The 60,948-nt window shown below is 35.8% G+C and overlaps 3 protein-coding genes across 5 annotated transcripts; 2 read left to right on the top strand and 1 right to left on the bottom strand.

The window, feature by feature from the left end:
• Positions 1–2,618: 2,618 nt before the first annotated feature.
• Positions 2,619–42,608, top strand: LOC109073221 (PH-interacting protein-like). 2 transcript variants are annotated; one of them, XM_042713399.1, is made up of 39 exons: positions 2,619–3,060; positions 3,172–3,230; positions 3,315–3,344; positions 3,497–3,556; positions 5,850–6,000; positions 6,579–6,677; positions 6,974–7,134; positions 15,249–15,470; positions 16,802–16,902; positions 17,201–17,271; positions 18,439–18,539; positions 19,175–19,215; positions 21,756–21,854; positions 22,609–22,765; positions 22,851–22,985; positions 23,106–23,234; positions 24,045–24,270; positions 24,436–24,555; positions 25,255–25,438; positions 28,892–28,997; positions 29,240–29,371; positions 30,337–30,428; positions 30,535–30,748; positions 31,700–31,813; positions 31,928–32,035; positions 32,128–32,252; positions 32,348–32,430; positions 32,895–33,006; positions 33,710–33,771; positions 35,162–35,314; positions 35,415–35,535; positions 35,676–35,801; positions 36,313–36,385; positions 36,555–36,611; positions 36,730–36,885; positions 37,968–38,120; positions 38,238–38,425; positions 38,527–38,921; positions 40,464–42,608. In XM_042713399.1, exons 1-39 carry the CDS (start codon positions 3,021–3,023, stop codon positions 41,138–41,140), a joined length of 5,433 nt encoding a protein of 1,810 aa, XP_042569333.1. In that variant the 5' UTR covers positions 2,619–3,020; the 3' UTR covers positions 41,141–42,608. The 2 variants fall into 2 exon arrangements, with proteins under 2 accessions (XP_042569333.1, XP_042569332.1); XM_042713398.1 differs by having other exon boundaries at positions 2,620–3,060; positions 35,159–35,314.
• A 2,502-nt stretch (positions 42,609–45,110) lies between these two features.
• Positions 45,111–48,626, top strand: LOC109073219. 2 transcript variants are annotated; one of them, XM_019089379.2, is made up of 7 exons: positions 45,111–45,306; positions 45,472–45,602; positions 46,620–46,709; positions 46,789–46,883; positions 47,043–47,197; positions 47,673–47,789; positions 47,907–48,626. In XM_019089379.2, the coding sequence occupies exons 2-7, from the start codon at positions 45,478–45,480 to the stop codon at positions 48,000–48,002; spliced, it is 678 nt and encodes a 225-aa protein (XP_018944924.1). In that variant the 5' UTR covers positions 45,111–45,306; positions 45,472–45,477; the 3' UTR covers positions 48,003–48,626. The 2 variants fall into 2 exon arrangements, with proteins under 2 accessions (XP_018944924.1, XP_042569390.1); XM_042713456.1 differs by having other exon boundaries at positions 45,144–45,222.
• Positions 48,627–50,920: 2,294 nt separating this feature from the next.
• On the bottom strand, positions 50,921–52,589 carry LOC109073220 (interleukin-1 receptor-associated kinase 1-binding protein 1 homolog). Its single transcript, XM_019089380.2, has 4 exons — positions 52,162–52,589; positions 52,019–52,084; positions 51,804–51,934; positions 50,921–51,671 (listed from the first exon to the last, which is right to left on the bottom strand). The coding sequence occupies exons 1-4, from the start codon at positions 52,453–52,455 to the stop codon at positions 51,413–51,415; spliced, it is 750 nt and encodes a 249-aa protein (XP_018944925.1). The 5' UTR covers positions 52,456–52,589; the 3' UTR covers positions 50,921–51,412.
• Between the last annotated feature and the right edge of the window lie 8,359 nt (positions 52,590–60,948).

The following is a 60,948-nucleotide window of genomic DNA, read 5'->3' as shown; positions in this document are numbered from 1 at the left end:
TTTGTGATAAGGATTCCTTTAGAAAGTAGACCCACTGAATTTACATTTAAAATAATAAACATCAAATATTAGTTCAAATGTGGTCTAAATAAAATGTAAACATCAAATATTTGTTATTATGTGGTCTAAATAAAATGTAACCAGAAATTTTATTCACAGTGTAAAACCAAATAATAATGCATCAGCAAAATAGAGATATATGTATTATACATTGAACTATAGAACTGAGGCCAGATTTATGTACTGATTAGATTCTGATACAGAAGTATTATAGATTTATATGTATTATTTATGATAGTTTTATGCTTTTATTTTAGTTTTTTTTATAAGTTTAATTTTTTTTTTTGTAAGATTTTTCGCACTTTTGTGAGATGTTTTTTTTTGTGAAATGTTTTATTAATAATTATTTTTTTTATGAAACTATAACAATGCTCCGATGAATCTAGAGAAGCAAAAACCTCCAACCTGATTTATTTACCCTTATAACCTTTCCTTTGACCCATGTTTGGCCCCTGAACTCATCTGAAATGATAGTCCTGACCTCCAGTGGCAAGAAAGAATACTGCATGCCACTGATCACCAAATGACAACATTCTTCCATTTTAGAATCTTTAATCCAATATATTTTAAGAAGGTGTTCATGGTTTGTATGTTTAGTATTCTGAATCAAAATGAGTCACACTTTGAGTGGGTTTCTGCTACAGTCCGAACCTACTTGTGGAGTTTAATGCCTACTCAGCCACTCCACCAGATCACCACAGTTACTCAAAAGTGTGATAAGTTGCATCAGTTTTGCTTAAGTAGCCTAGAAGCCAAAGCTGCTATATTCATGTAGTTCTTAAGTATCTGACTGCTTTTCTCCTTCACATATACTTTGTGTCAGTAGTTTAGCAAGTGTTACATCACCAAATGCAGTTAAAACTAACTGTTGAACTGAGGATTGTCCTAGCAAGGGAAAACAAAAAGACACAGATTGTATCAAAGTCACCTTTTTAGCTCAGAGGAAAAAAAAAAGGCAAAGGAAAACCTCAAACATTTCCTTTGTCTAATGACTTAAAACGAGTAAATCTATTTTGTGAATTTGTGATTGTAATGATGATGTCAATGTGTGCAGCCATACGTACATACGTTTACTTAGCTAATTACTTAAGCTAACTAACCCTTTGTTATTTATTTTTATTTATCTATATATTTTCAAATATGGACATCCTGAATATCCTTAAAGAAAGGTTTTGTTGTAAGATTTAACTCCCTTTCGGGGATGATATTGGTACATACACAAATTCACAAATGTAACACTATATAAATGTGCATTATATACACATACAAATGCGTTTAAAATACACAAAATCTATTTAAAAACTGTTATTATATTCTTTAATGGTTGCTGGGTTATTAAGCCTCATGTTTAACTCTCATTTGCATCACTTGCAAAATACAGTCAAAGTAAAAAGTAGGTCTAGCCTCGAACTTTACAAGCATTGACTATAAAACAGCTGGTGGTGTTTATTTAACGTGGATAACTAATTATGCAACTTAGGAATTAGATTAGTTAGACCAGGGGTCTCCAAACTCGGTAGTGGAGGGCCGGTGTTCTGCAGAGTTTGGCTCCAACTTGCCTCAATACATCTGGCTGGAAGTTATGTCTAGTAAGACCTTAATTAGCTAGTTCAGGTGTGTTTAATTAGGAGTTAAACTCTGCAGGTCACCGGCCCTCAAGGACTGAGTTTGGAGACCCCTGGGTTAGACCATAAACTACACAACTACTATACTCCAGCACTATTGTCGCAGATGGTTAAAACTCAACAGGCCTTTTTAATGTTGCATGACTGACACATAAACAAGTTCATTTAAGGCCATAGGATAATTCTACAGAAGGTTCCACTTCATCTGTTTATGCATTCGATTGCTTATCATTTAGATAAGAAAGAAAAATATATAATAATTATATGTAATGAATACAGTGTTGTGGACAGAAGTATTAAAATACTTTGTCCAATTTATATAGCCTGTTTTACACAACCTTTTAGTAGATATGCTGTACACAGTCTGTATATTGTTTATTTAAAATAGATAGACTGTGTGACATAAATATATAAATAAACTCATCTACGTCCTATTTTGTCTGGTGTCGCCATTAGTCACTGGATTCCTGTAACTTACAAGGTTTAGTTAATTCATGTCATTCTCCCTGTTTACAACCCTTCCCCCATTTTACTGCCCGCTCGCTTTTGGGAAAGAAATGGAGGACTTCCCAATCCAAATCACAACCGAGAGAGGGGGTGGGTTCCTTGGAATGAGCCTGGTTTAAGATTAAAATAAATGGACTTTTATGCACTTCACAACCACAAGATTACGGGTGTAGTATTCAGGCGTTTAATAGTAAGCGTCAATATGCTGTTGTGAGAGAAACATGGTGGTGCGATATCCGAGCTCCGCTGCCTACAAGGTCGATAGACCGAGAAACAAGAGGCGCCATTATAGCTCAGAATCTGGGACTTAGCAGACAAATAACAGTTGCCTGAATAAATAGTTCAATTATTGCATAAAATGAGCCATCATTGCCGTTTCTTCCCCCTTCGGCGTTAGCATCGCAGCCTCACTGACAGCACAGTCCTGCGCGTACGTACTAGGCTCTGCTCGTGTATTCCTGCGCAAACGGGTTGTGCAGGGAGGAGGGGTGAGGAGCGTAAACTGAAACCAAAAATATTTACGAACACCTTAAGGTGCATTAAACTGCATGTTTTAGAAACATCGTTTCTTCTCAACCTCAAACGCCCGGGTGCTCGGAACGTTTGTCCGCATCGACGCGTGGCACTTTGTGCCTGAAAGGGGACTATTTTACGAGAACGCGGAAGCCTCGCGCGACGTGCCGGATCTGCTTTCAGTGTGTGTTGGGTGAATGGAGGCGCAGCTCTTCCTGGTGAACAAACACTGACAACTATAGGGCAGCCTAGCGATACCCGCTTCCCAGAACGGCCACACACACCTTCTCCTTCACCCCCAAAACAACCCTAAACATGGCTGCTGAGCGTAAACACATCGCGCAGTTGAAATCCGGTGAGTAAAAGGGATTCAGAAAGGTGACGTTGGAATATTTTTATATACATCTGCCTTTCCCACCACGTCCTTCTCGAAAGCTAATGTAGCTCATTCTCCCCCATCTCGCAGAACTGTACTTCCTAATAGCCCGGTTTTTAGAAGCTGGACCTTGTCAGGACGCGGCAGAGGTGGGTGATTTCGTAATTTAGGACTGTAAACGACATTTCTGGAGAAGATTGAAGCGTAATTTGCCATTTTTGTGCTTTTTTCAGACCTTGATACGGGAGGTTCAGCAGAAGGAGGTAAGCAGCGCGAGCCCTACTCGCGTCGCATCTCACTGCGCTGCACTTCAGCCTGTTAATTTCACGCCGATTTTATATTTATGGTTTAAAAAACAGAAAATCGACCCCCTAGAATTTACCTAAACCTATTTAACACTGTTTTCCAATTACAGCTGTTACCCAAAAGGATTGACTGGACTGGCAAAGAACACCCAGGGAGTTACGAAAATTTGGTAAGGGATCCCTATAACCGAGAGAAAACTTTTTAGAGAGCAAAATAAGAAATTGAATTTCCCGCAATTTTTAAATCAGGGGAAAAAAACTCAACCCGAACACACAGGGAAACACCAACCTCGGGGTTAGAAAGGACCGTCAACGGGTGAACCCAGAGCCTGGCCTGACCTCAGGGATGTGAGTTCGGTCACAGTGCCGTCCACAAGGTGTAAATAGATGTTAAAATTGATGTAGAAATAAAGAGACGTCATGAATGTGGTGCTATAAGGGGAAGGGAGCGGAGGGAGGAGGGACCAGTGCGCCAGAGACTGAAAGCGGGGCGGGATGGAGGCGCTCTGCTCCATGTAATACAACCACAGTCAGGGTAAAATACTCCTTTTACCTTAGTTTATAACATTAAAACTAAGCTTTTGGAGCAGGAGGCAACAGACCCGGATTCGTAGACGATCTTAGCATTAGTGCTGGGATTTATATATAGTGGCCCTGACAATATTTTTTCTTCGGAGGAAATTATTTTTGAACAGACAGTGCTGAGAGGCTTGAGGCAGATAACACGAATGAGAGGTACATCGAAATGAGTACGTATTGATTAATTTATTAATTACGATATGTGGAAAGCTAAGTAAATGATTGATCGGATTATTTGCATTTTTCAGCAGCTCGCTATTCCACGCAGGAATATCACTCGAGAAGACGGTTTGATTTCGCTTTCGAAGTGAGAGATACCCAAATATGTTGATTTTAAAACTTAGTGTGTTTTGATCCAGCCCCTGTTACGGCCAGCCCCCAGTCAGTTGCGTAACTAATAGACTCAACTGTCTGTTAATCACACGCTGTTACTGCTGTATCTCCGCGGTGAAATCCACACACATTGTAGCGATGATCTGTTATTTTGTATTCGCGATTGTCTCGCGGCTGATCTTGCGCGCCGCTCGATCGCGGTATGTTATAGTGAGTGAATGCGTGTGTGTGTGTGTGTGTGCGATTGTGACCGTTCGTGGATGATTTCACTGCCGTGTGTGAAGATGTTAAAGCCCGTGCCTGCAGACTGTGTGTAGGAATAACACGCACGAGACTTCACCGCCTGATGTTGGCGCTGTCAATTAATTTTTTTTGTCAGGTCTCGATTCCCTCGATCAATATGTTAATGAGCTATGCAATCTGCATTAATTATCTTTTTTTCATAAAATTAATTAATGATGATAACAATATGGCTTTAAAGTTTTTTTTTTAATTTTTAAAATATACGCATTTTTAAATAATTATATAGGCCTATATAAAAAATGTTTTAGTAATTACTAGTTTGTCCGCAAAATAATGAATATGTAATACATTAACAGCAAAACAGTATAGTAATAAGAGATGATGATTCCTTAAAAAAATGTGTATATTTAGATATCCTTAGAAATTTAGTTTCAATCCAAATAACATTATTCACTCAATGTTAAACAGCGTTTTACTCATATAGCCTAGTCATTAACTAAGCGGTGCGCGCGCGCGCGTTTATGTTTTTATGTGGATAGATGTGGAATGCGTGTGCGCGCGCGTGTTTAGACCAATAGGATGACGCTAAATGCAATTAATACCACGTTAATTACTGGTCTGCCCCTGGAAGCTGGATCTGCTGAATAGGCTTGATAAAAGACGCCCGGACTGCCGCGTTGCGCAGGGTGGGGGTGAACATTTTACACTGTAGATTAGATTAATCTTGGAAAAATATAGAAAGATACACAGAGCTTTGTAATACATCAGTGACACTGTATTATTTTTAAACGAAGTGTCGAATATAATCCTCTAAAAGATTATGATTATGCTATTATGCGAACGGTTTTTATGTGTGCATTGTCAATGTCTGGTAAATACCCATACCTTTATTTTGTTATCTAATTATTTTTTAAATACATGTTCATTAAAATATTTTAATGGTGATACTGGTCTTTTCAATGAAAGCATTCGCAGCACATGCTTTGATTAAATTTGAGTGTAGTAATAGAAAATGTAATTATTGTATTATACAGTTGTAATTATATTTAAAAAAGTTATTTTTGTAGATTAGTTTTAAACTTGTAAATGAGCTGCAAGGTTGCAAAATGTTTGCATTTTACTTGCACAAAGCATGTTCTTGTATTTTAATATCTAATTTATATGCATGCATTATTACAACACAATAATTGAACATATTGAATGTTATATTTAATAAGTGATTTACAAATGTACAAATATATTTAATTACAAATGTAGGAATATGAAACACATCAATTGGCCCTAATACATGTTTGTGATTGTGTATAGGTCAAATTATACAGGCACATTTCTCCAGATCACCTGTTGCAGGTGTGTGAGCGAGTGAGTCCTCTTTTAGAGAGAGAAGTGCCAGCCAGCGTACCTGGAGTCAATTCACTGCTGGGAGCTGGACGCCAGTCAGTGCTACGCACGAACAAGAGTGAGTGTTTCTATTGCAGATTGCATATTCATCATTCATTTTTATAATAAGCAAGATAACCAGTTTGCAGCCAGGTTAAGCAAAGCATATGTTTTTAATGTATTAACACTGTAACTGCTGTAAAATGATTTAATAATGGATACATTATATGTGTATTTGGAGTGCCACTGTTTTCTTTAATGTAAAAAGTTGAAGATAAGGAAAAACCTTGACATGTGGAAAATTCATTAAAGGATTTAACTTAATCTTTTTAATGTTTTAATGCATTTCTCCACTGAGTCAGATATCTAAGGAAGCATGTAAATGAAAGAAGAATGATAATTTATCAGTAGTGGTGGAATTTATTATAATGCTGCCTTCAGATTAAAACAGATTCCATAGCAATTAAAACTTTAGCATTTCTGTAAACATGATCAAAAATACTGCAACTGGCCTTCATAGAAATAACACAGAAGCATATAATTACATATTGCCTTGCAGTGGATGTGTGTGTCAATACCAGTTTGTGTAAGTGTGTTTAGGGATTCAATCACTTAAACAGTGTATATTTAGTGACAGTCCCACGTGTTTGTTGCCAGGTTGTAAACACGTGGTATGGAAGGGGTCCGCCCTCGCAGCTCTGCACTGTGGCAGGCCACCCGAGCCGCCAGTCATCTATGGAAGCCCGCCCAATATTGGTAAGTCACCTCTTATTGGTTGTTGTTTTGGTGTATTCCAGTGGAAGAAACAGCATACATCCACATCCTTACACCTTTTAAAAAACTGTTTTTAATTTATTTGATTATTGAAATAGAATATACAGTACATTTTAAAATAAAGAAAGTAGAACATTTTGCTTTATATGTAATTTTAAAAATTTAAAAAGTGTGGACCAAACATTAAAATAGTTTTTTATTTGTTGTAAATGAACTTCTTAGGAAGCTGAAAATTCAAATGTATTTGCTGTCATTTTGTTTTGTCTTGTGTGCTATAGTGGAAACAATATACAGTCGGAGGCTGAATGGCTCATATCGGTTGGGTCAGCTGGTCCCTACAGCTGTTTACCAACATATGAAGATGCACAAGAGAATTCTGGGACACCTGTCATCTGTGTACTGTGTCACCTTCGACCGCACCGGTCGCCGCATCTTCACAGTAAGACATCTGGTTTTATGACAGACTGGGAAAAAATTTGAATGTGCTTTCCTTTTTTTCTGAAATTGAGGATATGGACAAAATGTAAAGTATTGTGTATGGACTGAATTGTATAGGTTTTTTTAAAACATAGTATGTTTCTGAAATGTTATTATTAGTATTTGAATTGTGAGCCCTCCCATTGCTTACTTTTTGAGTACAGTATCCTGGAGTGCAGTATAACGTCAGGTTATGGTATTTTAATTTGTTCTTGGGTTCTTGTGCTGTTTGTATGTATGTGCTTGCATAAGTATCTGGGAACATATTTGATTTGCTTGACCACAGGGAGAAAATGTTTTGTACATATTTATTTACCATATCTTTCTGGTTTTACCAAAACAGATTTCAAAAAAGTTGATAAACGATTTCTTTAAATAATAAAACATTCATATTCTAACACTTTGGAATATGAAGTGCTGTTCTTATTTATACAGGCTCAAGGAAAAAAACAGGTAATTTCACAATTTTGATTTCCAGGCCTAGATTTGATTGAATTAATATTATTTTTTCTAGCTATGCCAAATTCATTTTTTATTTATTAGCTATTAGCAAAGGATAGTTATTATAAGGACAAATATTTGATATGTAATCTTTATAAAATGTAAATACTTATCCAGTGATCACAAATGACAAGTACAGAAATAGAAATCTATTTGTCAAAATTTGTGGAAACCTTGTTTATAGTGTATGGTGTGCAACTTCATATATCCTAGGGTGACCAAACGCGCCCTTTTCCCAGGACACGTCCTGGCCAGAATTTTTATATTGCCTAAAATATCCAGGTTTTGGCTTTGGTTTCCTGTTTTCTGATTGTCATACAACAGTTGGTCTGCGCAGCGCAAAACAAAGCCAAAACGTGGATATTTTAGGCAATATAGAAATCCTGGCCAGGATGTGTCCTGGGAAAATGGCACGTTTGGTCACCCTAATATATCCCTCATTATAAATTTGCATTTACACTCCATCATTTACCATGACCTATGATGTTTTTGTTTTTTAACATATTTAATATCTAATATCCAGTATATTTAATATTTAGATAAATTCTAGATTATCTATGTGTTTCACATAAATGTGGTGTAGTGAATAAGCACAGAGTACATTGTAGCAGATTTAAATTGCTTTGTGTTGAAGCTAATGTGGCTTTAATTAGTCTTTATGGCTCATTAAACTGTATACATACAACTGTATGTCTATCCATTATGGAATTAAATGGTATGTCACAATTTTTAGGGTGCTGTTAATGTGTCATAATAATAAAGCACTTGAGGTCAAGAGTTAAAACATTGAAAATTCCCAATGAACATAATGGTCTCAAATGACCTATTGAATTGAGGGATCTGGTCTTTGTTTGGTCCAGATGTCTGACTGGGTTTGGGATTTCAAGGGTTCTGAAAGCAGCTGTGGTTTTGAGTTGACCAGGGACTTGCCCGTAAGAGAGTTATATGTTCACACTGTATGTAATTACTGTGGTTCAGATGTGCTGTTCCATAGTTAATCATGGAGTACCATTAACACAGCCATTGACTTAACTTGTGTTTATTTTACATGGCAAGATGATTTGGATAAAAGCATAAATAAATACTTGTGAATGCGGATTGCGCTTATCATATTTTCGAAGCGTCACAGTAGTATCGGTTTCCGGCCTGTTTTGATGTGTCTGAGTCATTCATCATGTACAGGAAGTGTTTTGCATGCATTTTGATTCAAAAGTTTGGGACTACTAGTAAAAGGATTATATTTAGCATTTTTCTAGTTGAAAACAGTTGTTAATAACAACTTATATTATCAGCATAACAGTATGAGTCTCGTAGTATTCTGTTTGTCCACTTTTTACTTCATAGACAGCAGCACTCGAGCTGCAAACTCCACAAGTTTGTGTAAAACCTGATGATCATGTTCTCTTGCATGATTTGATGATGATCCCAACTTCCCAAGAGCGTATTGTGCATAGTGACCTAAGAATAGTGAATCATTTTTAATATTTCATGTCCATTGAAGATCATGATGTTCACTATGTTTTACATTTTTCAAAATCTTAAAACCTATTTACAGGTTTGAATAAAAAAAACAACAACAGTCTTTTATTGTGGACTGTGGACATTTTAAAGACTGTACACCACCATTCAAAAGTTTGGAGTCAGTACGATTTAAATTATTATTTTTTTTTTTAATACTTTTGTTCGGCAGGGATGCATTAAACTGATCAAAAGTGACAGGACAGACATGATGTTATAAAATGTTTTATTTTTTTAACTTTCTATTCTTCAAAAAATGCTGAAAAAATGTGTAATGTTTCCACAAAAAATAATGTTGTTATAAATATTGGACTGTTATAAATTATAAGCCTTTTTTTAGCATTGATAATAATTAATGTTTCTTGAGCACCAAATCAGCATATTAGAATGATCTCTGAAGACTGGGGTAATAGCTGCTAAAAATTAAGCATTGCCATCACAAGAATACATTATACTTTATTTTCAATATTAAAAACAGGAAAAATATTTTAAATTCTAATAGTAGTATTTCACAGTATTTTAGTTTTTAGTGTATTACTGACCAAATACATGCAGACTTGGTGAGCATAAGTGACGTCTTTCAAAAAAAAAAAAAAATCCTACTGACCCCTAACATTTGAACCGTAGTGCGTGTCCTTAGTAAATCAGACTCTATGGGCCTTTGTTGGATTTTCACTGAGTAGTTCTTTTCTTTCGTTCAGTGTTGTGCTACACTGGAAACTTAATTTCCTAGTGACTAAAATGGTATTTTTAGACAATGAGCCTTCTGATCTCACAGGGACAGATAATGCTTTGACTCTGGGATAAGTGTAGAGGTCAAAGGTCGTTTATATGTTCCGTCTGGGTAAGCATACTGTTGCTCGGTGACATCATGGTGTCCACAAACTTCTCAAAGATTGTGTGAATGTGTGTGTGGGTAAGTGCACGTGTTTTGATTCAGGCATTTTTCGGACATTATCTGACTGTCAGCCGTTGGCGTGAGCTGTAGTTAACGTTTGTTAGAGCTCTGGTTTTAAGCGTCCTGTAGGATTGTGCGTGTGTGTGTTTTGCTGATGTGTGTTTTTGAGTGTGCACTCTTGGGTTCCATTTTACTCTGCAAGTTTTTAATGCTTCAAAAATGGCTGAAAAGCAAGGATTACTCCCCCTATTTCTGGCTTTCCCTCCCTTTTCCCTCTATTTCTCTCCTACTCCTGTTCTCTTTGTCTTTTCCTCTTTCAATCTTGGTCTCTCTGAGTTTTCTCCTTCGCTCTCCTCCTCTTTTGTATTTCTGTCTGTCTTTTTCTTCCGGCGTAGGGGGGGCGTTTCGGTGCACGCATGTTGAAAAAAGTGTTTCTTTTAGGGAATTGGCTGTGAGCCACTAATAAAATCATCTCTTTCATATTCCTGAGCCATTAGCCAGTGTGTCATTGGCATTCCGTCTGTGTTTAACAGATCTTCGGGAATGTTCATCTGTGTGTGCCGGCTCGGGGATCATTTTTCTTTGCTCAATTTGATATGCATGTGTGGCCTGCTAAAATCAATGTTATTATCACAGTTAATTCCAGTGTGTCTGGACAGAACAGTGATATTTTCATGTTGTTAAAATCATGTTTATGAAATGAAGAGGAAAATGGCAAGCTGATTATCTAAGGGGGTAAAAAAAATCTTTCAATAAAGCTGTGAATGATAGATGGGGTTCAAATTGTTGAAGGTAGCGCTTGCTTTTTTATGGTTCTCTGCCTGTTGTCATGGAAATGCAATGCCACAGTGCTGCATTTTTAAGTTAAAAGCATATTTGATTCACCTTGCAGTAAATTCACATTGGACTAGCTAAATGTAGTATTAGTAACAAATAGTAACATTTGTGTTGGAAGACATTTATATTGTTTATGCAGAAATGCAGTCAAAACGATTATGCAGGGATGATATACAAGTTTGGGGTCAGAAATATTTTTTTTAGCGCTTTTGTAAGAAGTCTCCTATGTTTACCAAGGCTTATATATATATATATATATATATATATGAATATATATATATATATATATATATATATAGCTATATATATATATATATATATATATATGAATTTTTTAATCAAAAATACAGTAAAACGTTGATATGAAATAATACAAAATTTAAACTGTTTTCTATTTTAATATATTTTAATGTAATGCCATTTATTCCTGTGATGGCAAACCTGAATTTTCAGCAGTCATTACTGCTGATTTGGTGAAATCAAGAAACATTTCTTCTTCTTCTTATTATTATTATTATCAATGTTGTGCTGATTTTTTTCAGGATTCTTTGATGAGCAGGAATTTTGAAAAGCTGCATTTATTTGAATTTTTTTTTTTGTAACATTATAAATGTTTTTACTGTCATTTTTGACAGACTTGAATTTTGAAAAGCTGCATTGTAAAAGTAAAACTTACTGACCCCAAACTTCTGAATGATACTGTAACACTTGTCCCACTACATATTGTGATGCATAAAAACATTCCATTTAAAACAATAATCAATGTATTTTTCATTTTAAACTTAACAAAAAGTATAAATAGTGTTAGTTATTGTTAATAATAAAGTAAAACTTTTTTATTTGTATTATTAGTAATTAAGATAGATTTTTTTTATTAGTGGTAATGAATTTAAGATAGTTTTTGTGTTAGGACTGTGCAATTATTAAAAAAACTGTTTGTTTGTTTTTGGATTGTGCTATTGTTAGTTATACAATAATCGAGATAAAACAATTATTGCGCACCATTCCACCCCCTTTTGCAGCGCTGCACTTTCGTTCCTCCATAAAAGCCCAATTTCCTGTGCAAATCTGTAAAATCATGTAATGTGACTTTTGCAAAATGGGACGTGCTTGATTTATCTAAGTATATTTATTCATGTTTTTAAAAGCGTGAAAGAGAGCTCACGCTGCTCCTCAGGAAGATATATGCGCTTAGACACGGAACAGAACACAGACATGTAAAGTCATCTTTTAGCTCAAGGTGCGCGCCTAAACGGTCAAATACACACAAAAATGTGTCAAAATGTATAACTTGGTGATTATTCATATCGCATTACCGAATATCGGCACATGTCTAACGTAAAGAGTTGAGAATGAAAATATGCATGTAAAAACTGATTTATACTCGACGCTTCCGCAAGTTTGCTGTAATTTCTGATTTATAATCGGAGGTTGCACGAGTTCAGGGCGATTCTAGCTGAACATGCATGTCTGTGCCGGCATCTGTGTGAAACAGAAACAGTTTAATGTTAAGTTCAAACTCCATCAGGTGCTTTTTGACGCTTTGACGGAAAACAATGCATAGTTGTTGTTTTTTTTTGTTTTGTTTTTTGCATAGTTTGCATAGTTAAAGGCTTTTTAATTGAAGTATGCTTTAATTCTATTGTATAAAACTAGAAATAGAATTCATTTAGATACTATTTATACACTATTTGCTTAAAGTTGTCCTGGTTTTGATGCAAAATAAACACAAAAGCTTAAGATTATTTTAATCAGTTTGTACATAAAGAAATTATTAAGTCATCAACTCATTCATCACGCGAGAAATCTTGTACCGGTAAATGACTTAATCTCACTGGTGATTCCTGATGGTTTTATAGGACAATTACTCCTCGTCGCCCCCTGTTGTTTCAAAGAATAGTACAACGGCGAACGGTAAATTGGATCCGTGCGACTCTTAAAGGGTGATTAAACCCCCCCCCCGTTTCAGCACTGGTTGGTTCTCACTACAGTTTTAAAAAATTATAAAATGTGGGCATGGTGCACAGCGGAGTGGATGAGGGGGAAGAGGGGAGACAGACAACACACACAGCTTCACGTTCAAACAGTTTCATTTCGCTCCCTTCGAGTTAAAAACACAAATAAATGCACAGCCATTTGCACTCAGCATCAAAAAACATTTATATGAACACGCTGTTGCACCACTGAGAACTTTTAAGGCTTATTATGTGGTGTTTATATAAGACTTTTGACAGGTTGTCACAGAGATGTAAAAATGGTCATGCTCACCAAGTAAATTAATCATGTTTGTGCTGAACACTCTTATTCGATTCATGAACATTTCTCTTAGTTAATGTGTGCAATATCATCTCGCAGTCTGAAACGTCTGTCATAGCAAATCAACACATGCTGTTGTGAATAATTAAACAAAGCGTCTTCTCATAGAATAAGAACACACAGTTTCATGTATAATTTAATAGACACCAACGCGTCATCGATGTACTATAGTCCATTGCCATGTCACAAATTATGACGTCAACACAATGTAGATTTTAAACCCGGAAGATGAAAATAGCGCAAAAAAGCTTCAAATTAACCAGTTTTCTCCAACAGTTAAAATTATCGGATGCTAACATTGTATTCTATGATGTGAAACACAAAAACCTCTGCTAAATCTCAGAAAAAGTAGGCTGGGGTTTCATAACCCTTTAAAGTGACAACAGGTTATTTTCCTGCTGCTAATGTGTGCTTATTAATCAAACAACAAAAGACAAATTCAAAGTCATGCACTGCTCTTAAGGGAAGGATTTTTGTAGCTTTAATAAGAAACAAAAAGTTTAATTCTTACAGTGAAGACTATGCTGTTTTATTTTACATTTGATTATTAATTTCTGAAGTAGGCTGTAAACTGCTTGAGACTTGCATAAAAAAACACTAAAGCACATTTTGTTTAATTTGTATCTTTTTATTCAATTGTATTTGCTTTTTTATTACTGACAGTTTAATTATTTTAAATAATTTTGAGGACTTTGTGTTTAAAAAAATCTAAAATCTAGTGAAACATTTTTATTTACAAATAAAAGTGAATGTCTAAATAAAGTGTGTATATATATATATATATATATATATATATATATATATATATATATATATATACTATAAAATTATGCGAGTCCGCATAGAAAAGTTAGTACAAAAGGAAGAGAATTTGATATGTGGTGTATTAAATCTGTGCGTTAGTTTATTGAGCCTTTTCTTTTAACAGTTTTAAACCTCAGTCACTGTGTGCTCTTGAAGAGAGTTTAATCATTTTGACTGTGGTAACCAAATGCAACATGCAGTTTGATTGCTGAATGGAGGATGAAAGACTGCCGCAGCGGAAAAAAGAGTTTAAGCAAACTTGAATTTAATGACTTAAATATTAATCTGTACCTCACATTAAACTATGGAACAGCTTCAGAACACTTGAAATATAGTGCACCAAAACTTTTTGGTGCTTTATCATGTTTTTGTGCCTTTCGTGGGGCTCAACAATAGCACAGAATAGTATACGCACAATATCGGTCTCGTCTGACCGATACCCGATCCGCAGAAAATGCCAGTTTCTCAGCCAATACCGATCCTGAGTATCCGATCGATGCATCTCTAATTACAATATTGACCAAAATTACAATATTACAATATTAATTACAATATTGCCCTAGCCTGAATAGCTATTTGGATATTGATTAGTATCATCCAATTGCCCATTGTATGTAGAAATCTAAAAGATCTAAAGTAAAAAAGGAAAGTTATTTCAGAGGAAAAGGGAAGTATTTTTTTCTTTGTTATAACATGCATGGATGAGTTTTTCACAATAAGACCAGGAACATGAAGTAAAGTAATAAAGTAAATAGAGTGCATTTTGATTTCATGCTGACTTTATGAGCAAGGTAAATTTCCAAAGTGGTTTTGGATGCATAAAACAATAAGGTTGTTTAAGGGGGACATCAGTTTCGTTTTTGGTTATTTCCACTCAATCTTAGGTAATGTGCTTCTCTTGGTGCAGACCAAAGTTGCTATCTGAAGTTATGTAATTGTATTAAGTAAATTTAAATGACTTGATATGTCCATCTTTAGAAGACCTGGGAGGACTGTTTTAACTTCAGATGTTTGGCCATATAGCTCTGCTTGAGTTAATTAATTTGCAAAACACTTGACTAAATTCTAGTGGATTTTATTCGGCTGCACAGAGACCAAACTTTCTAAAGAGAACTTCTGAAGGGAGGCTGAGTCTGAAAATCATTCTAACGCATGACTCTGGCAGGGTCTGAGGGGTTACCATGTGTGGTGTGTATCCTCAGGGTTCGGACGACTGTTTGGTGAAGATCTGGGCAACGGATAATGGGCGTTTGCTGGCGACACTGAGAGGTCATGCGGCAGAGATTTCAGACATGGCTGTGAATTATGAGAACACCCTGCTGGCAGCCGGCAGCTGTGATAAAATGATCAGAGTATGGTGCCTGCAGACCTGTGCCCCGCTGGCAGTACTGGAGGGCCACACGGCATCCATCACATCATTACAGGTGTGTGACACATTTACAGTCACATTTTAACACAGACACAATGTTATTAGACATGAATTAGAAATTCACCAGTACAAAGGATTCCGTTTAAAATTTAACAGTAGTTTCTTACAATAAAAGTGTTTTTAGTGGTGGTTTTTTAGGTCTTTTTTTGTGGTAACACAATAAATTACTGCAAAAGATGACCACATTGCACACCATTGTAAGATAATAGTGTAAACAGTCATTATTATGGTGATTAATGTTCCCTATGGCTGGGAACTTGGACCTTTTGATTGATTTTCTCCCAGCCAGTGTTACAGAACTCAATTGTTTGTACATGGGAAAAAATAAACTAAGCATTGTGATTGATTGTTTTATGTTATAATGCAAAAATATACTCTTTATAAACAATTAACCTTAATAGTACCCTGGTTGAAATAGTGCTGTTGTAAGAAGGCAAACTTTTATTATGCGTTGTAAACCAGGCCAGCAATTCAAGTTTATTTGATTAGCGCTTTTCATAATACTTGTTGCTTCAAAGCAGCTTTAAAGAAAATGCTTGTTTCAATGTTGCAATTAGTAGTAAAATAAATAGTACTAAAACAACACAACAGCATAATTTATTCAATCTGCATTGCATGCTAGGAACCTAAGTGCCAGCATGGCACAGTATACAGAGATTATTGTAATGCAGACACAGCTAATTATTGTGTGTAGAGCACAACGCTGCTGCATTACAGTCACTTCCTGATCCTGTTCACTGTGAAGTCAAAATAGAGAGTTAATTATAATAAACTGCAAAACTACTATAAAAATGATTGTAAAGTTCTAGTAGCCAGATGTACACTACTATATATATATATATAGTAGTTGTTTGTATAGTTATATTAGCCAGTTTACACTACTGTATATAGTTTTTTTATTCATTAATACAGTAATATTGTGAAATATTATTACAGTTTAAAATAAGTTTTCTATTTTGAATAAAGCAGTTGTGCTGCTTAATATATTTGTGGAAACTGTGATAAGTTTTGTCAGGATTATTTGATGAATAGAAAGTTCAAAATGTGTTTATGTATTTGAATAAACAACATTTATATCAAACAGAAATCTGTTATTATAGATTGCATAAAATACATAAATATCTTTACTGTTACTTTTGATCAGTTTAATGCATCCTTGCTGAATAAAATGACTCTCTCAAAAACAAAAAAAAACTTACTGACCCCAAACTTTTACATTAAATTTACAATACATGTTTTGCAGTGTATATAATCGCACACCCACTCACAGATTCAATGTTTAATGTGTTGTAATCCTGGTTTGGCTGTTTGCGTGTGTGTGTGTAGTTTTCTCCTCTGTGCAGTGGAAATAGGAGGTTCCTGTCCTCCACTGGAGCTGACGGCACCATCTGTTTCTGGCAGTGGGATGCACGCACGCTCAAATTTGGGTGAGTTTCCTTTATTCTTGCACACATCTGTGGGGTTTTCAGCTCTCTTTGCCATTCAGAGCAAGTATTTAAAGCGCTTTTTGATTAGTTGAATTAATGCAAAGGAGAAACATGTAATTATGGCATGCAGTTTTCTTTTGAACCTAACTAAAATATATGTTTCAGTGTTTTCATTTTTCATTAATTATTTTTGCAGTTCCATTTTAGTGCAGATATTACACCTTTCACCCTTAATAATGGTCATAAAAATATATTTTGGCACTCATTGTGTTTCTGTGTGTTTTATATGTGTGTACAGACAGCGACCCAGCAAATTCATCGAGCGGCCCAGACCAGGCGTGCAGATGATCTGTTCCTCTTTTAGTGCCGGTAGGTCAGAAGTTTCAAAGCTTTTTTCTCACCTCTACCTGTTCTCATTTTATCAGTAATACTCAATCATTCACAGCCTGTCACAGGAACCCATGTGACAAAATGCTGTTGTTACATTACTGAGCTTGTAGTAAAGCCTAGTGTTTTCAAAAATGGGACAGAGAGTCTTTTTGGAGATTAGAGACACTGTTTAGTGGTATCTGCCAGTTTGTGTAACTGCTTACCATATGACAGATGATATGTGATCTAATATATCATATGAGAATTGAATGGAATAAAACGTGTGAGAAAATCTATATTTATTAGGGCTGTCAACATAATGCATAGTTCTGTGTGAACGGCCCCTAAATCTTTCTTGGACAGATTGACAAATTTGATTAAAGGGATTGCTGTGGACTGTAGATCAGTGATAGGATAAAAGTAAATTGTATGGAAATAAAACAAACAATATTGACTCTAATTCCCTTTGTCAATGATTTTGTTTGCCTCATTACCTTAATTTTGGGGCTGTTCTAAGCAAATATTTATGTATGTGATTAATTGCAGTTAATTTGATAAATTCACCTGCAAATTTTGTAATTCAGCTTCAAATTGGAATCGGCTAACAGCCGTGATATTTAAGACTCATGCCCATGATTATATGAATGCATGTGGTCCTATAGAAGCGTGATATTAAGTGATTATTTATTTCCATGTTTTGATTGTTCTGAAAGCTAATAGCAGATTACAGAGTGACAGTGGATTGTTTGGCTTAAACATTTTTCTGCAAGTGATGCTATAAATATCCTGTTGTCAGACAGATATGACAGACTTTTTAAAAAGAGTGTTCAGCACTGCAGGAGCTCTTCAAATACACATTACTGAAGAAAGGAAACACTCAGCTGGCTTTTACCCAGATAGACACATACACACTTACACAAAGATAGAAACATATTCTAGTTCTTTGCTCTTCATGTCTTTGGAAATACACGTTCTGAATTCATCTGAGCTATTTGAGTTTCTTGTTCATGAATGCAATATTGTAATTATTGCTGATACTTGAAAATTGACAAACGTTTGTTAATGATGGATTTTTCTGGTTTATATGCTCATTAGTGTTGTGTTATTTGATAATGATGATGATGATGTAATTTCTGTAATGTTAAGTGATATTTGATGATATTTCAGGTGGCATGTTCCTCGCGACAGGCAGCACTGATCACATCATTAGGGTTTATTACTTTGGAGATGGACAACCAGAGAAGATATCTGAGCTGGAGTCTCACACTGTATGTAATGCTTTTTGTGTGTTGTTTGCATTTTGTGTGTGCGTGCGTGCGTGTGTTTGAGGCTGTTTACACTTCAATAATATTAGTTAGTAATACTGTAAAATTGTACATATATAATAGTAATATAAAATAAATTGCATATTTCTTCAATTAATATTTGTTCATTGCCTATATTTAGTCATTTTATCCTCATAAATAAATTAAAATAAATGCATTTAACAGAGGCATTAGTATCGGCATTAGTTAGCCTTTATTCACAGTACTTAGCAAAAAAGGATGGCATTAAACAAATATTTAAAATATACCTTTTTTTATGTTGTTTCTACATTCATTTGGCGATTCAGTGTGAAGATATATTTGTGATTACAAAGTTTTTAATAATATGTTTAATTACAGAAAAATGTGCAGTTAATTAGTTAATTATAACTTTCATCTTTGATTAATTGAAAAGCACTAACGTATAAAATAGCTTCAACCTGAAAAAAATTGTAGCATTTTTAAAATTGTGTGTGTATCAACGTATGGTTTTAAAACACCTCATTTTCATTCTCTTTACTGGATTCAGTATTGCAGGAATTCATTATTATTTTGAGGTTCCCCCTCATGTTTTTTAATGACTTCATCTTTTTCCTCAGGATAAAGTCGACAGCATCCAGTTCTCCCATGGTGGCGATCGGTGAGCAACACTGGCTCCATTTATCTGTGTACATGAGCGATTGTGAGAGAGCGTGTGTGTTTATATGTCAGGTTTGTTGGATTAATGGAACCTGGAGGTTCTTATTACTACAAGCTGATGTTGTCAGCAGAAAAAAACGCCCTTGTTCCTAACACACAAACATGCATTTCAGATACACATCATACAAGTATTCAGGTGCATGAAATGTCTTTCTACTTAAACAACAGGCATGTGTCAGTTACTCATGCACACCAGTTCTTTATTCAGTCTCTGCAAGCTCTTTTATGTTCCTCACTCGCTCTACTTTAATGAGCAAGTGTTTTTGCATTGGGGGAGGGGGGAAATAGAGAGTGTGACAGAGGAGAAGAGGGAGAAAAGGAGGAGTAAGAGAGAGAAGGAGAGTAATAAGAAGGAAAGGTCTGTAACAGGTCCCTAAGGAATTAAAAAGATGGATGTTCACATGAACAGATTCTTTGCACCGAAGGAGACAGCATCCAGTGTTACATATGTAAGAAGGGAAGAAATCTCACCAATCAATAGAACTGCAGAGTGCACTGTCAAAAAGAAGATGAGTAGATTGCACACAGTAACAGGCAATGCACAATCTTATTTAACGGAGTAATACACTCTGACTCATTTATAGATCCACGCTACCTCAGATTAATACACTCCTACGTTGTTGCAAAATAAATACATTGAGTCACAACCTCACTACCTTGCAGTGTAATGCAATTTTTGCCTTTTATAGAGTGAAAATTGTATGTTACCGCTTTATAGACTGCAAAATGATTTTCTTAATCAGTGTTTTGGAATGGTTTTTTTTTTTTTTTTTAGTACAAATATCTAAATATCCCCAGATAAATTTACTTGACAAGGGCAATTGTGTAAGATGTTAAGACTTAAGAAAATATGTCTTAACAAAATTTTGTGAGGATAATATGGTTAAAAACTTTTAAAAAATTGCAAACAGGCTAAGATATTCATTTATTTTTTTTATTTTTTTTTGAGGGGGGGGGGTATAATTCAGTATGTATTCTCTGAAAACGAAATTATACAATTTTACTTCCCATTGTTTTAAATATGTTTAGATATTGTTACTGGAAAACAATCCATTACTGTTTGAGAAAATAATTTTTTTGCTGTTCACATGCAGCATACATCACTGTTTTATAAAGCGGTGCACATACGCATACACAATTTATGCAAATGTAAACACATTAATACTGCGCCAGTGGAGGCCTTAAAGGTACAGTAGCAAAAACTGACCATATAATTTTAAGGGTCAGAGAGAGGGAAAATTATCATAATTAAATTATGAGTGGTTTTAGTGCAAAATCAAACATTGAGTGATTGTTTTTTATCTCAAGGAAGCTGATAAAATATTGTGTTCTGTATGAGCACATCGCATGCCTTATAGCAGGGGTCGGCACATATAACAGTGGCACGCAGAGGGATAATCGCTGGAATGCATGAGCAGTAGGGAAAACGTGCATTTTGAGGTATAGTCACACAGCCTGTTAGGAGCTAAAAATACTATTAAAGTGTGAGAATGAACTTGTGCTAGTCTATGGATGCACACGCGACCGCTGCACAAACTAGGCGCTTCAGATCAAACCCTCAGCGGTCTAACAGCGCTCGTCAATGTCAAAATAACTGAGACGGCCAATCAAATCAAAGTAGGCGGGTTTACTGTTCACAGAAGCAGAGCGTGAGGCATCAGTTTAATGTTAAAGAGAACGAGGTAAGATGAAGCTGCAAATCATTTAATATTAGTCAACTTTTAACGATACGTTTTACGATAGAAATGTTAAATGACCAACAGCTATAATAGCCAGTGATGCAAAATTTTCTCAAATATGGCCATTTTGAGAGAGAGAGAGATTGTCTACATCTGTGTCTCTCTCTACAAACAATGAAGCTGAGTTTAGTTACTTAAAAAAAAAATTTTTTACCCCCCCTTTACTGAGAAATATAATGTAGCGATTCAGTAGCGATTAATAAAAGTCACATGGCAGCGCTGACAACAAGTTTATGAGCTTCTGAATGTTACTTTTTGCACAGCAATCTCAGATCTCTGTGTGCGAGTGGTGTGTGTGCGTGCGCATCAGTTAAAGCAGCGCATTAATACAGAATGGTGATTAAATTGAACTGTGTTAATGCATTGGCTTGGTCACACACAAATTGGCTTTGTTGAGTACGGTCACACTGTATATCTGTTATTCAAGAAACTTTTGAAAAGTTTAAAAAACAATTTATGAAAAAATCTTCAGAAAATATTTGCATGAAGATCAATAGGCCTGTGCTTTGGCACAGTGGTTAACCAGAAAAATTAAAAATGGCACGTCGTGCCGAAAAGGTTGCCGACCCCTGCCTTACAGTGTAATACATAGTCAACAATGCAACATTTTACTAAACATTTTAGGGCAGCAATGAAGTTTTCAATTTTAGTGGATTACATTTTTATCAGTGTGCCACATTAATTCCATTTCATGTATATTGGTATAGATGACATTTTTGAGCATAAACCTCTGCGTGTGTAGGTTTGTGAGTGGCAGTAGAGACGGCACAGCGCGGGTATGGCAGCTGCAGCAGCAGGACTGGCGAAGCATTCTCCTGGATATGGCCACTAAACTACCTGGGTATGATAAATGTTAATCACTGTTCAAAAGAATGGCTCAATTAATTGTGCATTAATGTTACATTTTGTTTGCTAAACAATTGATCATTAGCCACATAATTACTTTGAAGTCTCGTGAGGGCAATTGATTCTGACCGCACAGGAGTGACTGAGATGCAACAAGAACAGAATCGCTATGCAACTCCAACAATGAATTCATAATCTATTTGAAAAACTGATCTTCTTAACTAAATAAAACAATGTAGAACTATAAGCAAACAAATCCCATCTGGGTTTGATTTTTTTTTTTTTTTTTTTGATAAATTAGTCTTCAGGTGCACTTTTCTCATTAACTGATAAAAGTCTCATCAGTCTGTAGAAACAAACATTCAGTTATCTGCATGTTGACGTGTAAACTTTGACAATCCTAGTCAAATTACAGTGGGGGAGTCACACTAAAATGTGCAAGTCTGGAATTCAAAATGTAATTTATAGCTAGAAATAAGCAGAACGTTTTTAAACAAATAAACCTTATGACATAAAAAAGAAAAACGATTACTCTAAGATTCTTAGACATTCTAGTAATTCATGTTAAATGTTAATTCAAAATTGATATTCTGATAATATAATTTGAATGCATGTTTATGTGTCTTTCTGTAGGCTGGTTTGTCTCTCATTGCTCTTGCTCTTTAAATGTAGACCAACTGTAGAGCAAAGTTAGAAATGTCACACTATTTTGAAAAAAAAAGTAATTTTCTTATTTTCTGTCTTTTTAGCAAGTACAACCCTCCACCTTTAGAGGACAAAGTTACCAAACTGAAGGTGACTATGGTGGCCTGGGATTGCAATGACAACACAGTCATTACCGCTGCGAACAACTTGACATTGAAAGTGTGGAACTCTTACACAGGGAACCTTATTCATGTATTGATGGTAAGAGTGTAAAGATCTCTTCAGAATGACTGAAAGGAGGCAATATTTAATAAATAATGTTGTCGTTATGGCTTTTCACCCACAGGGCCATGAGGATGAGGTGTTTGTGTTGGAGCCACATCCATTTGATTCTAGAGTGCTTTTCTCTGCTGGGCACGATGGAAACGCAATCGTCTGGGATCTGGCAAGAGGAGTCAAAATACGCTCTTACTTTAACATGGTAAACTAACTGGCAACACTCCATTTCAGATTGCATCACAAATCTATGCAAATCTTTTGATTTATTGTTGTTTATTGTGTCTCACAAACATTCTTTCTCTATGTGTGTGTTTGTGTATAGATCGAGGGTCAGGGCCACGGTGCGGTCTTTGACTGTAAGTGCTCTCCAGATGGGCAGCATTTTGCTTGCACGGACTCCCACGGTCACCTGCTCATCTTTGGCTTCGGCTCTAGCAGCAGATACGACAAAGTAATGAATGTCTATATCTGTCTCAGAACCTATTTTAAGAATGAAATATTAGCATTCTATTTGCTGCATTTTGCTCACTCTGATTTGAATAATATATTGTCACATTGTCACATGACCTAATCGCATTGCATGTTTAATTCAGTCAGTGGTTCCATTTAAATTCTAGTTTAAGTTTTAGTAATTTTGTTATGTTCTTTTTTTGTCATTTTTATGTACTTTTTAATATTTAATATTTTTAATATTTAGCTTTAATTCAGTTTTAATTTGAGAAATTTTAATACTTCAACTTAACCTTGTTTATATTAATTAGTTTTCAAGGCAATGTTTTTTTCATCAAATATTTATATTTTATTTTATTTTATTTTATTTCAGCTTTATTTCAAATACTAAAAAGGATTTTTAATAGTTTTCATTTTAGTTAACAATAACAACAGATAAGCCAATAACTCACCAAAATGGTCCTGATTAATGGACAGTGTTAGTATTCTGTATCGGAATACATTAAAAAATAAAACACTAAAAACTCAAATAATTTTTTTAAGTAAATTTAGGCATCACAACATTATAATGTACAGTATGAAAATGGATGTTCATTGTGATATTTGCTAAAGATTATATTTAACAGAGTTAATAAACTATTAAAAATCAGTCAATAACTGTCAATAACTAATATGTAGTGCAACTGTAGCATTAGTAATAAGAATAATATGGTTCTGTGTTCAGTACTGCCTCTGTCTGTTTGTCCTGTTTGTCTTATTTGGTTAGTATATGTGTATTTGATGTGAATGCATCCATTGTTCTGTTCTCTAGATAGCAGATCAGATGTTCTTCCACACTGATTATCGGCCGCTTATCCGTGACGCCCATAACTTCGTGCTGGATGAACAGACCCAGCAGGCACCTCACCTCATGCCCCCACCATTCCTGGTGGATGTGGACGGGAATCCTCACCCTCCACGCTACCAGAGACTGGTTCCAGGCAGAGAGAACTGCAGAGAGGAACAGCTCATACCCCAGATGGGGCTCACATCATCAGGTAAGAACCGCAAACAGACAGTGTATCTTTGTTCCCTTTTTTGTGTTTTTATTATTAAAGTAATTATTGCCTATTTGTTTATACAAATATACACCTGCGGTCTGTCACTGAACACTAATAAAGTGTTCAAATGTCTCTGTATTTGTTTCTTATATCCTCACTCAGGGCTGAATCAGGTGGTTAGTCAGCAGGCTGCAGAAGGCTCTAGTCCTCTTGATAGTATGATCCAGAGACTACAGCAAGAGCAGGACCAGAGGCTGGGTTCTGACAGCAGAGCAAACAGAGGTAACGCACACATTTTTTGTAAAGTAGTGTAGTGATAAAATCCTAAAATGTTTGATATCAATCAACAACGGTGAAATTTCATGATTCTTGATGCCAATTTATTTTTCACATTTATTAAATTACTTATATAGTTAAAAGTACTTTATATAATAATTATACATTTATAATAAATCAAAACAATTGTGTTAAAAATGATAATGTAGTTTATTGATGCAATTTTGTTTTTAATGATAATTAAAGTTTTATTTCAGTTTCGCTTTTGTATTCATTTTGGTTTTAGTCAACAATAAAAGTGAATAAGACTAATTAAAATAGCAAACAGCACTTGATGTTTTTCAGCCATACTGTATCAATTATTCAAGTAAATTAAAAAATACCAAAAGTAATGAAATGTAAACTAAAAATTGTTGCAGTATATTATAAAAACAAAACAAAAACAATAAACAGCTTATTTTAAAAAAAGAAAAGAAACTCACACATGCATTCAACAGTGTATAGTTAAAACTACTGAAAAGCCAGACAATGTAATTTGTCTGCATTTTTCATGTTTTTCAAAGCAACTTGACAAGGAATAGTGCCTTACAAACCTATAAATTATAAAAATGTCATCAGATGACCTCTGTTAACCGTTGGGGGGGTGATTGTAAAACTGTTGATAGTAGTGTTGATGCTCATTGCATGTCTGGTTTGTGTGTGTAGGATCCGTCAGTTCTCCCACAGAAGTCTCTTCTCCACCTAACGTGGGTCTGAGACGCAGTGGACAGATCGAAGGTGTTCGCCAGATGCACAGTAATGCTCCACGCAGTGAGATCGCCACCGAGAGAGACCTGGTAGCCTGGAGTCGACGGGTCCTCGTTCCTGAACTATCACCAGCTGTAGCATGGTAAAACACACAGAAATAGAGTTGACACCAAAAGTCTGAGACTGCACTGCTAATCTCAGGGCTTAAATTTCGGCGCAGGATTGTGGGGATTGCGCATAATTCTACTGTTTCCCGCAGTTTCCACGCTTGTAACGCAAGAAGTTCCTGCAAATATTTCAGCGTAAAAGACGCTCAGGAAAGATGACGGAATGTATCATTTGCACGTGCTTTTGAGTCTTACAGTTTAAGCATTCAAGTACTCAATTCAGTACTTGCTCACTCTCTGTAAGACTGCTTTCTGTGATTTCTTACCCAAAGCGTGCACACATAGAGCCGCATCTGAGAGTGTGCGACTACAGAATGAAGTTGTGTTGCATCTTATTGTGCGTAAATGGCCAAATAACAAAATTATGTCAAAATACCCATCTTGATGAGTATGCACGTAAACTCGATTTATACTAAACATTGTCAGTATATAGTCTATAAAGTGAATGTAAACAGTTGAGAGTAGGGCTGCAACTAACGATTATTTTGATAATCGATTAATCGGTCGATTATTTTTACGATTAATCGATGAATCGGTTTATGTACTTATATTTTAGTTTTTGCCCCATTTTTTTTTTTTCCCCAAGTAAATTATTAACAAAGGGTCTTTATCATTCAACATAGAGATTTTAACCATTTTGCATTGTCATATCCTCATCAAAAACATACCTGGAGTTGTGTTTTATTATTATGTTAGTTATCCTTTGTCGAACTCACTGACCCATACTCTACTCTAGCAAATTTCACAAGGAGATTTCAAATAATGTTTTCACCATGGCAGTAACGTTAGGGCTCCTAAAGTAGTTTGAACATCTCGAACAAAGCTTATTAAGGAATCTTTCAGAACATATTTTCACGAAGAATAAGAATAAGAATAAAACAGAATAAAATTGCAGTAAAATTGCATTTTATTATTTTTTTTTCCTGTAAACACACAGCTTATACCTGGGAAAAGCTTTTATAGCTTATGCTGTGAAACTGTAAACAATCCTTCGAATAAAGTGCCAATGGGCATGAAACCTGAATGGAACTCACATTTTAAAATAAAACTTAAGTAAAATCCATCAGAGAGGTTGTCCAGAAAAAAAATTGGGACACACAAAACAAAACCTGCTGTGTGAAAAGGGGGCAGTGAATACTTAACAAAAAAGTTGATTTAACATTAACCTCTCTGTCAGTCATAATTAGGCTGCAAGACTGAATTACGAACTGGTAAAACGACAAAGCTTTAAATGTTAATTGTTAAAAAGCAATGTTTCAGCTTTTACGACTAAACATTTGCAAACAACATTGTACTGCAGAATCTACACCAAATAAATTCTGCACACTGTGATTTTTCATCGGATTTAAATATGTAGTGTCCTTATAACTGCAAAATTCAAAAATGTAATAAAGCCAATAAAATGTTAACAAAACCGCTTATGCCTGAACTGACAGGAATTCGACTACCTGTGGGAAATAAGGTGAAACTATTCACTCAGTACTTGAGAAAAACTTTGCATTGCAGTTTGTCCAATGTTCAGGGCTTAACAGTTAGGCTTGATCTCTTTTTAGAGGAGATGTTTCCTGCCGCAGTTTACAGGTTTACTCTTCTTTTTTTGAAGGCTCAAAGTAAAGTGCTCCCACATGACTTCGTCCGATTAGTTTTTATCTTTTGTCCTTTTTTCTTTTTCTTTCTCGAGCTTACTCCACTGTGCCTTCACGCTGAATGCTGCAGACAGAGATGACGCTGTGCGGGAAGCACGTGAACATAAAACGAGGCCAGCTATTGGCTAGTCGCTACTTCTCCTGCTGTATTGGCAGTAAAAACCTCCGGTGGCTTTACTGCCACACTTTGGTCACCGCAGATTTAAAATATCACGAAAATGAGCCGCTTTACGGTAAAAAATTATTTAGCAACGAATCGATTACTAAATTAGTTGACAACTATTTTAATAATCGATTTTAATCGATTAAATCGATTAGTTGTTTCAGCTCTAGTTGAGAGACAAAAATTATGTGTAAAAGTTAGATCCGTGCATGAAGTCTTAAAGAGACAGCAACCTAAATAAACCTGCTGCTGTCTGTTTATTTATACATTGAAGACTAACGAGTGTTATTTTAAAGTTAAATAGATTATTCAGTTTCTGTGGTATTTCTGTACCTGAATATTTTTGTTATACCTCCCTGAAAAAGTAATTAACAGTTGATTTTAGTTGTATCTTGTTATTGTTTTTGTTTGTGCTGTTGCTTGTCATTTATATATTCTTATTTTATTACTGTCAGTTTACTTGTCTTTTTTAGTTAAAATAAATTCAATTCAGAGTTTGAAATCAAAGTTCTTTTTAAGAATCTTCCTCACAATATAAATATGAATCAACAACGTTATAAATTGTAAAACACAAATACACTGGGTGACGAAACATTTAGGTTGGATGATTGTAGTTTTAAAATGTCTAAAAAAATCCCCTAACTCCCCCCTTAAAATAAAATATCCCCCCATAAGAGCCACCTAAAGGGGGAACGCCCCCCCCCCCCCCTTTTTCCAAAAACGAAATTCAGGCTTTCAAATGCTATGTTAAACCTGAAAAAAGCAGAAAGGATTTGAAAAATGTAAAACAAACAAACCTTATGATGTAGAATAAAGTCGAAACATTTATTTTCTTTCTCTTTTCTTTCTTTCTTTATTTATGTCCCCTAAGGGCAATTGGTTTTAATTTACTATACATTAATAATTACATAAAAAACAGGACAACACAAGACCAAACAACTACCTACTCCCCACATGGCCGAATTTAGCAAAATAATTTAGGAATAAATGAATGTTTAAAGGAAATCTTAACCGAGATCCTGAGGGTAAAAACTGAAACTCAGAATAGAGAGGATGGGAAGGAACCATTAAGATAGATTGGGCTTTTCTAACTACCTGGTGATTATATAGGTCAGTAGGGTGGCTCCGCTGAACTCCTAAAATCTTGTGTTAACTTTTTTCATCAATGCAGTCTTCGCCTTCACACAAAGACTGCTGTACCAGCATAACATGGCAAATGTTAAGACAGAGTCATCAGGGATCTATCAACGTTAAATTTGGACAGTCTCCGTAGACAGTACAGATGTTGCTGGCCCCTTTCACAAATCTTCTCCACATTGTCATTAAAATTCAGCTCGTAATCAATCACACATCTCAAATACTTGTATGATTCCACAACCTCAACCTCTTTAATAGTTGTTCTCTTTATATCACTTTGATTACACCTAAAATCAATATGCATGCCTTTAGTTTTAGTAGAAAGATTTGTATATCTGTTATATGTAATATTTTCACAGGTACCTGCTACTCAAACAAGACCAAGCCATGTCTTCATTTTCTGTTGTTTCTTACAGTGTAATGCCGTTTGCTGCAGTTAGACAGTGTTGCTGATGCTTTTGTGTGTCTGTTTGTGAATGCAGTAAGCAAGATATCTGGCGTACAGCTAAAGGAGAGGAGGAAATCAGCATCTACAGATCAGAAAGGAGGAGGCGCAGCATACACAGCCAATACCACAGAGAAAACCGGGTGAATTATCATATCTGATCAGCAGTTTGAAAATATATACAAAAAATCTGGATAAACTAGTCTGCCTCACTATTTGATTGATTTTTATGAAATGTACTGTTTGCATCATACAGTATTGTATGCCACCAAACTTTTATATCTAACTAAATGCATCTTGATGACATGTTGCTGAAGCCATTGTTGCTGTTTAACATGCAAATTAAATGCAGTATGTGTACTGAAGTGTGTTTTTCTCATATCAGCATGCTATAGAAAATTCTGTAGAGGAGGGGCGTCGTTACCAGGGTAACCAGCATAACTACCATACACGATTGGCCGTGGAGGAAACGAGTCGTCAGAGTGAACCCAACGAGGAAGAACACAGTGCTTCTGAGGTACTGTCAAAAGATGCAGTGTCCCTTTATGGAATAGTAAAGTCAATGTAACTGCTCATTTAATGGACTTACACTACCAGTTTACAATACTGTTTTCTATTTGAATATATTTTAAAATGTAGTTCATTCCTGTTAGGGCAAAGCTGATGAATATGAAGTTCAAAAGAACAGCATTTATTTGAAATAGAAATCTTTTGTAACCAAATGAAAGGCTTCAATGTCTTTTTTGATATATTTAATGCATCCTTGCTGAGTAAAAGACATCTTACTGACCCCAAACTTTTATAGGTAGTGTGCATGAGGATTATTTAAGAGAAAAATGTATGGGACTTTCATCAGGAATTGATTGAATCAGGAAAAAAGGTTTCTGTATGACAGATGGTTGAAATGTAAAAGGGCCTGGTGGCACCAATCAAAAAGAGAAGTTCCATTTCAGAGGCGTGGCATGTTATTACCTTTTGTTAAAAGACTGTCATAGATTAATCATTAACTATACAGAAATGTGTATTAAGGAAGTACATAGGGTCAGTTTTAAATTCATGTTGGCTTGAACATTTAAAACTGAAATTGTTGTGGTGATTGTCTTTTTATTGCCATTGTGTCTAAAGTGTTGTTCCATCTGTAGTGTTAAAATCTCTGTAAGACGTGTGAGTGGTCCATTCATAGTGTCAGTGTTGCATCCTTAGCAAGTTTCTCAATCTACAAAACGAGTAATAACAGAGTCACACTTTTTTGAACAGGCTTTTTTTTTTTTTTTAAACCAATAATATAGCAAGACAAAAATGCTGAGTTATAAAATGAATTTTCTGGAGTAGTGACATCAGACTTGGTGTGTTGATTTGAAAACCAAATTTCCCATTTAAAATATATTGAAATCTTATGTTGAAACCATTGGTGTGTTTTGAAAATGGCATAAAAAGAGTGTGTGATAATCTTCATTCTCTTTGTATCTGTTGTTTTTTTAGGGTGAAACCGAAGCAAGACCTCCGAGCAGAGAATCATCAGATGAGGAGAGAGAGGAAAAAGAACCCTGGCCTGAAGATAACAGCAGCTCCAGGTGAATATTCATTACCCTCAGACTTCATATGCCACATTGCCATATATCTGACATACACATACTTCAGCCAGAGCCACACATATATGCACATATATTATAATTACAGCGATTACTCCAGCGATTACTCAGACTGGACAGCAGATGCTGGAATAAACCTCGAACCGCCCAAGAAGACCAGCGTGAAGAAAAAGAAGAAGAATGCCAGCAGCTCAGAAGAAGATGGAGAGAAGAAAAAAGACTCCAAAAAGGAGAGGAGAAAAGAAAAGCAGGACAAAGATGGAGCACTACCAAAGAAGAAGAAGCCAAAGGAGAAACGGAAGGTCAGTGGTCCTTTGTGTGATAATTCAGCTATGGACACCTCCCTTAAAACATGCTTATCAAGCTCACTTGTTTCTTGAATTTGTCCTTTCAATACTGCAATTATGTGTCAAAGGAGACTTCTGTCGTTCTGTTTTTATTTTTGTTTCCGTAAATAGTTATGAACATATGTCATTTCCGACATATCACCATTAATTTTTAAGATGGAAATTACATTTTAAACATTTTTGGAAGAAAATAACAGATTCTTTTCTCTTACCAAGGCTAATTTCATAGCTTCCATTGTAAGTATCCTAAATACACACTAATGAATGATATTTTAATAATATATATGAATAATATTACTTTTTAAACACATTTTCTGTGAAAAATCTTGTGAAAACTATGATTTTTTTTTTCTCTTCACTCTCTTTGTGTTCTTCACGTATCACATCTCATATTTAATCTCAAGTTCTTCAGTAACACTGTTGTCTCCTTGGTAACCAAGTCCACAAACTTTTGAAAGAACTTTATTAATGGCAAATATTTGTTTGTGGTAAAAATGAAGCCATATCTGAGTCATCAGTATTTATTAGAGTAAAAATATGACTAATTTTTATGTAATAAAAGTTAAAATATATGTATATATATATATATATATTTTTTTTTTTCCTTTTTGATGAGTTTATCACGGTTCTAAAAAGTCTACAACTGAGACAAGAAAATCCACTGACAATTAATTAATTGACTTTGAAATCTGTTTTATAATTTAATTACAACAAAGAGTAACTCCTGGGACATAAAGGTAGTTCTGTTTAAATTCCAGTGACACTGTTTCAGTTAACTTTCAGTTTTGTGTGAAAGTCATGCTTTGTGTACAAGTTACTCTGAACTTATCGTATATGTGTGTGTGTGTGTGTGTGTGTGTGTGTGTGTGTGTGTGTGTGTGTGTGTGTGTGTATTTATATGTTCAGAGGATGCCTGAACTGCAGAACAAGGGTTTGACATTAGAGGAATGGCTGCCGTCCGCCTGGATCACTGACACCATGCCACGGAGATGCCCCTTCACCCCACAGATGGGCGATGAGGTTAAAAACACATTCCTCAGTACAACATAACAATTAAAATGTGAAATATTATAATCTATATGGTATGTGGAGATATGCTTGTAACATTAATCTGCTTGTTACGTATGCAAACAGGTATATTATTTTCGCCAAGGCCATGAAGCTTATGTGGAGATGGCCAAAAAAAACAAGATCTTCAGTATAAATCCTAAAAAACAGCCCTGGCAGAAGTTAGAGCTCAGGGTAAGTCTTCAATATAATGAACTTTAACCACACAGTATTTTTATAGACATGATAAAACATAAAGAAAATGGTTTGTGATTGTGTGCCTTCAGGAGCAGGAGCTGTTGAAGATAGTGGGCATTAAGTATGAGGTCGGTTTGCCTACTCTGTGCTGTCTGAAGCTGGCCTTCCTGGACCCAGACACTGGCAAACTGACAGGCGGCTCGTTCTCCATGAAGTGAGTACAGTCTGTATGAGTCACAGTGACTTATTCACAGTGATCTTCGCTGAGTGGCTTTTAACCTGTGACTCGCATTTCTATTGTTGTCTTAGATACCACGACATGCCTGATGTCATCGACTTCCTGGTACTTCGGCAGCAGTTTGATAATGCAAGACAGAGGAACTGGATGATAGGTTAGTGTGTGAAATAGAATACGTTTTTGCACAGATGTTTATTTTTACAGGATTAAACGGGTCAGTGACACACAGGGACTTTCGAGATGATGAAAAGGAGAAGTCTTTATAAAATCTAGTTCAAAATGCTGTGGTCACGCAGGTTTGTTTACGCATTAAACACGTGGCCACGAGAAAAATATGTTGTTCCCTCAACATTAGAAGTCACGGCCATGAGAAACGGATGACGTTCCCTCAACATAGCATCTCGAGGCAACGACATAAGGATGTTGTTACCTCGACAAAATGATCTCGTGGCCACGACAAAACTAAGCGAACTGAACATGTCACCTCCCGGGCACCGTAGTATTGTTTTTGTAATGTGTTTTTTTTTTTTTGCTTTCTGTTAATGACTGCTTGTTCCTGATACAGAGTTGATGAGCATGTGTAATTGTGTCTGATTTGAGATGGATTTATTTTGTCAGGTGATCGTTTCCGGGCAGTGATAGATGATGCCTGGTGGTTTGGTACGATTGAGAGTCAGGAGCCTTACCAGGCTGAATATCCAGACTCTCTGTTCCAGTGCTACAACGTCTGGTCAGTTCTCTGTGTCCATCTACACATCTTTACACGTGTTATAGAGTAATTCAATTATTGTTACATCGTGTCCTAACCAGGCATGAAGGCGGACATAATCATTGTGGGCCATTAGTGGGCGACCGATATATTGCCGTATATACAGTATATTGATAAATACTGTTGTGCCCTGTTGGTTACATTGTTTGCTTCCTTTAATATATATATATATATATATATATATATATATATATATATATATATATTATTTTTTCTTTTTTTATATGTCTTTATTTGTGAAAAATATTGTATTACATATAAGTATTATATTACAGAATCAAGTTGTCATTTAAAGCATAAGTATGTTTATTTTACACATTTATTTTTCAGGGTTTTCACAGGTCCTTAAAAAGTCCTACATTTAGTTGTACCAAATTTAATGCCATAAAAAGTCCTAAATGGTACAAGAAAGTCTTAATTATGATTTTAAGAGGTCTTAAATTTGGGGACGGAAAGACAAGAATTGACGGCAAATTGTTCCGTAACTTCACCCCCTCGTCGACTCTTTAATTTAAGACTAAACGTGTTTTATATGGAGGTTTAGAAATGAATCTATAGTGAGCTTAGTTTGGTGTTGCACACTTTTTGTGTGTGTGTGTGTGTGTGTGTGTGTGTGTAATAGTAAATGGCAATATTGACAGCTTTGTGTTATTGTGTGATGCAGCTGGGATAATGGAGATACAGAAAAGATGAGCCCATGGGACATGGAGGAGATTCCCAATGAAGGTATGACGTGTCCCTCACAATCACTACAGCTGTTATTAGAATAAAATAATAATAATAAATTTTATTTATAATGCGCCTTTCACATGTTCAAAGCGCTACAACATACATACAAAATAGTCAAAGAATCAAACAAACACTGCAGTATCAAAAGATACACAATTTATAAATTAAAAGCTTGAGTAAAAAGATGTGTCTTAAGAAGTCTCTTAAAACAATTCACAGAAGCAGCATCCCTGATAGACGCAGGTAATGTATTCCATAACTTAGGCGCATTACAGGAAAAGGCCCTTCCCCCAATAGTTTTTAATTTACAACGAGGCTGACACAGAAAAATAACTTTGATTTGTCTATTTAATTAATATCTAATTATAATATTTTTTGCTTTGAACACAATTCATTTAAACTTGGATTAATTTGCCTAGAAATAAATATATAGAGATTATATGTGTAATTTGCAAATTAATGTACTTTTTCCTAGCTATACTGCTCTTAAATTTTTTTAAAGAATTTAATATTTTACTAATAAAACAAGATCTAATAAAAGCTGTGTGTAAGATCATTTAGATTTTTTTAAAGATTTTTGTATTATATTATTATAAAAATTTTTAAAATGTGGTGTTTTAAAGTTTACATAATGTGCCGTCGCCATCTTGGCAGCGCGCACCGCGCGCGACTCTCCCGGATAATCGAAAAATGGGCAAAAAGGCGGGAGCTGGTTGCTGAAGCCACGCCCACCAAGGCAATCCACCTGTCACTCAAGTGACCAATATTATGCAGAACTTTAAGGCTAATAATTTAAACAGATGAGTATAAAAAAAAAAAAAATTCCCCCCCTCACAGTGTGTATTAGCAATATCACCATTTTTTAAATGGGCATTTTTAACATGGGGAGTCTATGGGACTATTTAAATGATAGTTTTAGTCAATGTATCTTAATTAATCATCATAGGGCATTAACTGTGGTAATTTAAATTTCACACTAAGCACAAGCACATAAGCAACATGTGTGTAAGATCACATTAGATAAATGCATTAACTGTGGTAATTTGGTTGCACACTCCCATATTTTAAAATATTTTCATCTCTGATAAAAGACCTTGAGTGCGGTTCCATAGGTGATTGGCTTTGTGACCTTTGACGTTTCCTATTGGGAACTGTTGCCAGGTGCCCAAAATGTTACTGATTTCAGGTTGTTACTGTCCTTGTGGTGACATTAGGCAAAACCAGACCCGCACACACACACATACAAACATGGTAGTCTCAACCATGGCAACCATCAGATTGAGCGTATCAACTGTTCAGATGTCCAGCTGGCATTGTTTTAATAACAAGTTGTGATTGTCTGTCTCTTGTTTTCCTCCATCTCATTTTCTCCAACTGTCTGCAGCAGCATTTCCTGACGAGTTAGGTCTGAGTGTGCCTCTAACTGAGGAGGAGCAGAAGGCCTTATTGTACAAGCCCCTAGAAGGAGAGTGGGGCTCACGCACACGTGACGAAGAGTGTGAACGCATCATCAAGGGCATCGACCAGCTTTGCACTTTGGGTATGACGTTTTCATTTAGCATTATACAATAGCTCATTTTTATTACTATGGTTGTGTCCAAAATGGATGGAACATAACAGCAGTTCTTTCTCTCCTCCAGATGTGGCTGTACCATTTGAACTCCCAGTGGACTTGCAAGCATATCCAACGTATTGCACCGTAGTTGCTTATGTCACGGATCTGAGCACCATTCGACAAAGACTACAGAACCGTTTCTATAGGTCAGCACAAACTCTGAATGGACATGACAGTCAAATACCTGCGTATTTAAACTCTTGATATATTCCAAAAATTAGTGTGTACTTCTTAAGTAGATTATATCAAATTATATGTACATCTGTTATTTGCTTGCCTTTGTCAGGCGAATGTCGTCGTTGATGTGGGAGGTACGCTACATCGAACACAATGCTCAAACCTTCAATGAACCAGGCGCATTCATTGTTAAAACTGCCAAATTCGTATCTGACCTCATGCTACAATTTATCAAGTAAGTCAATCACAAATAAAAATTACAAATAAAACTGAACCAGTGGTGTTGGATTGGGATGCACAATATATTGATAGTAAATGGATTATCAGTCATTATCATTTTGATTTACCCGTGTTGTCCAATATTGTATAGTCAGTTACGCATGTTAATTTTCTGTATTTTTACTTTTATATTGCAATCATCTAATGCTCACTTAAAGTTAATATTTAAAAAACACTAATGATTTAACACTCTTAAATTTAATATTTAGCAAATTTCAAAATTAATATCCATTATTGACATACATAGTTATAATCCTGTGATGCATAAATTCACTTGTAGCATTTAAATTAGTTGTTTTTTAATAGTTTTGTTTTTAATTCATTTAGACAAAATAGTGTACGTTTTAATATCATCCATATATCAGTTAATTGAAAAACATGAAATTGATTAGTGCCAGTGCATCCCTAGCTTTTAGCCATACATGGGACTGATTTTAAATGCCTGTCTCTACGTCTGTGTTCTTTAGGGACCAAAGCTGTACAGATATTATTCCACTGTATAACAGTATGAAGAAAAACACTTTCTCAGATTCAAGCGATGTAAGTGCCATTGAAACACACATGTGAAAGACATTTAATACATTACCACTGTGCCTTTAACACTGTTCTTTTACTGCCTTGTAATCACTTGGAATTCATGAAATGTAAATGTGGGTATTTTTATGTCAGTGCTTAACATGACTTGACTGACACCTTTTGTCCAACTTAGGATGAAGATGAGGATGAAGAACAAGAGGCACCTTGTACATCTAGCCGAAATAAGAAGGTAACTTTAACTGATATTATACAATTTTAACAGGGCCAGAGAGATAAGATTTAATTTGTACATCGAGATTGTTTACATCTGGTAATCATGACTAATTGAGAGTGTGTTTCTGTTTCAGAGGCGGCGGCAGCAGCCTATCCTGAGGAGTCTGCGCAGTAAACCATCATCAGACCCTCAGAGCTGGAAGGGGCGCTGCAGAGAGCTGCTGGAGCTTATCTTTCAGTGTGAAGATTCAGAGCCTTTTAGACAACCTGTGGATCTGGAGGAGTATCCGGTAACACACTGACACATGTAGAAAGCACATACACACAAAACTCTAGTTCATACCTATAGCTTCAGGCAGGAATTATGAGGGATGCCATAGTCTCAGCCTCAGACCGCCTGCTGTTTGTTGACATTATCAATATTTATAACATTTGGACAAGCAAAAATTCAAAAACTTATGAAAAAGTATACATTTTCCACTGATTTGTTCAGGGATTTTTTTTTCAACTATACATTTACACAGTGTATGTATAAACCGACTGTAGAAATATTTTTAAATAGTGCTTTTGCTTGTTTTCCAGTAAAAATATCTAAACTTGCTTGAAGCAAGATAAATTAATAAAAAAGATGATTTATGACAATCCAAAAAAAAAGGGTCAAATGGGTAGGAAAAATAAATGTAAGATATATTCTCTTTCTGTCTTATTATTATCATAATTTTATATACGCTACCATTTAAAGGTTTGGGGTCAGTAAGAATTTTTTTTGTATTCAACAAGAATATATTAAATTGATCAAAAGTGACAGCAAAGACATGTATAGTGTTTCAAAAGATTTCTGTTTCAAGTAAAAGCTGTTCTTGCTGTCTGTTCTTGTTCTAAATTAATTTTCTATTCATCAAAGTATCCTAAAAAATAAAAAGTATTACGTTTCCGCAAAAATAACAAGCAGCACAACTGTTTTGAAACCTTGATATTAATAATAATAAATGTTTCTTGAGCATCAAATCAGCATATTAGAATGATTTCTGAAGGATCGTGTGACACTGAAGACTGGAGTGATGGCTGCTGAAAATATAGCTTTGTCAACACAGGAATAAATTACATTTTAAAATATTTCAAAAATGGAAAGCAGTTATTTAAATTGTAATAATATTTCACAATATCACTTATTTTTACCAAATAAATGCAGCCTTGGTGAGCATAAGAGACCCCAACATTTTCTAACAGTAGTGTAAAATTAATACATCTTGTTTAAAGGATGTTTAGGTAATTTGTACTGGAAAACAAAACAAAAATACTGATTAGAAAATAATTTTTTGCAGTGCACTGTCTGCTTGTATGCCCTGTTCATCAAAAATACCTCTCTCAGGACTACTTGGACATTGTGGACACTCCTATGGACTTTGGGACTGTCTTGAACCGCCTGTTAGAAGGAGAGTATGAGACTCCCATGGATCTTTGTAAAGATGTACGTCTCATCTTCAGCAACTCCAAAGCCTATACACCCAGCAAAAAGTCCAGGGTATGAGATCAATGACCAATTATTATCCTTTCATTTTCAAAAAAGACATGTTGCAATGGTATACCCAAGCCAGTTCATCTAGTTTATTTTAATACATGAGCGTTTTTGTGTATGCAGATCTATAGCATGAGTCTGCGATTGTCTGCTCTGTTTGAAGAGCATATCAGTTCGATCCTGACCGATTTTAAAGCTGCTCAAAGTCTGCACAGTGAGCGATTCACCCGTCAGCGGCTGCACACAGAGCGTTTGACCAGACAATCTGTGAAGAGGAGGAAGAGCTCTTCACCTTCAAGCTCCGCCTCTAGGTACAAACAGCATCTGATTGGTCACTGCAGAATATTATGTTCTAGAATTGGTCACTGTTTCTAAACGTTGCATGTACTTTTTCTTCTTTCCTGATTTGCAGTCCAGAAAGGAAGCGGCGGGTTTCGTCTCGCGCTCCTCCTCGATCAAACAATGCAGCTCCGCCCACTCCTGCTGGACCTTCCCGGGCTCCTTCTTTACGGCAAACACATCCACAAATCAACGGCAAGGCTGAGTCTCCTGCTGTCCCAGGTCGGACACGTAGCTCGGCCCGCTTTGGAACCCAACTCGCAGACGCACCTTCTACACAGTCAGCTCCTCCCCCTCCACCCACCCACAGTAAGACAGCAGAGCCCTCCTCTAGAGTCCTACGCACCCAGAACTCTCACTCCATTGGTGTCTCCAGGGAAACCAAGAGCTCTGCAGTTCCCCACACAAATGAGGGCGGGGCCAGAGAGTCTCGCAGGAAACTTCGGACACCTGTAAAACTCACACCAGGTCAGTAACAGATGATTAAACTAAGCATTAGTTGAAATCAATCACCTTTTTTCTGCTCATTAAAACTTTTTCCTAAAGTCCCCATGAAATCAAAATTAAAGTTATCAATATGTTAGTCTTAAGGTTATCTATCAGGCAGTGTGCTCCAAAACAGTGACAAAATTCGCATTTAGAAGATATAAGCATTCAAAGCTTGCAGTTCGTCACTTCTGCCAAAACGGCTCAATGATTTTTTTGACATCGCATCGTATTTCATCTTCTCATCAAATCTTCTGACCAATCAAATGCTCTCTAGAATCCTAAGCACCCGCCCCCTGCACTATAGATAGACGCTGAAGCACCGGCTGAGATCGGTCACTAGTTCACAGTGTAGTGTTTCCTGTACAGTGTATGACTCGTAGTGCACGATATAGGTGATAGGGAACGATTCAGACAGTGTAAGTAAGCTTTCGATTGGTGCAAATGAGGTCTGGTTTCACGTTGTTTCATGCAAACCTTAAAAACTTACAACTACACAGCCTTAGCATGTTTATGACCACTATTTTGTTTTACTAAGTGTTTTATATTAAATCTAGGGGGTAATCTATTAGACTGTGGCTGTCAAATTCCGCTTTACTGAGCTCAATGGCTCTGGCCCGAGCAGATAAACAAAACGCTATTGGCTATTTTAAAAAGCGGGCAGGGCTGCTAGATATGTCCCGCCCTCTCTTCATGTTTCAGTTGAAATTATGTCACCACATAGAATAATGCTGCGTGTTTCAAGGCGCTTCAGGGGACCTTAATTTGATTTAAAACTTTCTTTTGCATTGATTTTGTAGAAAAACTGTAATTTTGCTGATTTCAGCAGTAAAAATTGTTCAAATTGCTGAGAATACTTCTGCAAATTTTTTTTTTTTTTTTTGCAGTGATTTTGGAGAAGATCATTGAATAGTAAAATGTGTTAAACTGAACTTAAAGTACTTCTGCATATTTCAGTTTTTTTTTCCTGAAATTTACTTCTGCAGATTTAAATGATTGTAACTTTTTTTGTTTTGATTTCTAATTTTTTTAATGTGTTTTTTTTTGCACTAAATGTGTAGATTTTTCTAGATTTAAATGTGGTAAAACATTTTAAACTGAACGGAGAATACTTCGGATTTAAACGTTCTGACGTGATTTTTTTGTGTGTTTTTATTTTTAATGTTTTATATATATATAATTTTATTTTTTTAATTTTTTATTTTCTGCACAGATGTTGGGAAAATCTCTAGAATTTTGCAGATTTGCAAAATGCGATAAGAGTGTTACACACTTAATCATAGCTTAAAGCAAAATAAAATTAGAATTAAATTTAATAAACAAGCATGATGTGATGTGTAGAATGTTGTTAATGACAGCTGTGTGAAGTGGAAATCCATGGATCTTTCCAAGTGTTATGTGTTTAATAGCCAGGGATCGCACATGCTGATTAAAAAGATTGAAATATATTGTTAGCCTTTTTTTTTTTTTTTAAGATTGAAATATATTTTTAGAGCATCTGTTGTATGAATATATGACTCTTAGGGCCAGTCAATCACAACTCTTCTCCTCAAAAAAGTTTGCATTTGAATGGTCATAGTGAAGTGACTCTGGGAGTGGTACGAAGAGGTCGAGGCCGACCCAAATTAGACACACAAATACAAACGCCAGTAGAGGTACCGTCGCCCCCACTGTCCCAGGCCTCTGGAAAAAAGAGAGGGAGGAAAAGCAAGAGGGAGCTGGAGTCCCTACGAAGAAGCTCCTCCCACGAGGAGGAGCTTCTTCTGTCTACTGGTGATGAGGGCGGGGCTTCTTCTACAGCCCAGGACAGTAGTCTTTCTGATTCAGGGGTAGTGACTCCAGAGTGTCCGAAACCACGAGGCAGACCACGAGTCATCAGGACACCAGATACCACAGCTCCTTCAAGCCCCAAAGCTCTCAGAAGGAGCAGTCGGCGTGGCAACGAAGAAACCATGCCCCTGACGCCAGGCCCCGCCCTAAGGGAGGAGCCTGACATTTACATGGATGAGGATGGGAGCTCGAAAGGGCAGATGAGAACGCGTAACCAGGGTCGAAGGACAGCTTTCTATAACGAAGAAGACTCCGAGGAAGAGCAAAGACAGCTTTTGTTTGAGGATGCTTCGATTACTTTCGGCACGTCAAGCAAAGGGAGAGTCCGCAAGCTCACAGAGAAGGCCAAAGCCAACCTTATTGGCTGGTAACAATGCCAACTTTGCATGTCCTATGCGACACAACCCCTTATCCTCGCCCCACTGGAGAGGGGAAACCATTCCTGCTGCTATGAGATTCATGATTATCTGAATCTTTCTTTCGGACTCTCTAAATAGATTCTCACGGTTTGAATCTTTGACGCTTTTGGTGACTTCAAGAGTCACAGCCCCTTGAAATCCCCTGATAAAATCACCCCTTGAAATCACCTGATACATTTTCTTCCACAGAAAAATCACAAATGCAGTTAAATACTGATTTTCATATGCACTATTTGAATGCCAGTGAAGAAAGGTACTTATACAGTCTTAGGAATCCAAATACCTGATTTCATCTCTCAAGAAAGCACTTGTTTGAGTGTGTGTGAGTGTGAAATAACTTGAGCTTTTACTCTGTCTTGTTTCTTTAAACTGTTAATTTTATGCATTGTTTTTACACGGTTGTCGCTAAGGGCAACAAATCAAACACTTGTTCAGAAAAAATCTATTTTTAACAGATCATTGTGTAAGTGGCTGTAAAGCAGTAGTGGAGTGCAGAGAAGGACCTCATAAATCACGTGTTGTCTTTTTAACGTCTTTCTCTGCAAGTTAAGATCAGTGGCAGTGGTAATTCATGCATGTTTTTATATAATTAGCAATACCTTGTGCCTTTTCATACATTCAATACATTTTGGCTCCTTTGTACTCCCCAAGTTATGAGAGAGAGTGTGTTTGATGCTTTTGTGCATTGAATTATCCAGTACACATGTGTGTTATTGATCTGTTGCTGGGATAGAGATTAGTGAGCAGCATATCTAGCCATGACCACTGTGTGTGTGTGTGTGTGTGTATGTGTGTGTGCACTCACGTGTGTGTTGAGTTCATGCAGTTGTTGAAGTGTGATAGTGACATCATCACTCCATGCCTGTTTCATCTGGCTCCAAAAATGCACTGTGATCCCTAACTAGAACCAGGACTTATAAATACAGTGGCCACAAAAAAAGTGTTTGGACACTTAAACCAGTTTTAATGTGTGAGTGTCATTGCATTAGACTAGAGAATGAAATATCAAACCAGGTGGCTTTTGCAAACAAACAATGGTAGAGATTTCCTCAGAACTAACTTTACTTTCCGTAGCAGTTTTTTAAAATATGGCTGATAATTTTATACATCAATTTGAAAATTAATTGTGACTTATTATATTAATGATGAATAATTATTAATTTCTAATTATTATCATTATTATTATTTTTTTAAGTTAATGCAAAACATTTTCAAAGTTTAACTTGATTTTAACATGACTGTCGTCAAACAAGCAGTATTTTCATTTTGGGCTTTTTCTTCTGCTTAACAAGGCTGTGCTTATTTGATTAAAAATACAGTAAAAACAGAAATATTTTGAAATGTTATTAAAATTTAAAATAACTGTTTTCTATTTGAATATATATTTAAAAATACATTTATTCCTGTGATGGCAAAGCTGAATTTCAGCAACCATTAATCCAGTCTGCAGTGTCACATTATCCTTCAGAAATCATTGAAATACTCTGACTGGTGTTCAAGAAACATTTCTTATTATTATTAATCGTTGATAACTTGTGCTGCTTACTATTTTTGTGGAAACTATGATACAGTTTTCAAATTTCGGGATTGTTTGGTGAATAGAAAGTTAAAATAAACATCATTTATTTAAAATAGAAATCTTCTGTAACTGTAAATTTCTTTGCTGTCACATTTGATCAATTTACTAAACAGAAGTATTAATTTCTTTCATAAAAAAACAAAAAACATTTTTATTTTTTTGGGATGTTCCCCATAAGTTTACGCAGGTGTCCTAGCAGAGCAACCACAGTAGTTAATCGCATTAAACACCTCAAATGTATCCAAATGATTTTTGTGAAATATTTTGCTTTAACAGTTGCTTTCTTCTAAAGTGCCTCTTAGTTTGATATTTAATGCAATGACATTTATATGTTTTTAGGCATTTCTCATGTATTCAAGTACTTTTGATGCAACTGTTTGATGCTCCTTCAAACCACTTTTGACAGTTATTATGTGTGTGTGTGTGTGTGTGTGTGTGTGTGTGTAGCCAAGTTCATTGCCTCACTGTCTCAACACTGTACCTGTACCATGTAGCTCAGTGAGCAGGACTCTTTCTCTGTATTAGCTAAACTCATTCAGTTACTGTGGAACTGCTCGCTTCATTAGCAGAGAGGACTTTGTTTTTGCCCAATCACATTGAAACACTGTTTGATATTTCCCGTTCTGATGCATTGACTCGGCTTAAGTAGAAACCGCAGGGCAGTGAATCACACAAGAGGCAGTGTGCATGTTGTATTCTGTGTTTTGAATGTGCCTTGACTTTTTGTATGTACGTGTCTGTGATGTAATACTGAAGAATTAAGGTATTGTATCCCACTTTGAAGTCTGGACTCAGATATGCAGCGTAGTCTCTTTTATAAGAGAGCTGGATTACATTCAGTTTTGTTTGTCGCGATGTGATTTTGTCAGTTCTTGCGTACTTTTCAGCAGTTGTGGTCTGGGTCATCCATTACAACAGAGCTAATCCAGCTTTAAAACTGGTTTGATGAACCAAAGCCTTTGAATGAGTGTGTGGTTGTGGAGGTTTATGTATGAGACTGTTTGATGGGAACGTATGTGGCTGTTTTATATGCAGTTGATGCATGTCTGAGACTCTCGAGTGTATGCGATGTCCATTTCTGTGTGTGTGTTTATGTACAAGCCCCATGTTTTATTGAGCTGGTGTTTATAATCTGTTGCTACATGAAAACTGTATTATATCTGACTCACGACCCCTCTATTGCCACCATACTGCACAGGAAGTGACGTATCACGAACTGATTGACAGGTTTTAGAGTGAAGATCAAAGATGGATGCATGTTAGTATATTCTCCGGTCTTTTAAATCTGAAGGTACCGTCATGTTTGTGGGGTCAGGGTCTTTTTTCCCCTCTCTGGTCTTATATCCTCAGACTGCGAGGTCTTTCTATGTTAGTTTGTATACTTTTATATAAAGGAAAAAGTGTAAATAAAGACGTTAAATAGAATGTATGTGTAGGGTGTACTGCTGTCACATTAGTTCATACTGATATTTTAAGGAAATAAACATTTGTGTTTCCACATACTGTCTTGTTCTTCCATTCTTTAACATATCTGTGCTTTAATTTCAGTCATGGGAAACCTGGACATATCAGGGGAAACTAAAATTGTGTTTTCTGGGCCATAAAAATAGTCACAGAAATAAAATCTTTAACATTACGGGCATTTCTGTTACGAATTTAAAACTTAACTAAACTCTGCAATGTTTCTTTAGCTGGAGAAAGCTAATAAATTTTGCTCTTATATTTTAAGGACTGTTACCTGTTACATGAATCAGATCAATATTTTATGTATATTTATATATATATATTAATATATATATATATATATATATATATATATAATATATATATATATATATATATATATATATATATAATTATTAATATTATTATTATTATTATTAGAGATAATAATACACTAAATGTAACTATGAGGTTCAAGATAACATTTAAAACCATTAAATGGTTGATGACAAACCATTTCATGGAGAACAGCGCCCTCTTTCATGCATTAGTTGAAATTGCACATGCAATAAACCACTAGTTTGTATTGGTAGTAAAATGTACCACAAGTCCAATTCTATATATAAGTATGAAGGTGAGTGATGTCTGCATGACCACATGGTGTAGAACTACAAGCAGTGTTTATAGTTTTGAAAAAGAAAACGTTTTTTTTTTTTTTTTAGTGGTTGTGATTCAGGATATTATGCTTATAAAACGGATATAGTGTCTAGCACCTAAGGAAAAAAAAACTGTAACAGAAATAAATTAAACATGCGTACGCGGTTTCCGTTCCTGACGTGGCGGCGCGAGACGCGTACACGCCTCCTCTCGTGGGCTGCCGCTATTGGACGCGCAGTGTCTAATAAAGCTCAACTTAGAGGCGCAGGTGTCAAACCGAAACTACCCGCATGTAAATATCATATTCAGTTTTCAAGGCAATGCTTACACAACGCATAACAATCTAAGAGTTTCGGTGAGCTCTTCCTGTTATCAAGTAAAAAATAGTCTCTCTGACGATAGTGAATTCTGTGTTCATTCATTTAAGTTCTTGCATAAGGTAAGATACATGCAATTTGTTCAATAAATATTGCAGAATAAATATAGACTAGTTAAAATATTTTATATTTTTTATTTCTTTCTAATTTTTAAAAATACAACAGTAACAACAGTAGGCTAACTGTGTGAATGCAGATGTGAACTCTCTGTTATATTGAATGTACAGGCAGTGATGCCTCAAATCACGTCAGGTGTGATCATACAGCTGACGCTCCTGCTGTCAGCTCTACCTGCGCAGTATCTCATCTCCAAATGGACAAGCGGCACTGCGACACAACGATACATCGCCACTCAGAGGTAAACACCTGTGTGTGTGTGTGTGTGTGTGTGTGTGTGTGTGTGTGTGTGTGTCACACTGGGACTATTTAAAAAGAAGAAAAAAAACTTGTATCCTCTCTTATACGCTACAACTGAGAAGTTGGGGTATTTATTAATTAATTAATTTTTTTTTAAATACTTTTATTCAGCAAAGTTGCAATAAGTTAATCAAAAGTTATAATCATTTTATTTCTTTTTAACTTTCTGTTCATTAAAGAATCCTGTAAAAATGTATCCTGATTTACACAAAATATTAATCAACATAACTGTTTTCGACTTTGATAATAATGGCTAGATAATGTTTCTTGAGCAGCAAATCGTCAAATTAGAATGATTTCTGAATGATTGTGTGACACTAAAGACTGGAGAAATGACTGCTGAAAATTTAGCTTTGGCATCACAGTAATTACTTACATTTTAAAATGTTTTAAAATGGAAACCAGGCCTTTTAAACTGTAATCAGTTTCTTTAGCACTCTGGTACTGTGCTTCTCAATTAGGAAGTTGAAATATTTCCAACAGAAAAAACAAACAAACAAAAAACCAACATGTGACCCTGTATGTAACACAATTGTTCAATTAAAAAAAAAATGTATAAAAAAATGTATTTGGAAAATACGAAGGCAGTGAAACATAAGAACTAATGTTTTTTGGCAAATTTGAAACTGTCAGTTATTTAGATGTGAAGTAATATTGGACCTTGACATAGGGAAAAACAAGAAAAAAGAAAAAAAAAAAAAATGACAAGCCATCTGTTTTGTGCCAGATCAGATTATTGAAAAAAGGGTCATGAAATTATAAGACTATGTCTTCCATATGCTCCTATTCAGCATTGAATGTTATTATTGTTGTGGATGTGATTTATTTTTTTCTTCTTTTTTTGTGTTTGGAATAACATTATGGCTGAATAAAAGAACTTGAATTGAATTGAATTGAATTGAATTGTATGGTGCTGTTGTCACTGCTTGAAATATTCCATTACATCTTTCATATTCAGAATCCTTGACACATGGGACTCCATAAGAACATCCTACTTGAACACAGCTGTCTGGGTTGACTGGCTAAATACCTGGATTCCCAAACTACCGTAAGTCTATGCTAATTATCTTTTTAAACGAATTCTAATTCACTCAGATGCTGAAGTGGGATGTCATGTCATGTAACAGGACCTTCGCTGAGGAAGAGGATGAGTATCAAACTCTGGAAGAAACGCTTGCGATCGAGCTGATGATGCATGATAATGAGCACGGGTACTTTGCAGGTAATTTGTCTGAATTATCTCAGATGAACGCAGTCATTTAGATACTGTATATTTTTGTATAATCTGGCATTAAAACTTGCTTTGTTTTTATCTGGGATATGAATGTGTATTATGTGGAAAAATACAAGCAACAGAACATGACAGATTATTGTTGTTCAGTGTCAAAGGAGGTGCGAAGCCCCAGGCCGGCATACGTGCTGCACCGTGTAGGTCAAGTTGTGATGACACAGAATAATATGGTCGGGGTGATCATAGGATGGGATGCAGGACTCAGAGCCCCACCAGAGTGGAATAAGAGAAAGAAATACCCAGAGGTTTGTAAAGTACATAAACACTATTTTCATTTAAATTAAATAAATCATACACTCTTAAAAATAAAGGTTCCAAAAGTGGATTTTCAAAGTGATAAGAAGCCATAGAAGAACCAGTTTTGGGTTCCCCAAAAAACCTTTCAGTGATCAGTTCTTAAAAGAACCACGATAAAGAACCTTTTGTGCTAGTGTTTGGTCTGAGTCCACCTTTGGTCTGAGTCCTTGTCTTTAAGTTTGAGTGAAAGATGTTTATTAATGTCTTTATCTTAATTTTATGTTGTTACATTTTTTTTATTTTTTATTTTTTTATCTTTCACGTTACACATGACATGGAATCATGGATGTTAAAGGTTCATCACAGAACCATCAATGCCAGTAAAGAACCTTTAATTTTAAGAGTGTAAATGATGACCTGACAATGAACCTGAAACCACGGAAATATAACAGTAGTCCATTAAAAAGGTATATTTGTGTGTAGCTGGAGAGAGCCAAGGACACTCCTCATTACAGAATTATGTTCAGTGGACCTGATTCCTCATCAGTACTGATTGGATACATTCCCCAGTATAACATCAAGCTCTTTCTAGCCTTTCAGGTTCAGATAAATCTTTTACCCTTATTTCCTTCTTATAACATTTGTGTTTTCTTGGTAGTTTCTTATGGTTGTTTAGATTGCATATTAATCAGTGTTTGTGTCTGTCTTGTGCTACAGCCAGACATTCCTACTCTACAGCACTATTTTTCACACTTCGATGGGGAAAAGTTTGTTATGGAGGAATGGTTGCAAGAAATCTACCCTCACGACTGAAGAAGTGAAAACCTGAGAGGTTTTAAAAACACTTTGAAATGCTTGAGGACACAGACATGATGTCTGCTACCCTTCACTGACAGTATTGATTCTTTTAAAGCAATTGAAAAACACAAAGACAAAAGCAAGCAAGAAAATTTGAGAGATATATCTTGGTTACATACCCCATTTAAATATAGACTGAGTAATTTCAGTTATTAAACTTAGTCTTGTGGAATTTATGTAAATATATGTTAAGTGGCTTTCTCAGGGCAAAACTAAAAAAACACAAAAAGCAATTTTTACTCTGGCCTTTTTATATTTTTAAAACAATTAATAACTTGCAAACTTTGCAAGGGATAGGTAAAGTTATGAAGAAAATTGACTGTGATGTTAAAGGTCGATTATAGATTAAAATAAAATGTTTTAAAATGCCCTTAGGTCAAAATACGCACATGTTGATTTGACTTAGATGGGTTCCAGAAAATTAATTACTTTAACTTTCTGTTAAGCATATTTATTTACATGAGAAAAATAGAAGGATTTGTTGTTTAAAACAGTATTGAGAATGTGGTAAACAGTGTTCAAAGTAAAGCCGTTGATACAAACATGACTTCTTATTAAAAGTTTAATTTATTTAAAAAAGGGCCTAGTTGAAATGTTGTGTCTTTCCTTCTTAAAAGCCATCAGTCTATGTGGCATTAGGAACCACAGAGTACACGTTGGTCCTCCAAAAACACACAAACACACACACACACACAAAAAAAACAACCTTGACATGTTTAGCCACATTAAATTAGTATGGGAACTAAAGTGAATGAACATGTCGCAGGAAGATGAGCTCTGTCGCAAGCCATCGTCACATGTTCGGCAGATGCAGGTATGTGGCGTTTTAGTATAGTTGTTATGGTCGTGTGTTGTTTTTTTAATAATTATTGTTGTTATTTTTTTTTTTTTCTTTGTGGATATCTCCATATAATGTTTTTGTAATGTTATGGTGTGTTATATGTGTGTGTACCTATGTATCTCCACTCAGCCAATAGCGAGAGTTTGGGGCGTGGCTACTGTAGCAGGCTGAGCCAGAGGGTGTTCAGCCTGTTATAGTGCGTCATTAGCAAGTGCAACTGTGCAAGCAAATTTCGAAACCTTACCAAAATACACATTGTCAACAAGAAGTAAACACAGTAAAACACGTGTAAACATTGACAGTGGTTTTACAAGATGGAGGAATTTGATGGAATGTTTGGGTGTCAGTTCGTATGACGAGCTTGTGGAGTTTCTTCTGGACAGGTAAGCTAAACTTCACGTTAAAAGTATTCCTAATATGTTGGACCTTTTATTGAATGTAGCCTACTTATACCTTTTGAGACATATCTTCACTTTTATAGACCTCCTGCTCTTTAAAGTAATTTGGGTTGAATTACCGTGAACTAAACCCTGAACTCTCGGTTGATTAACCCCAAACCTTGCTTACTCGAGGTATGTGGTTCCAAAAATGCGTCCGGGAGTAAGTTCATTCAACTCAGAGTATGTTCCTGGTTAAGACTCAAGACATTCTCAACAGAGCGACGAATCGGCGAGTCACTATGGAAACGGACGCTAAGAAAAAGCGCGCCAAGCTGTTTCTTTCTTCTTCTTTTATTCATTAGTTGTTTACATGCTTAGTGCATATCGCCACCTAATTGATGACCGTGATTTTTAATCCTTGAGAATGTGAATTATATTTTTTGTTTTATGCTAATTATATATTAAGTCATATCAGATATGTATTTTGATTTAGAATTTAGACATTATAGAAAATCCATGTGTGAGATAATATAACATGTAATAAATAAAATATTTATAAGTTAAACATTACCTTGTCATAGTGTTTTATAATTATACAGATAACTCATATATGGCAATAAAAGAAATAATCATATTAGAATAATGTTACCTTATTTATTACTTAGATTAGTGCTTCCTCGTTAACATATCAAAAAAAAAAAAAAAAAAAAAATATATATATATATATATATATATATAAAATAAAAAAAAAAAAAAATTGTAATATTATATAATGCTGTGCGCTATCTGTCACGCCCACTGAAGGCTCGCTGAAGTGAACTAACCCTGCAACATAACCTGCTCCGGAGCAGGTTAAGTTCAGAGAGTGAGTTGCTATGACTACTAACAGACCCTGAAAGTTACCTCCGTTTTTGGAACCGAAAGTTGAGGTTATCCACTAACTTACTCTTAAACATACCCGGGTATGTCACATAACCTGCTTTCTGGAATACCCCCCTGTTAGAGCTGTGTTTGTGATGTTTGAGCTGGGGAAGGGGTGACGCGCGAAAGGTTTGCAAAGTCTATCGTCTGTTCAGAGATGCTTGTAGTCATGATAATTATCCTTGATTTGTGCCTGTTTTTGGTCTTTTCCTGCCCATTGTGTGTTTTTATTGATTGCTTGAATGATGGCTTGATGTTCTTTAGGCAAAAATAATCAAGTTTACTTAGACATCCACTTTGACGGCCTGTTTCTTAATTTAATCCAAATCAGACCTGAGACCTGACTTTATCTTTATGTTCCCTCCGCGCAATTATTGTTTACAATCTGCAGGCTCTTCTCTCTATACAGTCCTCTTTGGTTTTAGCTTATTTCCTCGTCTATCAAGGAAAGTTTTAGTTACTGCTTACAGTGTTTTTCCTCCTATTAGATTTTCACAAAGACTTATGAACCGTACTGAGCCGTACCATGCAGTTGAAAAGTGCCATAAATTAATCTGTTTGTAGGTCATGCAAGAATTGACATCTTTTACCAGGGCAGGTGGTAAACACTCACCTTTATATATTAAAGGAGGCATGGTATGAATGTCTTGTTTAGTGTCATGAAGATAGATCATCTGACAAAGCAAGTATAAGATTATATAGATGGGTAGAGCATGACAGAAACAAGTACCTTATTTCACACTATTTTACTTTTCCCCCGAAATCCAGTGCAAGTTTAACTTTAAAGACAAATCATATTAGAGGCAGTAAGATCTTTCTAGTTGTCTAGCCCATATGTTGTTGTCAGAAATGATGTCATCCATTATGTGTGCAAGTCAAGACACATTCATGCAACGATATACAGTACATGTATTCCCTATTCAAACACAGGCTCATCTAACTCATTTGTTAAACTCCTGAGAATTTAACATTGTTTTCTGTCAACGGTTGGAACATTTTAGCATTATCTTTGGAGTTGCACACAGTGCTATTCAATATTTCCTGGAATTTGGAGACTTTAAGTTAAAACACCAGTAGGAACAAGTGTGTTATCTTTATTTTTAGGCCCTTTTGTGAATATCGGTGGTTCTCTATGGTGCTCACTTCACAGGACTATGAGATTACAGGTTAAAACAGAAAATAAATGAAACAACATGTACTATTATTATTGCTAAACAGAAACGTCAAAATTTCCTCCTGTTGCTGTCCTTCGGTCGCAATTCAAAGGCCACAAATACACGCGAAGAGGCAGAGACTAATGTAACCCCAGTCTTCTGATGTAGTGTTAGAGGAGAGTCAGTCACTTCATGCTGGCCGCTGGTCCACTCTCGTGATTCCTCCTCACGTACAAGCAGCGGCCGTCCCAGAGCTTGTCCCAGAATGCAACATGCCTCGCTGGCTTTTAGCCGGGCGTTGTCCACAGCTTCCAAACATACACGCCGTCTGCAGAGAAGATCATAAAAATGTTTTGGCATTCTTTCAAACAGGCTTATTAATTAATTTCATGCAACAAATCTATGTTCAGGCAAAAGGGGAGGTTTATATGAGGACTGACATTGTTTAAGCGTTGTTTACCTTAACAAAGTGAGACTTTCAGCGCTGTGACTGTAGTAAGGGTCACCAACGCACACACTTTTGTCAAGTTTCTCAATCAAAACTGAGCGTGCTTGTTGCATCTTCTCAAAGTCTGAAAACACCACAAGCACCTGTACAGACAAAATGGATAATTAAAGAGCAAATATATTATAAAATAGGTCAAATAGTACACATGCAACAACTATCCATCGTACCTCAGCGCGCATGTGGAAGAGCTCTTCCTCTCTTTGTAAATGCTTGGTCACAGTGATGCTTTCTTCCTGTTCGGAAAGAAACTATTAGAATTGCTTGTTCTCTCTGTTTCATTAGAAATACACAGATTTTAATTATTTAGCACCTTGACATCATGCTGTCTCGCAGTCTGTAGTATGTACTCCAGTCTTCGGGTAACGCTGTTAGTCACGTCGTTAACATGTTCTTTACTGTTTTTGACGCTGATGGTAACGGTGGCGCGGTCCGGGGGACACGATAACTCCGCACAGCCCGTCATCTGAATCACTCTCGCATTGCTTTGAGTGGGTAAAAGTGTTTGCTTGCGGCCCCGGTTAAACACCGATTCGTTTTCGTCTCGGTAAACATCACCAGCACTCGGTGAAACTGCAGCAAAGACACGAGACGGACTGTGCGCCATGCTTGTTGGTAAACCAACGTGGCGCTATGGCAACGTGTCCAGTGCATGCCGGGAAATGTCGTCGTCGTCGTTGTTGTTGTTCGTCACAACAGCAGTATCTGAAACGCGCCGAACTCTTCTGTTGGTACTTGGTGGGACGAACGTGTTTAAGCCTGTACGCTTCACATAGTTAGAATCGGTCAAAGATGTGCTTTATTTACTTTCATAGATTTGGAAAGCCATTTTTTTAACTGACCAGCAGAGGGCAGCAGAGATCAACAAAGTGCTATAAAGAGCTGAAGACCAAAAGCCTGGACATTTTGCACAGAGCGTTTGACAAAACAAGTGTTTTTTTTTTTTTTTTTTTTTTTTTTACTTATGTGTACATTCCAACATCAGCAACATTATTATTATTATTATTATTCAGCTATAAAAAAGCTGTAAAATTGTAGTAATTTTTGTAATATCAGTATTAAAAACAGCAGTGATTAATAGCAGAAATGGCAGTTTATATCTTAACGCATATTTCATTATCCTTTTTATGTTTTTTTAAGGATCAAGTATATATATTTTTTTTTTTATATATTTTTTTTTTTTAATTCTAAATTTTATTAAGTTGTATACACACACACACACATATATATGTATATATCACACAGACACACACACACACAATTATATATATATATATATACACACACACACACACACAAATGACGTGACTATATACATAGTCATGTCATTTTAGAACATTGTAATTGCTTATAGATTTTGTTTTTTTATAACCAAACATTTTTACTGATTTCCAAATCAGAAGCCAACCTTTAATAGTTTACCTTATTAAAAACACAGTTCATCCCAATACACTAATTGATAACTTATGCTATTTCATAAATGTTTGTATTATTGAGCACAATTTTTTTATATATATATATTTTCTTGTTACATCAAAAAGAATAGAATATTATTTTTGTTATGCTCTGATTATTATTGTATGTATTAGAAAGAATTAAAGGCAGACCATGGTTCATGCATGGCCACTGAAAGCCCGTCTGTTTGTTTGTATTAAACTGTGAAGCCCTCTGTCTAATATTGCTCTGAAAATGCACAGGACATATTTGTTGATATTGTCTCGGGTTGTGCATACTTCTGTGTTAGCTTTTTGAAGCTGTTTATCTGATGATGTGTCTTTGCCAAGATACATGCAATGGCTTCTTTTATTTGCTTAGCCGTGTGGGCCTTGACTCTGGACCGCTGCCATTCTGTTGAAGGAAGGAATATTTAATGTTCAAGCTGGGATTGTGGGTGCAGGAGTGGGGTTTGGAGACACTGAGCACTTCAAACAGACTGATAAGTGATCCGATAAGTTGCGTACGGAAACGCAGCAGTCGAGCTGTGGAAACAAGGAAACAAGGCCAATTCCCAGGAAATGAAAAATAACATAAACTCTTTATCCCTCTGTCTCTGTGGCCTACATAGAGTTAAAAGAAATGACCTCGGTGTCAGTCACACTGAATCTGTTCCATTTAAGGGCTTTAACATTTTGATACATTACATTAATTTACCATTTTAACATTTGGATTGTATTTCATTTTATTTTACTGCGTTGCTGGTCTTTATTTCCCCCATTTATGATACTACAAAGCTACATATATTCACCAACAAATAGTTTCAATAATTTAATTTACATCAGAGATCACCTGCGTAGTCCACCTGTCTGTGATGTCATGTGACACCTCTGTCCACCTGACCTCTCTCTCGTTGGTAGGCAGTGGTTGGTCTCAAACGGCCCGTTTGCTGTGAACCCTGGGAAAATGCACTTTGACTTGTCTTTCATGTTCCTGGACATGATTAGAGACTTCAGCAGGGGAGAGGGGGTGCTGAGTCTGCCTGAGGGCATGAATGTATATGTATTTGTGTGTCTTTTCCCATGTGTGAGCCCTGTGGTGCTCCAGTTTAAATCGGATATGTCAGTGACATTGGGAGGCTCTAAAATTCTACTTGTTTGGACAGTTTCAGATTAAGCTAAAGTATGATAGATGTAAGATGCTCATTTTGTGTAGGTTTTGCACATTTTGTTAGGCAGATAAGTTTCAACCAAAAAAAAAAACAAAAAAAACTTTTATTTAGAATTACAGTGAATAATATTTGGTGTAATAATTTTCAAGATTTCTGGTGTAATATCAGAAATTTGTTAGTAAAATTAATTATTAATTGCATGGAAAATACTAATTTCAGGAATTGAAAATTTCTTGTGAGTCATACTCATATAAACTTTGAAAAATATATATTTTTTAACAGCGTATAAGTTACAAAAATTAAACTGAATAAAGCTTGCAGTTTGCAACATTTGGAGCTTATGTTTTTTTTTTTCCCGCTGTAAATACATATTAGCTCAAATAAACAAACTCATGAACTGTTCAGTGGAGCATGTCATTTGGTTGAGTTTTATACACAAAATATCAATTTTCACTCAGTTGTTACTCTATTTCTTGTTTACATCTTCATGTATTCAGTGTGAAAGACAGTTTACATTAAAATATAGATAGACTTATTAAATTCAGATCAAAGTCCTACATTATATTATTCTATTTAACATTTGTTCATTTTGTAGCAAACGTCTACAAGGGTACATGTTGAAGTTATCAAAACATTGTCAGTTTGTACACCACATTTTAAAAAGGACTTCCCCATTTAAAAAAAAACATTTATAGGTTTTCACCGCATACAGGTTTGTAGAATCCTTATACAGTGAAACAGCTTGAGTGACATAATTCATACTAAAGCTGGGATTTTTTATTTTTTATTTTTAGAATAAGGATGCAGTAGATCTTAAATATTCTTTCTTTATAATTAAATTTTTTCCCACTTGTTTTGCTTGCCATTATGTGACATGAAAGAATCATAATACTGTTTCATATTTGCAGTATCACGTCAATCATGTCAACCTGTCAATCATGATAAATATGATTGTTTATCCTGTTCTGCCCCATTAGAACTGGTTTGTTAATGCCTCCCCTTTGGTCCTGACCCACAGGGCTTGCTATCGAGGGCCACTGCTGACGCAGACTGCTGATGTGAAATTAAGTGTTGTTGGGATTTCTGACTATTGAGTATTAAAGTGGTTTAAGATCTATGAAATCTCTTTTAGTTAGCTCTCAGCTTTCTGTCTCTTGTACGTTTAGTTCTCCCTTGTGCTTTCACTGTCTCTCTCACCCTCGTTCTTTCAGTCATTCTTTCAGTCTTGCTCTGTTATGCAGAAATGTGTATTTTAAAGGCTGCTTGGATTTCAGAGCTCTATTAAAAGTTCAAAGCTGCAGTTTACTGCTGTAACAAGAGCTACTCCTGATCCAAACACCCGGCTAATGAGAGAGAGCCAGCTGCACCCCCCACCTCCCACCCTGCGGCCTGTGGCACCCATATATGAATGTGTTTTGATGCATTATTGTGTGGATAAAGGAACCGTTTTATAGATCGTAATCATTTTTTTCCGTCAATCTTTAACTAGATTTTTCACCATGTCCACCATCTGACTCTTGTCTCTCTTCTGTTCTGCTGATAGACTGATGTTGTAAATCTTTTTGATAATGGAAAATCTTTGCAGGACTTCTCCCTCTTTCCCCACTAATCTGAAGCTGTTTTTTTATTGTCATTCAGGCCCTTGATACATTTTAACCACAGAAAGAATCCTGTATGTGTTGTGGTGGGAGTTTCTTTAATAGTTTAACAGTATATTATTCCACGACCCATCTATAACAAGATTTAATTATTGTTCTTCTGAACTCCAGAATGATACAAACAAACAAACAAACAAACAAACACTTTTAAAGGGTCCTTGTGGTTATTTGGCAATGGTCTTGGAGGATGATAAGATGAGAAGCGTATGATCTGGCTGGCCACAATTCTATTGGGAAAAATTGAGCGTGACCCACTGAGTGAGGAATGGAATTAAAGATGCCGTTTTTAGATTCTCCGGCCCTGTAACCTCATAAGACTGGTTCACCGCTCTAAGCTTTTTATGTGATTATTAAATATAAAAATAACATGTTAGAGGAAAATACACATGTGAGGTCATCTGGGCTCAGAGGAATGGTCTTCTGGACTTCACTTTAGGACTGTGTTATTATTATTATCAATCACCTTATTCTTATTTCTTTATTTCTTTTTTGACAATTTTTGTTGTGGGTTTTGTTATTAGTTACTTCTTTTTAAAAAGTGTTTTTAATCAAAATTCTTATCATATTTTATTATCAATTCATTATTGTTACGTTTCTATTATATTATCATATATAATTGTTATATATATATATACATACATATATATATATATATTTCCTTCTATTTAGAATATTTATCCTATTTATGGTAATTAAAATCTGCCAATTATTTTTTGTTTTAGCATTATTTAACAGGTTTCATTTTTACTTTTTTACTTTTTAAATGTTTTATTATTATTGTTATTATTATTATTAATTCAGAAATAAGAAACTTGTTTGTAAATATTCATTTTATAGTAGGCCTAATTGAAAAAAAGAAGTTTTTTCAGCATTATTTGGTAGGTTGCAGGATTCTTTTTTTTTTTTAATTGTATAACTTGCCATTTAAACTAAACCATATACATTTATGATAAAGACATTGTAAGAGTTTTATGTGGTGTCTTCAAAGAGTAACACTGGTAGTGTTTCCCAACTCTATAAACATACATTTTAAATTAACATTGCCAAACCCTCCAAAGTGATGCCCTCAGTGCTCATTCACAAGCTAATGTAAGTTTCACAACTGCATATCCTCCCCTTGCCTTGGCACAGTCAAAAACGTTGAGTTCCTCTCATCTCGCTCTCATTTAAACACTTTGGGTTTAGCCTGACTGAGCAATTGGCTCTACAGGGCAGCACATGCCTGTTCTAAAACCCAGACCTCCGTGAGCAACAGGAAACTGCCACAGCAGAGTCGAGCCAACACAGTGCTGCTCTGGGACACAAGTGAGGCTTTAACCCCGACTCCCCAAGCCAAGATGGCGCCCCTGCAGTAGAACTGAGCCTCTACTGGGGTCTCATTTAAACAGGTCCAGTGTTTTGTAATGGATCTGGGCGAAACATAGAGGATGAGCCGTGATATTTCTGCCCACAGGTTGAGGGAAGAGGAATGGGAACGTGTGTGTGTTTGGTTAAGTTGTGGCAGTGGCGTATAATAACAGAGTCTAGGAGGGAGATTAATGTGTAGAGTTATTGGTGTAATGATGGAGTCGGCTCTCTGGGCTTCAGCTTTGAACAGATGAAATGAATGAAGTACCTATTCACATCCAGGACACACAGGAGACCAAGTAGACAGAAAAATGGCCTGTGTGTGTTTGTACTTTGTGACTGGTGAGGTTGCAGTGAATGAGTGGCATATTTTAGATGGGTTGGCAGAGATATTTGGATGGTGTTTGGATGGTAGAAGTGTACCTAAGAAATGCTTATAAAATGTATCTGTTTACATGTGTGTTTGTAAATGTCAAGGAGAGAGTTAGTGGTGATATTATATAGGGTGTTTAATAATGGGAATTGTAGAGAATTTAATGATTCAGTTTCCTCCTAATGATTCCAGATCCTTAATGCTTCAATTATTGGTTCTTTCATTACTTAAAGTTGCCATGAAATGGAAATTCATGGTATGTAGTTTTAAAATGCATGTTATTGGTCTTATTGTGAACAATTCATCTGTGCATAGGTTTCTTTTTTTGACCTCGTAATTCTTAATCATATTGTCATTTTCATAACTCAGGTAAAGTGACAGACGTCTTTTTGGCACAGAACATTTCCAGTTATTTAGTGCAGTATCTGATGTTAATATGTATTAAACATCACTATCAAACAATATTAAGTCATATGAACAACCAGTGTGATTTGTTAATTATGTGTGTTTGGGATTCAGGAGTCGGACTTCACTGGTTACACAGTATGTTTTTGATTCACTAATAATGACCTGCTCATAAGTCACTAGGTTTGTAATTGGACTACATTGCGCCTTCTGTTTTACACTGTAGTTTGAGTAGCAGTGTTGTGGTTCCATTGAATAAATACTGCATTTATTGTTGTATTTTAGTGCAGTATTCTGTCTGCAGCGGCAGAAGAATGCAAGTGCGAGAACTGTTAATGGAACCAAACATCATTATGTTGTTAAAAAAAATGGAACTGGTTCTGAATAAAAGAGTGAAGCGTGTGTGTGGTAAGAATATTCTCCTGTGAGTAGACCAGTCAGGTGTTGACAGAAATGCCTTCTCCCCCAATACACACCTAGTAGTCTCCCCAACCAAACCATGAGTTCTCTTTCCTCTGGTCTTTGAACCCTTAAGTGTCAGCTGACCCTGGAAGCAGCCCCTCAAAAGAATGATTGGCAGTTAGATGCTGGGGCTGAATTAAAAACAGTTGGGGCCACAGAAGGAGAAAAACAATGAGAGAATGAATGAGAATATGGAAAAACACTATCTTAAATATGATCAAATGGTTATATGATAATTACTGTAAGTTTCCAAACAGTCATTTAAAGATGAAATATGTACAATTTTGGATGAAATATTTGATTTTTTTGGGATTAAAATACTTTCTTTGATCCCATCTTAATATGCAAAGACAACTCTTAGCAAGCCATTTGTAGTGTGATTTACTATAAATTTTAAACACTGTGGCTTTGCTATCAAAGCATCCATTTTGAACAGAGAACAATCCTTTAACCTGCTGTTTCCTAAAGGAACAACATCTATACCAATTCACTTTTTATTTGTTGCCATTCTCTTAAGTCTTCAAATATCCTGAACTCCATGTGGATGTTTTCACCAAAGCACACCGTGTGTGAGTGCGTGGAGCATGGCCAGCTTTGCTAAGCAGGCATTTTAAATGGCCAAGGTGCAAATCTACTGCCCATGCGCCAAGCGGGTGTCAATTTTTCCTTGGCTGACTGGCGGACTAGCAGATCAATAAAGTTAATTTAAAACATTCACACGCTGCCATCTGAAATCAACCATTTAATGACTCTCTGTTCCAGTAAAACTGCAAAAGGCCTTTCGGATTTACAGCAACAATAAGAGGGGGGATAAAACAGTCACTAAATGCATTCGGAAAATGCGAGCATAAAAAGACAAAAGAGAGGAAACTCTGGCTCTTTGTTTTGTTTTCACCCCAGACCAAGTGGTTTAAGACCTCATTATTGACAGTAAAGTAACAAACCTAGATGAAAGGTACAAACACAAGTCTCTTGATCTCTTTTTTAAGAAGAAATAGTCCAAATGGAGGGACAAACTGTGCTATGCATGGTAAAAAAGTTTATTGATGTGACTTTGTATCCTTTTAAAATGTAAAATGTGTAATTTCTGCACCACTAGCATCACCAGCCTGATTTAGAAAAAATAGGTTTCAAACAGGTTTTCCTGAACATGCTCTTTTTTGCCATTGGTCAAACAAACAGATAGTCCCACCCCCAAAGTCACATCATTAGTTGAGTCAGTGTTGATTTGTCAGAATTGTGAGGTTTAATGATTTAATAGTGCCATAGATCTTTAATTTAGAAAAATCAACCTACAGATGGTTTGCTTATAGTCTCTGACTCTCTGCATATTAAGATGGGATAGAAGTTTAAAAAGATAAATAAAAAGAAATATACACATTTAATCTGTAAAGAAATATTCCGGGTTCAATATGAGTTCAGCCCAATTGACATTATTTTTGACCCATCCTTTTCTTATTTTATACCCAACCCAGAATATTCTTTTAAGCATTTCTGTGCCACTTAATGAAGCAGATTCCTTTGGTCCATGCAAACTATCATAAAGCTTGATGCTGTGCACCTTCCCTATCCCACTGACACACTCCATGTGTTCCCTTTTAGCAAAGTGAGTGCAAAAGCCCTGTGTGTTTTATCTGAACATTTTCACTATGTGCAAATACACCTGCGGTCAGCACATTAAAGACCTCACATCTTTACAATGCTCTAATTGGCCCTTGCATTCGTAAAACACTGTGAGAATGAATTACTTAACTACATGTACATGCCTTTGGCGTCATCTGCTTTGGCCCTCAGTTGTTTCTAATTATATGTTCGTTACTTTGAAATGATTTGTCTCTCTTCTAAAACAGTGAAGTCATATTCTAGACTCCTCTGGTTTTCCAGTGAACCTTCCTACATGAGTTTCTGTGGCCGGAACAGGCACGGTTTGCAGTGATCGGCCTCTGGAGAAGACCCTACCTCCTGAAAATGCTTTTCTTAATACTGAAGACCACACGACATGCACCATAAACACTCGTTACACCATCCGTCAAACACAAAACACACACACTCTCTCGCTCACACATATTCTCTATGTGACCTCAGGGAGACACGCATTCATCATCATCCGCAACACGCCGGAGATAAGCCTGTGCTAATACACACTAGCCGATGACTGGTTGATGTATATGAAGTGAAACGACAGAACTTCCAGTTTTCACCTTGACAATTAAATTAGCTGAACGAGGGATGGAGGAGGAGGAGAAAGGG

Source organism: Cyprinus carpio, chromosome A23 (genome assembly GCF_018340385.1).
Source record: "Cyprinus carpio isolate SPL01 chromosome A23, ASM1834038v1, whole genome shotgun sequence".
NCBI classification, from domain to species: Eukaryota; Metazoa; Chordata; class Actinopteri; order Cypriniformes; family Cyprinidae; genus Cyprinus; species Cyprinus carpio.
Note: the sequence above shows the minus strand (reverse complement) of the source record. Positions and strands in the feature narration are given on the sequence as shown.

What these genes read in the sequence shown, in the direction of transcription:
- LOC109073221 (XM_042713398.1), top strand. Translation starts at nt 3,021, where the DNA reads ATGGCTGCTGAGCGTAAACACATCGCGCAGTTGAAATCCG. An exon ending in AGCCAAAGGAGAAACGGAAG is followed by an intron (nt 30,749 to 31,699) that starts GTCAGTGGTCCT and finishes TTATATGTTCAG; the next exon opens with AGGATGCCTGAACTGCAGAA. An exon ending in TGGATCTGGAGGAGTATCCG is followed by an intron (nt 36,886 to 37,967) that starts GTAACACACTGA and finishes TACCTCTCTCAG; the next exon opens with GACTACTTGGACATTGTGGA.
- LOC109073220 (XM_019089380.2), bottom strand. Translation starts at nt 52,455, where the DNA reads ATGGCGCACAGTCCGTCTCGTGTCTTTGCTGCAGTTTCACCGAGTGCT. An exon ending in TCTTCCACATGCGCGCTGAG is followed by an intron (nt 51,935 to 52,018) that starts GTACGATGGATA and finishes TTGTCTGTACAG; the next exon opens with GTGCTTGTGGTGTTTTCAGA. An exon ending in GAAAGTCTCACTTTGTTAAG is followed by an intron (nt 51,672 to 51,803) that starts GTAAACAACGCT and finishes TCTTCTCTGCAG; the next exon opens with ACGGCGTGTATGTTTGGAAG.
- LOC109073219 (XM_019089379.2), top strand. Translation starts at nt 45,478, where the DNA reads ATGCCTCAAATCACGTCAGGTGTGATCATACAGCTGACGCTCCTGCTG. An exon ending in TGAGCACGGGTACTTTGCAG is followed by an intron (nt 46,884 to 47,042) that starts GTAATTTGTCTG and finishes ATTGTTGTTCAG; the next exon opens with TGTCAAAGGAGGTGCGAAGC. An exon ending in AGCTCTTTCTAGCCTTTCAG is followed by an intron (nt 47,790 to 47,906) that starts GTTCAGATAAAT and finishes CTTGTGCTACAG; the next exon opens with CCAGACATTCCTACTCTACA.